Genomic DNA, 72089 nt, shown 5'->3' with positions numbered 1-72089 from the left:
GAACTTTACGAAAGATGTCGTATTTAGAGACCCTAACCGCAGATGATGATTGGTGCCGAGGTTCGTGCTCAGTTAGATGATCTCGAGGTCAATGCACAAGGAGATGGTTTTCTAGGATAGGGTGAGCAACATGCCTGGACTCAGAAGTCGTGCTTGTGGAACCTCCCTATTTTGATGATCTTCTTCTTCCACATAACATTGATGTAATGAACACTAAAAAGAATGTCGCCAAGGCAATCTTTGGTACAATCGTGGACATTCCTGATAAGACAAAGAATAATGTTAAGGCTAGAGTGGATCAAGCAAGGTTATGCAATAGACCAAAGCTAGACATGGCGCCTCCTAGAGGCGGCAAGTCATGGAGAAAGCCTATGGCCGATTTCGTCCTGACAAGGGCCCAAAGGAGGGAAGTACTAGAACGGTTCAAAATGTTAATGTTCTCCGATGGGTATGCAGCAAATCTAAAGAGAGGAGTGAACTTAGCTACTATGCAAATCAACGGGCTCAAGAGTCATGACTACCACATATGGCTTGAGCGGCTACTTCCGGTGATGGTTCAAGGCTATGTCCCTGAGCATGTCTGGCTAGTGTTGGTAGAGTTGAGCAATTTCTTCCGCCAGCTTTGTGCTAAGGAGTTATCTCGTACCGTGGTTGCAGACATAGAAAGAATGACGCTTATGTTGCTCTGTAAGTTGGAGAAGATCTTTCCACCCGGCTTCTTCAATCCGATGCAATATTTGATTTTGAACCTCCTGTATGAGGCATGAATGGGGGGGCCTGTGCAGGGCCATTGATGCTATTCAATTGAGAGATGTCAAAAGGTTCTTCGAACTAAATGTAAAAATAAATACAAAATTGAACCATCCATTGCAGAGGCATATATTCTAGAGGAGGTGTCAAACTTCACAACAAAAAACTATGCTGACAACCTTCCTAGCGTGCATAATCCACCCTCTCGTTACAATGCTGGCAAAGATGAATCGAACCTTAGCATTTTCCAAGGTGGAAGAAATATTGTAGGCCCATTGTAACATCATTCGTTGATTTTTACATACTTTTGTGTTGCATTGTAACATTAGGATGAAATATTGTAGACCCAGGTGGAAGGAGAAAGAAAGCAACAGGAGGAGATGGAGGCGAGGATGGAGGCAGATCGGCAGAGGGTGGCGGCAGCTGAACAGAGGGCGGAGCAGATGTTCCAGTATATGCAAGTTGTTTTTGAGAGGATGGGTCATCCTCCGCCACCGAACCTATTCCCTCCTCCTCCACCTCCACCTCCTACAGCTACTCCTATGAGTCACTTGACAACCTTATAATCACCGTTTCTAGTTTATGAAGAATCAATCTTACAAAGAAGCCCAAACACTAGAAACTAGAAACTAGAAACAAAGAATGGAAATATAATTAAACGGATTAATGCTATATGCTTGTTACCAACTAGTACTTAAGCAATCATACTAGAGCACAAATGCAATCGTACGTGTTGTTCAATCTATTCTCACACATGCAATCTCTTCTTCTCTGTGCAGAATCAATCGGTGGGATCGAATGAGCCTCACAACCTAGCGTGGTCGCGTGGAGCTCGTGGCCTCATGAACACTCGGCAATATTTTAGTTGTGTTGCATTTGTGAATTACTAAGGACTATTTGTGGTTGTGCTGCATTTGTGGATTACTTGTGACTATTTGTGGTTGTGAATGAACTGCATGTGATGTTTATTATGAAATATGTGTGATGTCTGTGATGTTTGTTTGAGGGGGGGGGTCCGTTATACGTGACCGAACCATAAAAATAGGAAAAGTTTGGGCACTTTGCCAAGTGTTACACTCGGCATAGAGTGACTTTGCCGCGTGCTAGGGTAAAAGCACTTGGCAAAGGTGCCACGTGGTAAAATTCTGTCCATTCTTGCTAGAACCTTTGCCGAGTGTCACTGGCCTCTTTGCCGAGTGCCCCAGTGATACTCGGCAAAAAGGCCAAATTCTGGCCCGGGACGCAAATGTTTGCCGAGTGTTTTTTCTATGACACTCGGTAAAGCTTTGAGCTTCGCCGAGTGTTTTTACAATGACACTCGGCAAAGCTACCGTCACCGTCTCCTCGCCATCCCCGTAACTTTTTTTTTTGCCAAGTCGATTTAGCACTTGGCAAAGACTTTGCTGAGTGCCCAACAAAAAACACTCAACAAAGAGCTCTTTGCTGATAAAATTAATGCCGTGTGATGTTACACTCGGCAAAGCCTTTGCCGAGTATTTTTGGGACTTGGGCACTCGGCAAAGCTACTGTATCTCGTAGTGTGTGGTGTGGTATGGACCTATGCTGTTAGCTACTTAGCTTTGAATTTCGTGGTGTCTCTAGCTGGTGATGTTGCAAGCTTGCTTGTTTGATCTTAACCCTTGTTATCTTGAATATTTTGTTGGCAGTATTTACTTGAGAAGTTCTTATATTTCCTCTGATGATGATGTTTTGGGGTGGAACATCGGTGATCCATGTCAGCCAAGGCTAACTGACGTCTCTTTTATTGAATGTTCTTGTTGAGATTTTGAATTTCCTGGAAGTGAACAAAGAAGATGATTAGTGTTGTAATCCACAGCTTCATGGGACATGAACTGATGAACATGAATTTGCTACCTGTGAGTTATATGTCTGTTGATTCCATGATGCATGTAATCATGCGCAGTGCGCCTGTACTCCTTTATTCTGTGTTCTCTGAATTTTTCATAGGCAACTATTTTTCGTTCTTTCGCCCCCCGTCTTCTCCTAGCTCTAAATTGCGGCATGTGACCGTTGGTTTGTTTCTGCAGGGTGCCAAAGAAGTATAAACCCACAGATCTGTTCCTATCTCTCTGAAACTGAAAGACGGCAACGTGAAATGCACACATTCAGATATGTGGCAATATCGGCCGTGGTTGTGGTTGAGCTGCTGGATAGCAGCCAGTTCACTGGCAGTTGGACATGTGCCTTGCTTTCTCTGCAGTTCATTTTGCACCATGACCGGAACAAGGAGAAGAGAAATGCATGCAGAGCAAAAGTCGGCCGGCATGCTGGCTTGACTTCTCCTGAGTTCACAAGAGTGCGAGCAGCAGTTGTTGAACCACCAAAGCATCAGGCTGCGCTCAGATCACTGACCAAATAGCATGGACGGAACATGGAAGAATCCCCATATATTCGTCGCCGGAACAGATGCCCAAAAACCCTAGAAATTTCATGGCCACGGGAGCAGGCATCCCCAGAGAACACTACCAAGTTTCAGACCCTATAGTACCATCTCTGGAGGGGGGAAATTGAAAAGACGAATTCAGGGCTGCTTGTTTCGTCTGTTTATTCGACCTCTCTACCTGTCCGAACCATGTCTAGTGATGGTGAAATTTCAGTAGAAACACTGCTTAGAAGTTCAAAGAAACATTGGAAATTCATGAATGGTATATGAGGTTATGATCCGAATCCAATCAAAATTTCAATTTCAAATCTGATTCCATCTACGAAGATCAAAAGATCACAAAATTCGTGTGCAATACCACTATAGCAAAAAAACAAATCCGCCTCACCTCCGCCCGAACAGCAGCAGCAAGAACACAAATCCGCCGCCGCGAATCGCCGATTTCAGGTAATCCGCCTCCATTCCTTGCCCTGCACTCGCCGCTCATCTTGCCCTCGCCGTGGGTCGCGCACGCAAGGTGTTCGACGCATTGCCTGTGCGTCCGCACGCACTCGCGCCGGCCATGTGCTCGCGTTTTTCCTCCGGTTTCTTGATGCACGGTGTTTCCTAGCTGATGCTTTCTTAGTTGCATTTGCAAGGTCGGCTCAATCAATGGCGAATACGAGGGGGCCCTCGTGGTCAGACATCCTTTCTCCAATGCCACGGTGCCACTTCCTGCTTTGTCCCGTGACCGAATCTGCTACGTGGGCGATGAGTCCATTAATGAGGCGAACCTAGCATGGCTGCGAAAGTCTCATCGGTTGATTTTGGAGGAGCCGAGGAGGTGGAAACTAATGTTTTGCTCACATCTGGTTACCACGGAGCCGAGCAGCATTAGTTTCGCTTAGGAAAACCAAACAGATCGCAACCAGGGACCAACTCCTGGTGGTCCGTAAGCGTGGAAAACAATTATCCATACTTTGTTGACATGGCATTCCATCAGGGCAAGCTCTATGCCCTTACTATCCTGGGTACACTATTTGCCATCGACATCAGTGTGGACAGCAGCACGGGCAACCCATGGGTTCTGAAATGCGAAAGATCATCGACGATCCGCCTTTCTCAATTCCACTGGTTACCACGGGCGGTGTGTTGCTGGTGGTGTTGCGAAAGTTGGCAGAAGGAGTGACAGGAGGAGCTCTCCCTGAAACCGCAGCATCTTAACAGAATGAGATTGAGGTGTTTGAAGCCAGTTTGAGGCAGTCACAGTGGACCAAGGTGACGACAGTAGGGGATGACCAGGTTTTTTTTTTTACGTCGAAGGTGCTGCAGATCTGTTTGTGTCTCTCATGAGGAGGTGCCGGGGGATTGCATCTTCTTCCTGGAGAATGACGATGAGGATCACACTTGGTCTAAGGCGACCTCAAGCTCTTGCAGTGTCTACAGCATGAGGGACGGCAAGGTCTCCACCCCTGTGCCGACGGTGTCATGGAAGCGTGGCAAGGTGTTTGCGACATGGCTCTTCCCGCAGAACTGAAGTGAAGCTCTTGCTGAGCTAGCTGCTAAATATGTGAGATCGACTTTATCTGACCTCAGTATAGTGGTCTCCAATATCACATAAGCTGCTAAGTGTATCAGTACTTGTTGGATCGTACTATGGTGGCCTACTGGCATCTGTAATGCTGACTTTGGGCTGATTGTGTGTTCTCAGTTTGTAAAACCATTGATGAACCTTGAGGTAGCAAGTAGCATGTACCATCTGTTATGGACTTATTCAGTTAGCTTGGAATCAATTGGGCGTGGTGTCTCTAGTTGGGGAGAGGTTAATTGCAAGCTTGCTTGTTTGATCTTAATCTTGCTATCTTGAATATCTTGAATATCTTGTTTGATCTTAATGATGCTATCTAGTTGGGGAGAGGTTCTTGTATTTCCTTTTTGTGATGTTGAGTTGAAATATCCGTGAGCCATGTGGAAGTAACTAGGCTAGCTGACATCTCTTGTAGTGATATATTTCTGTTGAGATTTCTAAATTTCTGGAAGTAAAATAAGATGGTAGTGTTGTTGTACACATTTCCACAAAACTTTCTATCTGTGAATTATATGTCTGTTGATTTTCATGTTGCATGTAATCATGTAAGGTCTGAATTTTCATTTGAGCAATTCAGCCCGCTATCCCTTTTTCCTGGGCCGAGCCTATCTACTCCGGTCCATGTCTCGGGCTGCCGCCGATCTTCTTTCCAGCCTCGTCCATGTCAGCTGGAGCCCAAGCCACGCCATTAAGTCAACACCACCACGTCACCTAGTTGACAAGTCAACAGCCACGTCCATCCATTCTTACACTTAAGCCCCCTGTTCTTTTGATTATTCCCTACAAACTGTTTCCTCGGGAGTAAGCAAGCACCGGGGTGAAGCTGTCATTATGATTTCAGTTAAATGCTTCGGTCCTTACATGCATGAGTCCCTAGTACAAGTGCTCTGTTAAATGCTTTGCTCCGTACTCTAGAGCTGATAGTTTCATCCTCAAATCGTTAGTTTGATCTGAACCGTTTTGATTTTAATTAGTTGGCTCTCTGTACTTCTTTTTATTTTGGGATGGAACTGGAATGATCCATGTGTATTTCGTATTCCCCATGGAACCATGAAGATGTGGTGTTGCCTCGCTTAACGGCGTCTGATCGTATTTATTTCGCAATTGGCATTGTAATATGTCTGTTGGGCAGATTTTTATGAAGGTTAAGAAAAAAAGAAGATGATTACATACATACATCTTTTTGTGTCATAATGCATCATGCATGGATCATATACTCTTCTCTTTCTTTGTTTCTTTTTCGCAAAGTACTCTTTTTGTGTGCCTATAATTGCCAGAAACATAAAAAGGTAAGGCGTGTACGTTTGTAACATTTCACTTCAGTCGATGAGGCTTTTAAAACATCGTACCAACGTAGATGCCCACACTCACGCAAGACACTTGCAAAGACGGGCTGGTGTTTTTCTAAAAAGAGAAAAAAATGAAAGGCTGGCGGATATCGCCCACGTCCTGGAACGACCCGAATTCCCATTAAATTCAAGCGTACGCGCCTCCGTGATAGTCTCAGGAAGGCTATCACATGCGAATACCTGTCTCAGATGGTACAAATCCATACTAACATAGAAATATAGAGTAGCAATAGAGTAATAATATCATAAATATCAAGTACATCACTTTGGCACATGCCAGTACAAGTCCATCAAGATTGAATCATGAAAGGTAAAGCATTTACGCAGCGGAAACATGAGCTATAGCGAATATCATCTCCAGAGGCGACTTGAGCAAGGGACTATCCCTAGTTTTCCCATCCGTTGTTATCGAAGTCGTAATCAGACTTTGATCCTGAAAAGCCACCATCTACCCGAGAAGCCGGTAGGCCATGTCAACTCTCAATAGTAGCAAGCCAAGGAAACGGGGGGAATAATACTATATGCATGGATAAACCTATATATGGCTGTAGTGATTTATGTAGCAACATCGATCAAGGATGCATCATAGCAATACCATCTCCGAGGTCAACACCTCACAACAAGGAAGTCGTCACAAACCACCAGACCCTTTACCCAAGAATCCAGCACCCATACACATTAGACGATGTGAGAGCTCTCTCCCCTCACATCTCAACGGCAAACGCCGGCCTATCTCAAAAAGGGAAGGTAGAAGTATAAATAAAGTCTAGTCAGAAGTAGCGGTAGTCAACAGCACTGTTTATAACCAGTGGACACAAACTATAGCTATAAGTTTACACACTCCGCAGAGGTTGTACAACTGTACCCACATGGATGGAGCCTAAACGGTAGTGATTCGTCCAAACCCCACCTAATGGTCGGAGCCCTAGTAAGTGGATAGTACTCTCCTGTTTTCTCGAGTCTGGAACCGCTATCAACTGCAGGGCATGCCGTTACCAGTTGAGAACCTCGAAGCTGTGAAACCTACCCATGCCAGGGTGCACTCTGGTCAGAGCAGGTCAACGCATCTGCATATTGGAGGGTAGATAGGCCATCATCAACTAAGTGAGGGATTAAGCTAGAGTACACGTTGTCTCCATTCCGTCCGTGTACTCTTGCTTGGCGGAGGCCGGACACGTCGACATCGTTGAGTCATGTCGGGTGTGGCGTGCAAGAGGCTTTGACCATTTTGACCTCAAAACCGGGTCCGAGTCACACCTGCGAGTGTGCAAGAGGATTTGACCAGTTTGAACTCAAAACCGGAGGATGAGGTCGGTGCGGCTGGACATCATCGAGTCAGAGGACGCGTGGCATCATCACGAAGCTTGCGTCGAGGCGAAGCTAAGTCGTGAAGGTGCCGGGTTCATCTGATGTACGAGGAAAAAGTTGAATGATTTTACCCCTGGAGGTATTTGAGTTGTGTGCTTCGTGTAAGGACATTCTGATCATTTTTTCGGATGTCTATATATGTGTGTGTTTGTGTGTGTGTGTGTGTGGAGGGCTGTTGGGCATCTCTTTGGTGATGAGCTTCTCATTTGATTGTAGAAGCCTTTGGGTGTGAGAGAGGGAGAGAGATGAGTGGATCTTTATGTTGATCTTTTTACCATCCTAATTTTGATTGTGCTTAGAAGTGACTTGTAACCAAACATGGTGGAATAATTCAAAGATCAATTTCGTGCCATCTTGTTCCATACTCTTTGAATCTGAAATTTATCTTTTTCGGATTTTTTTAGCATTTTTGTGGGAATTTTTGTTCTTCATGTTTGAATTCAAATCTCATAAGGTTTGTTGGGGGAATTTATTTCTAGGATCTTTATGAGCAACTTTGATATGACCTCCCTCAAATCACTCACGAATTTAGCTTGAATTTGAGTTTTTCCCAACCGTGTTCATCGTGGAGGGCATTCGGTTTTCTCCTAAATCGGCATTCGGTTTTCTCCTAAATCCGCCATGAATACTTGAGCTTTTCAAAATCTTTTTCATGGATCTATTAGCCCTTAAGGTTTTGCTTCTATGGATCAAGTTTCATTTGGATCCGTGGAGTTTCGAGAGAGGACTTTTGATTCAAATTTGAGCTTTGTTCGTCGTGTTCTTGCTCTGTTCGTCTCTGTTCTTCTATCGGGCAGAGGCACGCGTGTGGCACGCGCGCCAAGCGCGACGCTGCTGCGCTGGGCTCCACAGGCCGGCACTCACGGACCAGGCGAGGCAAGCTGCACGCCAGACCAGCCAGGCACGCCGGCCCAGAGCGGCTCAGGCAGGCCACGCTAGGCCCAGTTCGCGGTGCGGAGCAAGCCGGCCCGGTCGAGCAGATCAGCAGCAGCGACCAGCCCAGCCCTGACAGGAGAAGCAAGGTTTGGCCATTATTCAGAGATAGTTGTTTTGATTCAGGCGTGTCACTTCCAAGCTACAGGAACTAATCATTGCATGCATGCTTTTGACCGTGTGTGCCTGATCAGTTTAGTAGTTGATGAGTTAATCGATGAACTAATACATGTCTGAATGCATGAGCACTTGTTTAATCCTTGTCTATGCACGTCTGTCAGCAGTAGCAATGGTTCAGTACTTCTCTGTTTTGCTTAGCAGCTCGACTGCTCATTCAGTTCTGTAATGTGAGTGTTAGATCCGACGGGAACTCTAGGTGTTAGTCTAGCGGGTAAAAGACTTACTTGGTGCATGAACTCGTCAATACGGTGTTGGTGAAGAAGCTGTTGACGCAGGGGTGGCGGCGGCGGCGAAGTCTGATGCGGCGGTGCAGGTGATGGCGCTTCCCGTCGCTCACAGCGCCCCCTTCGATCGGTCTGGGGTTAGGAACTTCGGTGGGGCACTGGCGGCTCAGATCAACCTCATCTCTGGTGCCCCGGCCCCTACCTCCTATTTATTGCACTGTGCGACGGGAGGCCATCTGCCAGAAGAACCGGCTGAGCGCCTCCGATCAGGGCGCGGACCAATGGCCCAATTGGCCGTTGGGTCAACTGGTGGAGATCACACTAACATTCTCCCCCTTGATCTCACCTTATAACTTAAACTTAACTTACTTTATCTTGTTCCCATTCCATCACAGATCAGTGCATAGAGCGTGTATCATCGTCACGGTCAGTTGCCATTAGATTTAATAGCTACGATGCACCTCTTTGTTTTGAAACAGATACTCAACTAGGCCCTTAGTATCCAGAAATTATAGGCTTTCCCGCAAACTGTGTGTTCTCTAAACACACTGGGTGGTAAGCCTTTGGTAAGCGGATCCGCAAGTACTTGCTCGGTACTTATACGCTTAATGCTTTTAGGAATGGTTCTGTATTTTTCTCCTTTACAACATATAACTTAATGTCAATGTGTTTGGCAGCACACTTGATGTGTTGTCATAGGAGTGAATCACTTTAAATGGTTATTGCTGTTGACAACCATTGTTGATTCCGGGTACAAGTTTTTCTTAACCACTTTTGCCCGTCCCGTAAGCCTCATAACAAGCTATACTATAGGTATGCACCATTGATGATACCTCAACTGTTTCTTTGGAGCTTTTTCACAACAAAACTCCAACCGCGAGTGTTAGCAACTATTGTGGATTTTACTACACATCTCGCCGAAATTCAACATTTTGTACCCACAACTATTTGGGAGTACTTGTTCTCTCTTACTCATCATAAGGCTTATAATACTTTGCAAAATTGCAAAACATTCTTAACTCCATTCCAGTGATCTATATCTGGACTGGACTTCTGCCAAAACATCCCGGATTCGTGAGCTACGTCAGGGTAAGTTCTTACTTGTGCACTCATTAAGCTTCCAATATCTGAAGCATATGGAACCATGTACATTTGATCGATCTCATATTGGTTCATGGAACACTAAAAGTTCCCAAAACTATTACCCTTAACTATAGGAACAGGTGTAGGCTTACTCGCATGCATACTTTATTTCTTTAGAATCCTTTCCAAGTATACCTTTGCGATAGACCTAATACCCCTTTTCCTTCTATCTCGGTGAATTTCAATTACTAGAACGAATGACGCTTCACCGAGATCATTGATATTGTAACTTGAGGACAAGGACTTCTCCTTCTTCCATAGCAAATTAACATCACTACTAGTGAGTAGGATGCCATCTATACACAGGATGCGGAAAATGAATTTTCCATTCTTGAACTTTGCAAAAATGCAATTGTCCTCTACATTCTCTTTAAACCCAAACTTTCTTATTGCTTTATTAACTTTAATTGCTACAGCCCAGAGGCTTGCTTTAATCCATACATGGATTTCTTCGGGCGGCATCCCATACATTCTTTTTCTTTCACAACAAAACCTTCGGGTTGTGCCATGTTAACATTTTTCATACAAATTCCTGTTGGGAAATACCATCTTTACATCCATTTGTTGCAACTCTAAATCGTAATGTGCCACTAAAGCTATTATGATTCTAAAGGAATCCTTGCATGAGACTGGAGAAGAACTCTCATTGTAACTTATTCCTTCTCTTTGCGTAAAGTCTTTCACCACAAGTGGTGCCTTGTATCTTTCTCTATTCCCTTTGGAGTCACATCTTGTATTGTAGACCCATTTATAGCCTACTATTTTGACTCTATTAGGAATTTCTTTTAAGTCCCAAACATCATTGGTATTCATCGATTTCAACTCATCTTCTATAGCCTCTTGCCATTCAGATGAGTGAGTGCTTCTCATGACTTCTTCAAATGAGGTGGGATTACCCTCCATTTGAATTCTTCACTAACATAGACTTCATAGTCTGGGACCTCAGCTACTGGCACTTCTTTCATATGGGGCTATTGTTGCTCTTCATTGTCAAGAGACAATTAACTCTACAAGCTCCTGTATAGCAAGATCTTGTTTACATTATTTATCTTCCTTGAAGAGCTAACAACATGTGTTGTATAAGTCATACAACATCAACATGTATTGAGAAATTTGTTGCTCTTGAATCATTGATTCATTGGAGTGGGCACGCAATCCCATTTCTCTTCAAGTCTTAGGTCTCTTCATACCATGCTCCCCCAGATTATCCCATCTTCTATAAAGATGGTGTATATTCAAATTTCTTACTTGGGTTTAACCTGTTAAAAACTCATACGGCACTTTAAGTATCGCCTTAATGTCTTTGAAGCTCGTCCAATATGAATATTGGCTGACTACGCTATCTTTCAATCGAAACTGTGAAAAGTCCAGAAATTTAGCTGTTTCTTTGCTTAGGGGTATCATTATTATGACCGTTGTACTCTGCCGACGGTCACATTCATCTTTTATAGATCACTCTTGCTCTCAATGCATACTATGCATCGCATTATGGGGAGAGTATCTTTCTTAATTGATCTTACATTTCTCCCCCTTGAAATATGGCATGAACTTTTCTGCCATAATTTCAAAAACTATTTAGAACTCTTGTGTACTTCATTCACATGATAGTGCACTTTCCTCATTCTACTTCAAGAACTCAACAAAGTCCTTTATTAGTAGTACTTCTGCAAGTCACGATAAAATGATACTACAAGGAAGGATTTGAAAACTCGGTTGATAGATTCAATCTGTCAAGCCTTAAACTTTTCCCTTTCCTTTCGATCTACGTCTAATGACTCCATCTTAGTGGCCATATTATGCATTCAAAATGTGCATTCCACCATTACTATATTACTCCCCAGCGAGCTACTCAATTAGAGTGACCGCATACGATTTGTAGAGAGTCAGTTAACCGACTCTCCACCTTCTTTTAGCATTGGTGTGATTTTGGGATTGCACCCCTTATGGCACTCGACTGATTGAGTGTTTAATAACCATGACACAATATAAATGCACGACCAATTCTAGGATAGCATAAGATCTACCCTTAACTTCTCTCGCTGTGCGGGATACACTGAAACACATGAGTCATCACAAATTTCTCCCGCTATGCAGGATTTGAATAGCATAAGTACTATGCCAAAACTTCTCCCACCATGCGGGATAATTCCAAATAAGGGACATAAATACAAGAATTAGCTCTCAGGACATAAGAAGTGCTTGAACATCAAATTCAAATAAATAAATAAATAAATCCGAATACTCTGTAACACACATGTTTAATCCGACGTTGGTCAAATTAGACATGCATCTTACCTATCGCAGCTTTTATCTTAATGATGGAAAAAACTTATAGTAACGAAAACTTAGACATGACGACCAAAAATATTCACTTATACTTATACTTCATTTTCCGATTAAATCTTCCCGTTGGTTCCAATTTAATCAGAAAATTAATAAACTAATAATAACGGAAGCCTTTTCATTCACATAACCCAGCAGTGCAGCCGAGTAACCTCAAGCGTTGATTGGAATATGTCTTTTCCTCTTTGACAAATGCATTAATTTAACGTTGGTAAAAAATGAAACACACAAACATTCTTCCACATTAATTCTATATCACCGTTGGGCAGAAATAGAATTAATGCATAAAACTCGTTAATTCTTCTACATTGATTCTATATCACCGTTGGGCAGAAATAGAACTAATGCATAGAAAAACTCATAATTAAATTATTAATATTTCTATTATCAATCTTGGTCAAAAAAATTAGCAACATCATAAATACAGCATTCTTCTACATTAATTCTTCATCACTGTTGGGTAGAAAAAGAATTAATGCACGGAAAAACTTGTGAATAATCTTATGAATGAACAATACAATAATTTAACTTAAACAAATATGACTACTCCTCCAATTAAAATTTTCCAAATTTAATCAGAGGATAAACATAATATTTGCAGCGGAAACTTAAACATAATTCGTGAATTTTACCCACAGGAAAATTCTGTTTACTACTTTTATTTCAGCTATTAATCAATTGCCAGAATATGCAAAAAATTTCTGAAATAGAAAAGAAATTGGGATAAAAAACTCTCTGTTTCTTCGGCCTGCTCGTGAAAACGGCCTGCTGACGGCCTGCCAGCCACAGCACATGAGCCCGCGAGGCTATCCGCCAGGCCGCGGCCCAGCTTGCGACACGCGGGAGCCATTGCCGGCGCATATGCGGCCCATCTTTCAGCCCAGCCGACCAGCTCCTGTACGAGCCTTCTCTTCTCCTCTTTCAGCGCCGCCACACAGGCCAGAGCTGAGTGATGGCCGGGACGCCGTCGAGCTTACTCCGGCGAGTGAGCGCCGGCGAGCGCAGCGACGTGCGGGCCCCCCACGGCCGGCCCCTTGGCTCCCCCCAGCCCCTTTCGCCGGCGCGCGCGTTCACCCGATGGTGAGCGCGCCGCCGTCGAGCGGCGCTGCCGGTGAGCCGTGCGGCGAGCTGTGGTCCTTCCCGGAGATGTCCGGTGAGCGGACGGCGGCGAGGTAAGCGCGAGGTGAGTCGACGCCTCCCTGACCTTTGTTCTACCGGCGGACGTTGGATCTTGGCCGGCGGCCGCCGTCTCCCCTATGTCTACCGGGTATGCTCCTTCGCTCCCGGCGGCCGTCGATCCTTGTTCCGGCGGCCGTCGGCTCGGTCTTGCGGCGTGGCGCCGGCGGCGGTCGTCGGTGGTTCCGGCGGCCGCCGCTCCTTTCCTTTTTTTTTTGTTTCTAACTCATCTTCTAAATGCTTTCGGTTACTACTCTTCCCCGACTAGATCTACAACCTAGAACCGTTCTGACACCATTGTTAGATCCGACGGGAACTCTAGGTGCTAGTCTAGCGGGTAAAAGACTTGGCGCATGAACTCGCCTATACGGTGTTGGTGAAGAAGCTGTTGACGCAGGGGTGGCGGCGGCGGCGAAGTCCGATGCGGCGGTGCAGGCGATGGCGCTTCCCGTTGGCCATGAGACTGACAACGGGTGCAATGCAATAGTGCAGCTCAATTTAATCTTTGCTTAGTGGTACTGCAGGTTCTTTGCTTGGTCCTTGTTACTTGCTTATGGACAAAGCTCTAGCTGTCATTTACTGCCTGCTACAGTACAGCCAATGCTTTTGAAGTGTCTCTGTCTTGCAATAGTGAATCAATTTCCGGTTGCTCGAAGATAGTACTTGTTTATTCTAGCTGCTGTTGGTCAAGATTTCATACCGCGATTGTTCTGCACCAGTTGGCGCCAACAGCAGCCCCCCAGGGCGGAAAAAACACCTGTTTGACAAACAGCAAGTATTTCTCAAATTTTCGTTTACACACGAGCCATGTAGCAAATTAAGTTGACATCGATGCTCTTCTCACAGACCTTTTCGTGCATGTACACGAGACACAAAGCCTTATTGGTACATATAGACCAATATAAAATTTCAGTGGGTTCATTAGCATACAGTATTGTTTTCTGCTTCTTTATTATAATGATACACAGCTCTACTACGCTTTCGAGGTAAAAAACAGGTAATGGTTTCTACTAAGGACAGTAAGACAGTTAATTACACGACCCAGTTAAGAGACTTGGAGCTAATCCTTCTCGGCTGAGAATACTGGATTGGGCGACGGCTGGCAGTCAGCATCTCGAACTTCAGTAAATACCCGCCAGGCCATCAGGATAAAACATGGCTCCCTGCAGCTTCAAAACTGATTTCTTAGGATGATCAGCTAGCGTGTCGTCTTCCAAACCTGCAAGTTGGAGTGTCGGACTTCCCTGTGGTAAACCGGATGCTAGGGTTAGATAGAGTAATAGAAGAAAGGAAGTACGAATGGCAGGCATACAACAGAAACAATTGCCTACATACCTTAGTTCGACTCCTCGGACGACTCCTGGGACGAACGTGGCTCAACCTCCAGTTTCAGAGCAGGTCTCTTCAGATGCTGGGAAAGTTGCTGCCCCAATGCTTCCTTGAGTGCGTCGTCGATGGAATCCATAAGCCAGACTTGCTTGAGGGAAAACAGGTGCTCTAACCCAGAGAACTGCATCTCCGACCCCTGAAGGCAGTGAATCTTCAGCTGCTCAAGCTTTACCATTGCACCATAGTTAAACCATACACTTAACTTCGATTTACAGGCAATCTCGAGGACCTCGAGTTTGCTGAAAAGGCCACAGTGAAATTGGAGCTCGCCATCTTGATCTTTATTGACACGGAGGCGCAGAGTACGCAGACTTGGTAAGCTCCCGATGACCTCTATGTCACCTGTTGTGAACAGTGTAGTCTTCTCTAAAGTCAGCTTCAAGAGATTTTTATGACACCAGATATTTTCTGGGAACTGCTCTACATGGCCGTGCATCTTTAGGCTCCGTAGGCCTTCGGGAAAGCGGATGTAGTTCCAATGAACAAAATGATTGCTCTTCTCAAACTGCATAGACAATGATTCCAAATGCTGTGCCAGAAATAAATTCCCAAAAAACAATGCTCCGGTTTTGCGGTTGATCCCAGACACTTCGAGTTTCTTCAACTGGCGAAAGAGCCATCTTGCGTCTGCAACAGTGGCATCCCCTGCAGTATTTACATCAATAGCACCAAGCGTCCGCAAGGCTTTCAGTCTCTCGATCCCTCTTGGCACCTCAACACCATTCCTGCAAGAGCCATCAGGTCCACGTCTGCTGAATCTGGCAAGCAAGCGGGACCTCCTACTCAATGGAGTCGAATGCTCCCCCGCAGACAAGCTGTCATCTTGCGTGAACGCTATGGTGGTACCTGCACGAATGTACTGCAGCTTCTGTAGCCGGGTGATGCATGGTGGTAGCGCGACTATAGAGGTGTCTCTGATATCCAGTGTTTGCAGCTGCATCAGCTCACCCACGAAATCTGGCAGTCGCGAGACTCTCCTCTGTCCTCTTAGCGAGAGGAACTTCAGACGAGGCAGCAGCTTCCCTGTCGCCTCAAAATCAGAATTACATACACCCACTGCATTCTCTAGATCCAGCACCCGAAGCAACCTCATCCTGTCCGAGACGTACCATGGCAAAAACGTTCTAAACAATGTCAAAGACCGTAGCCGTGAGAAGTCCAAACCCTCGAACACAACCTGGTCATCCTCCAGGGATCTCCCAACAGCTAGGTGCTGTCCTATGCCTTCTGTGGTCAGCTGGCCATATGCATGCCCCTGCTCCAGTGCAGAGACTTCCACTGCAAAGCAAACTCTCTCTTCCACCGGCCGCGAGATGATATAATCGCGGAAGAAACCATTGACTCGGTACCCAATAACCTTACTTGCCTTCAATACTGGCTGCATGATGCTCAGTGCAGCAACCTCGTCAAAAAGCTTCTCCGCGTACTTCTCCATGCTAATGCTGTCGGTGCTCGTTGAGTAGCCCTCCGCGATCCACCGCCTCACCAAACGCCTCCTCCGGATGATTATGTCTTGAGGAAAGACCGATAGATAAAGCACGCATTTCTTGAGATGCCGAGGGCAATCATGCAAGTAAGAATGCATCAAGGCAAGTATGCCACGTAAGGAATCAAACTCTGGGTTGGTCTCTAGCTCGTGCATAAAGTTGTTACTCAGACGCCTCATCTCCTGCTTGAGTTTGCTTGGTCTGCTGGCCAAGTATCCTGCCAAAGTTACAATCACTTTTGGAAGCCCGCCACACTTGGACAAGATAAGATATGCTTCTTCTTTCATCTGCTCTTCCAGATAGCATCCTTTCTCCTCGAGAATCTATTGGTCAAACAAGTGTGAAATACAAACTTTAATATTTTCGTTTGAACATTTGAACTGAAAGATGATAGTAATATAAATTTGAAATAAAGGAAACAGGAATTGAGCACACATTCCCGTATGGAATGACTTGCTACAAACACTTTCTCTTTCACAACATTGGCCTTCCCTACCAAGGGTGGGCATTCGGTTTACCGAGACCGATCGTTTCGCTTCTTCGGATTTTGCTAAAATTTGGTTAACCAAAAATAAAGACTATTCAGTTACTAAAAATTATCGACACCAAGCCAATTCGGTCTCGAATACTTTGGTTCGGTCTCAGTCGTGACTCACGACCAAACCAACCAAATTACAAACTAAACATGGAGAAGGATGAGCACAAATAAGGACAAATCCAGAAGGATAAGGCACAAATCGAGACAAATCCATCCGTAGCACGTAGGCAAGATGAGGTGCCATCCTCGCCGCTCCCCAAGATGCATTTGCAGTGACATCCTCGACTCCTCGCTATCGTGGAGGAACGAATGGAGGGTAGTAGGCGCCACTGGCCACTGGTGCTAGGTCATCACCACAGTCTGCCATCGCTGTAGGGAGGAGCGCCGTAAGGCCTGCCTCCTCTATGGTTTGGTGGGGGCCTAGGGTTTGGAGTGGGGTAGGTGGTCGGGTTGGGTGCGGTTGGGAATGAAATGAGGGAGAGTGATTTTGGTTGGACATTATATAGTTACGGTTTGTAAATGAGCATCGCTAGAAGCAGTATTGTGCCTCTTGTGATTTTGATTCATTCAGTTTCTTGGTTAACCGATAGCAAATGCTGAATATGCCGACAGCACTCCACTCTAGAAAAAATAGCTCCACTTCACCAACTCCACAAAATTGCCTGCCAAACATGTCGAGCTCCACAAACTCCAGCTTCAAAAAAATGTGGAGCTAGGGGTCAGATCCAAGTTTTTTCTAGAGTACCTCAGGGGGTGCTCCAAAAACATCAGTTTCAGACTTCCTCGTTGAGTTGGGGGTTATTTACCCACCTTTGCCACTCGTTACACAAGTACCAGTTTGTTTCTAATTTTTCGAGGGGTCAGCGCGTGGCTCGCCGGAGTCAGGCAGGGGGCTGGCACGGGTGGGGCTCCGGCGGGCGACCGTGGCCTCGCTGGCGGGCGGGCAGCCAGCGGCGAACCACTGCCCGACGCTGCCCCCGCCCGGTCTTCCCCTGTCACGAGTTGTTCCCTTGTGTCGGCCGTCGTTCTATTTTTTCTTCTCTTTCTCCTATCGCGAGTCTTCTTCACCGCGACCGGCCACCGCATGCTCGCCCAATCTTCCCCGAGCACTGTGCGGCCCTCCCTTGGCTGAGGCCGCGCTCGCCCGCCAGAGCCCCGCTCACGCCAGCCCCCTGCCTGACCCCGGCGCGCCACACGCTGCCCCAGCCCCAGCCGCCCCAGCTGGTCGCGCCCCTCTCTAGCCCCGCCCCAGCTCGTCTGTCGATTTGGGTTCTGATTACTTTGAGCGCGAGCAGAGGAAGACAAGGGGAGGAAAGAGAAGAGACAGGTGAGTGGAGCTATGAAAGTGTGGAGCTGGTTTTTGTGAGGTGTAGTGCTGCCAAACACCCCCTTAGTGACTGAAAATCTTGATTTCGGTTTATTTCTGGTTAGGTCTCGGTCATTTTGGTTCACTCCTTTGGTTTTTGTTTTGCCTACCCTATTCACTATGGTTATATTTACTAATGAATAAGGTATCACGCAAAATTAAATGCTTTACATTTTAAGTTCATGTGAAGAGAAAAGAGATCCTCCTACTTTAAGTCATTCTTAATAGTGGCGAGTGCGGGTTATTTTTATACAAGTTTAGAGGGTCAAGTTATAATATTATTCATGATGGAATATGTAGGTAATTTATATGAAAGTTTTGGGAGTTACTTTATATTATTTTTCACAATGGAATAGGTCATTAATTTTTTGTGTTAACTTAGGGTACTATAGACTTTTTAGATGATTTTTTTATAATTGGCTAAGGCAAGTAATTTAGATATAGATTTGGGGTTACTTTAGACTATTTTTTTTATAATAGCACAGATTTTTTAAATTTATAAAAACATATTAGATCTATTGGTTGTTATTGTCCATGATGTTTAGAGTCTCCTGAATTGACGTTTAGATGTTTCCATTGTTAGAATTTTTAGGATTTATCTATTTTTCTATGGTGCCTATTGAGGTTTCATTATGGAGGCTCTAAAAAGAGTTTATAGTTAGTAATAGTATGATACAGTAAGGAATTATGCTAGTAGATATAAGTGGAAACTAAATGGAACAATGCTTGTGAGAAAACACACCTTTTTGAACAGTTCAAGGGCTGCATCAGCTTCAAGACCTTTGATATTGTGCACTACTGCATTGTTTGATGATACTGCTGCACAATGTTTGCCAACACTTTCTTCCGAAGTAATGGTGATGATACAGCTTCTTGAACCTCCGCTTCCTATCAAGTTATTTATCCAATCCCAGTCTTCCTCGAACTGCAAACCATCAATTACGAGTAGGCACACATGTTCATGTAGAAGATGTCGACATTCTTGGATGGGATTTGCCTGATAGGATTCCGGAAGTGAATTCCAAAGTTGAACTATGTTTCGGGAGAAGGCTATGGGATTGAATGGATGGGAAGCAAAGACCCAAGCGCGACGCTGCCATGTTTTAAGAGTCTGCGGTTTGTTGTAGATGTCCCAAACGAGACTTGATTTACCAACACCAGGCATTCCCCACAAAGAAATAATACGACTTTCCTGGATTTGCTCAAAAAGTGCATCCATTTCAGTGTCACGTCCAATAAGGCCATACTCGCACCATGAATGGTCGGGTTCTTCCCTTATAAAGAAAGGGACTCTATCACGCTGGAAACCCTGCAGATACAGAAATAGATGTACAAACAAGTTGAAAGAAGAATAGAGAGGGGGGATTACTTATTTTCAATTAAAAAATAAGCACCTATATGCCAATAAGTGCGAGAAAAAAAATAAGCACCGACCAAAAAAAAAGTGAAAATATGATTTCTCAACTAACATTTGGCCGCTTTGGGCTGTCAAATTAGATTGCCAACCTAAACTAGTAGCTAGGAAAATTGACATGTATGAAAAATTCCCTGATTCATGAAAAATTCCCTGATTCAGTGGAAAAGTTATATTCATTAATTATTGAACAATGTTTCTGGCAGATGGGCGCACAAAACTAAAGCAAACAATCACGCACTGTTTATATGTCTAGCACTGTTTTCGAACGATGCACACAATCACGCACAAAGAAAAGGAAGTTTAATTGGGGGACAATAGAAATCTGCACATAGGTTTCAATAATTCAGATCTTGAATTGGTATATGCTTTTTATATGTATTTGTTGGGTGCCACCAGGATTTGTACAACAAAGTCATGTAAAAATAAGAGCATGAACAATAGAGAAGAGAGAGTCCACTAGGAGGTTTGTGTAATCATGAAAATGTTAATTTGGTTACCTGCATTTTGCTTAGCCTGGTCTAAAAGATGAATACAGAAGTGCTTTGTTGCCTGCATGTTACTATGGTATGACAGCCTGGCTTTGTAGAAACATGAAATTTTTGCAGAGCTTGGCTTGCTTGATACAGTCAACAACTGCCTAGGTAATGATGCTATTACTGCATTGTTAGGGTATATCAAGTGATATTATTGTGCTTAAGGAATATTGATGCTTATAAAATAAATGCTCCACAAATATTTAAAAATGCACAAAATAAATATCATAATAACCCTTATTTGTCCACATTTATCTCATACAACTAATGTTTCGCAGGCAACTAAACAGCTTTCTCTTCTTCGCCAGGCTAAGGTGGGTTTATTTTGTATACCAGCCAGGCTAGAGCATGCGGGCAACCAAAACCTAGAGCTTAGAAAGTGGCTCATATTTCTGGGTTACATCTCTGCTGTTCATGTCATGTATTACAAACTCCCACTATATATGGTAAATAAAATATATAGAAAATCGAAAAAAGTGGTGCGCCAGCAACATGTATGAAATGTTTTTTAATTTCTGAAAGTACACTATTGATTTACCTCTTTGAAATAGACGCAGACAGAATGATCTAGTGAAAACTGGACAAGCTGATGAAAACCTCGACACAGCTCCCCCGCGCATATTCTTGCGATCACCGGCTGGTGGGTTAACACGACAATCCGGCTTCCTTTCTTCATGTCCGGCAGGTAGGATCTGATGGTATCCAACTGTGCCATGGTATATAGGTCTTCAAGGACGATGAGGTACCTATGTGTGTTGATTTTATGAGCAGACTCCTTTATGCTTCCTTCTTGTTCTTGGCTGCAGCAAGAGTGTGCGAAGAACTGAATCATCAAGGTCCGTATAAACTCATGAGCATTAAAAGGCTCCATAAGCTTCACCCAGGCGCGGCATTCAAATTCCTTGTAGATTCTTGAATCACCGTACAACTTCCTGATGATGGCTACTTTCCCAAGATCACCTTCTGGTCCGCAGACCGAGATCAATTGAAGGTCCTCGTCTTCCCTACTGATCAATCCGGGAAGATCCAAGAAGCCAGTCTTCTTAACAGCATTGAACTTGCTGTCAAATGAACTTGTGCTGGAGGCAGCAGCCATTTGATCAACCTGCTGATTGATGGGTCTGGAGGCAGAGTCTACAATAAGGTTGTAGCGTATGTTCCTCTGGCTCACGTCCACCACTCGAGCCCTCAGCAGTGTTGTCTCGGCGACGGCTTCGTCCACTGGCAGCGCTGCTTCCGTCTTGCCACAAGACGGCAACAGCCGGAGCCACCAGGACCTCTTATTTGTGTCCAGTTGGAGGACGAACTCAATGCATTCCTCCGCATCATAGGAGAGGTCGCGGACCTGCCTCACCCAGGTCCTCACAACATCGTTCCTGACGCGCTCCGGGTCGGCAACGTTGAGGAAGGACTGCATCATCTCGACCTCCCCCGTGATGAACACGAGATCACGCTGCACAATCTGCCACTGCTCTGCCTCCTCCTTGATGGCGGTCTTGACTTTGTCCCACAGCAACTGAACCGCCGTCCTGGAAATCCCGATTGCAAGGTCCGCCATTACTCTCAGGTGTGTATCCTATGGGTTTGCTTGTGTAGCAGAAGCTAGCAAGTGGTACTGCTAATGCTGAGCGTTGTGCGCCCCCATGAGTTTATGGAGATGGTATTATAAAGGGGACCGAGCTCCGGACCGGGGGTCCAAAGACAATCGGGAAAAAAAAATGTTGGACCTCTACTCGTGAGATTCTCCTGCTGGCCTAGCTGTATGCACGACGGCAACCAAACAAAAAGCTCGTGTACAAGCCAAGCTACGGTTATTTGCAATTCTGCTTCCTTATTGAAATTTCTTGCGCACCAGACAAGTTTCGAAGAAAGAGAGCCGAAGACCAAAACTTACTCTCACTATGCCAAAGTCCTGAAGAAAGCTAGTGCCCAGGCACGCGTGACCGTGTGGAAGGTCAGTGTGTGCAGCGAAAGTCCAAAAGTGCATGTGAATAAGTGATCAAGTTGCATGGCCACAAAGTTGACTCTTGACTGGCGGCCAACCAATGCAGCCACAAATTATTGTACCTTGACGCGGCGCATTGCTCGATGCTTCACTGACTTTGTTTCTCAACCAATACAGAAAATAAAGAAGTGATATATACTTGATCAACTCTAAGACCCACTCTGCAAAAAATCATCATGTTAGGTCCTGCCCGAGTGACGTACCCATCATCAATCAACGACGCAAGATTGCACTAGCAGAGAACAGTCCCCGTTAACATGGGACCCGCTTTTATTCCCGGGTCAAAAATGTTCCACCGAAAGCCACCACAGGAGGAGGGGGGGTTGGGGTCTTTAGTCCCAGTTGTAAAGATCAACCGGGACTAAAACCCCCTAGTCCCGATTGTAATGGCTATAAAAAATTCCACCGACACTCCCCCTTTTGTCCCGGTTGGAAATTCCAACCGGGACAAAAGACCCCTCATCCCGATTGGTAATTCCAACCATGACAAAAATCCCGGTTGGTAATTCAAATCGAGACAAAAGGGGATCTTTTGTCCCGGTTGGAATTTCCAACCGGGACAAAATTTCCTCCCCTACAAAATCAAAAACTCTTCTTCCTCCCCCAGCCAGAGCCACTCCACTTGACTGAGAGCTTCATCCTCCTCTCCATGGCGAGCAAGCAACCTTAGGGGAGGTGCTGCCCAAATTATTTTCCTCATTTCCGTGAGGATTTCACTCATCCAAAGTGTTGTGAAGGTTAGCTACTTCATTCTCCCTTCATTTATTGTTATTATGCTTTATTTTATGCTTTAGAGAGAGAGAGAAAAAAAATGAATTTTTTAGATGAGGGAGAATGGAGAGGATATACATATTTTTGAGCTAGAATTTGATGCATAGCTTGCTTGTTATATATGATTCGTATTAGTTAAAAGAACTTGATCAACATTAGGTACGGGGAAAATAGAGTAAATGTATTTTTAATATTTAGTCATTGCAACAAAATTAAGGTAAATAAATTGTAGGTGTAAGAAATAGAATTTGGTCATTGCTACAATTTTTAATGTCGCAGTAATTTAACAATAATTGTATTTTTTTGACAAATAATTTATTTATCTCATGTTTATTGCAAGAACTAAATATTATAAACATACTTACTCTATTTTTCCCCTACCTAATATTGATCAAGTTCTTAATGTAATATGAATCTCTATGTTCATTTTCCATGTAATACGATGCAGATGGACTGGCAATTATGTTCATTTTCCATGTAATACGATGCAGATGGACTGGCAATGGATGTACCACCTCCGTTCCTCCAGTCCCAGAGAACAGTGTCTGCACATGGTATAAATGTGCTTACACTATTCTCTACACATAACTCAATGTTCTACGAAGTCTATGGAGAGTCACCTCCGCTTCTCCAGTACTAGAAAATAATGGTAGAACAGAAGAGCTTAGAGTCCACAAACTCGGGCAGAATATCATAAAAGAATCTTGAAATAGTATTCCAAATACCTTTTGGAGCCTAATTTTCATAATAGAAGTATGCTGGCCCAATATCCTGTTCAGGCAAAGATCTGTTCCCTGACCTTGACCTAGCGGCTTTTGGTTGGTTTTGGCTTGCCACCATGGGTCATGCTCAGTGAACAGATCTCTTGCTTGGATGGGCTATTGTGTGTGTGCCACCATACTTATATTATGAGAATATGGCACTTGCTCCAAAAGACGTTTGGACAATTATTTCAAGATTCTTTTATGATATTCAGGTCAAGTATGTGGACTCGAAGATCTTCTGTTGTACCATTATGTTATGGTACTGTATATGTGAAGGTGACTCTCGATAGACTTCGTAGAAGATTGAGTTATGTGCAGAGATAGCTTGGAGGGCAAACATTTTGCTATGTTGTACCATTATTTTAGGATAATTGACTACGTGAACTCCACTATGGAGCGTCTGTAATCTTTAGTGGATATCTATCTTTATTGTCTTGTTATGAGTGTAATCTTTATATGTATCTTTAGTGAATGCTAAATGGTGTAATTTTCATGTGAATTATTTTTATCTTTATGAAGGTTGATTGGTGTAAATTATGAATATTGTCAAGTTCTTTATCTAATACAAATACCTATGTCTATTTCTCATGCAATAATTTATTTATCTAATATTTTTTGCAAGGACTAAATATTATAATCACATTAACTCTATTGCCCCCTACCTAATATTGATCAAGTTCTTTATCTAATACGAAGACTTATGTCCATTTCTCACGTAATACGATGCAGATGGACCGGCAATGGATGTATAACATGGACAGACGGACCAAGAAGTTTGTTGATGGCTTGCACTATTTTCTCGAAGTGGCCAAAGCTAATAAACCAGAGAACGGATTCATATGTTGTCCATGCTTCCAATAAAGTAACAATAAGGACTACTCTTCCTGGGGGACTATTCACAGCCACTTGTTTAGATATGGTTCCATGCCTAATTATTTGGTTTGGACCGAGCATGGTGAAAGAGGGCATGTAATGGAAGACGGCAAAGAAGAGGAGGATAATAATAACATTCCGGACTGGGCTGCAGGCCAAGCTCTTGTAGATACTACAATGGGTGAGACTGATGAAGATGAGTTTGCAGAAGACGGCCCTACTGATGATCTTGGTCTACGGAATGCACACAGAGATTGTGAGAACAGAAAAGGAATCAGAAAAGTTGCAGTGCATGATTAATGATCACAAAAATTGTTATACTCAAATTGCAAGCAGGAGCATAAAAAACCGGGTACCACACTAGAACTGTTGCAATGGACGGTAAAAAATAGTGTGTTCGATAAGGCATTTTAGGGGATTGAAAATTTTAAAGAACATTCTTGTCGAGAATAATGAATTGCTATCCACAATATATGAAGCAAAATAAATTGGTTGCCCTCTGGGATTGGAGGTTCAAAAGATACACGCATGTCATAATAACTGTATCATCTATCATGGTGATGAATACGAGAAATTGGACGCTTGTCCTGTGTGTGGAGCGCTGCGATATAAGATCAGGTGAGATGATCCTAGTGATGTTGAGGGGCAGCCTCCCAAGAAGAGAGTTTCCAAGAAGGTGATGTGGTATTTTCCTATAATACCATGTTTGAAGGGTTTTTTCAGAAACAAGGTGAATGATAAGTTGATGTGATGGCACAAAGAAGAACGTAAGCAAGATGAGATGCTGAGACACCCTGCGGATGGGGCCTAATGGAGATCAATTGATAGAGCATTTCCAAACTTTGAAAGTAATACAAGAAATATAAAGTTTGGTTTAAGTAGTGATGGATTCAATCCAATCGGTGAGTTGAGTAGTGGTCATAGTACTTGGCATGTGACCCTATGTATGTTCAACCTTCCTCCTTGGCTGTGCATGAAGAGGAAGTTCATTATGATGTCGGTGCTTATCCAAGGTCCAAAACAACTCGGCAACGACATTGACGTGTACCTATGACCGTTAGTTGATGAACTTTTGCTACTCTGGAAGGAAGAAGGTGTACGTGTGTGGGATAAGGATAAATAAGAGAGCTTTGAAACGAGCATTGTTGTTCATAGCCATTAATGATTAGCCTGCACCGAGTAACCTTTCAGGATAGACAAACAAGGGATATCAGGCCTGCAACCATTGTTTAGATGACACAGATAGTATGTATTTGAAACACTATAGGCAGGTCGTGTATATGGGCCATCGACGATTTCTTCCTGCTAACCACTCATTAAGAAAGAATGTGATGCATTTCAAATGGGCGCTAAACCATCGTAAAAAATCTACACATCATAATGGAAAGCGTGTATTTGAGATGATAAAGAATGTAAGGGTAATCTTTGGAAAGGGTCTTGGTAGCGAATGTATTCTGAACGACGATAACGGACGGGCACCCATGTAGAAGAAGAAGTCTATATTTTGGGACCTACCTTATTGGGAAATTCTAGAGGTCCGCAACGTAATAGACGTGATGCACCTGACGAAGAATCTTTGCATGAACATGCTAGGCTTCATAGGTTGTTATGGGAACTCAAAAGATACATTGAAAACATGACAGAACCTAAAACGTATGAAGCAACGAGATGACTTACATCCGGAAAAGATAGATAATGGATAACACTACTTACGTCCTACCAGTTACACTCTCAGCAAGGAAGAGAAGGATAGCATGTTTGAATACATGAACAAGGAAGAGAAGGATAGCATGTTTGAATGCATGAATAGTATCAAGGTTTGTATGGGTACTCCTCGAATATAAAAGGAATAATAAATATGAAAGAAAAAAATTCACAAATCTCAAGGCACATGACTTCCATATGTTGATGACCCAGTTGCTTCCGATTGTGCTGAGGGGTATTCTACTAGAGAATGAATGATTGGCACTCATAAAGCTATGCGCGTTTCTCAATGCGATTTCACAAAAGACAATCAATCCAACCAAGCTAGTAAAGCTACAGAACAATATGGTACAATGTCTTGTCAGCTTTGAGCTGGTATTTCCACCATCCTTCTTCAATATTATGATGCAATTCCTGGTTCACCTAGTCAAAGAGATTACTATTCTCAGTCCTGTATTCCTGCACAATATGTGGCCTTTCGAGAGGTTCATGTCAGTTCTAAAAAACTATGTTCTTAATCATGCATGTGCAGAAGGAAGCATCGCCAAGGGATATGGAACAGAGGAGTTCCTTAAGTTTTATGTTGATTTTATTGACTCAATTAATTTGATTGGGGTTCCAACATCACGCCACAACGGGAGGCTGCGGGGAACGGTCACCCTTGGAAGGAAATTAAGTTTGAGCAATGATATTGATTTTTTTCATAAAGCGCACTTCACTGTTCTGCAACAATCATCCTTTGTGGCTTCGTATATCGAGGAACACCAGCAGATTCTATTTGCCTAATACTTGATGAAATTTGATGCCTTGATTATACGTCATCACATGGATACTTTTCTCTCTTGGTTGTGTCAACATATTATTGGTAACTTCGTGATTCACGAACAACTTGCTTGGTTAGCCAGGGGACCTTCATGAAATTCCAAGGTTACAAGATAAATGGTTAAACATTTTACACGAGAGCCCAAGACTAGAAAAGCACCGACCAGAATAGTGGTGTCTGCATAAATGCCATAGACAACAACAGGTGCAAGGACTCGTATTATGGTTTCATAGAGGAGATCTAGGAAACTTAAACATGGACCGATGAACATCCCTCTATTTCATTGCGAGGGTGAAGCTAACTGGAGGTGACGTAATGAAAGATAAGTATGGAATGATAATAGTGGATCTGACCAAGACTGGATACAATAATGAATCATTCGTCCTTACCAATGATGTGCACTAGGTTTTCTATGTGAAGAACATGTCTAGCAGACCCAAGAAAAATTCAGAAGATAAAGAAAAATAATGGCAGCCAAAGCACCATATAGTTCTTTCAGGTTAAAGAAAAATCGTGGGTGTCGACGACAAAACAGATCAATCAGATGATTATGATTAGTTTCATGGCATGCCTTCATTCGCTGTCGAAGTTGACCCAAGCATCATGCTAGCCAGAAAAGAGACTCCGTACTTACGCCGCGATCATGACCAAGGAACTTTTAGCCAAGAAGAAGTTTTTTAATGTTACATTATAATGCACTAAATATGGTTTACCTTAATATAATGCTTTATGGCCATCAGAACCTTTGAATTATATTGTAATGCTCCATGGTGGATTTATTCGATCAATATAAACAATGTTAACTTAACCACATACATCAGTTGTATTTTTTGCACGTTGAAATTATTTACTTGAATAGTTTGTTGATGATAGTGATGCATTAAAATAATTATTTTAGAAACTTAAACAACTAATATAGAATTAATGACTGATTCAAACTTATTTTAAATATACTTACTAATTTAATATATTTTTGGTTTAAAATATGTAAAATTTTTCTTTTTCTTTAACAAAGTTGGAAAACATATATAAATTGTAATTGCAAAGTAGGTGGGACATAAAAACCTCACTTAAAAAACCTTTAGTCCCGGTTGAATAGTTCCACGCGTGAGAGGCAGACGCTCGAAACAATCCGAGCTGAGACTGTGCATTATTGGGGAAAATCCCGCTGGTGCGACCCCAAAGTTCGATCAACCTTGGCGGGCAGCCTCGCCACCGCGAGTGCTACCAGTGAGCCAGAGGCTCGTTCGCAATGCGCGGGTTAATTTCGCGCCAGAATTGGTGGGCGCATGCGAGGAAGCTGCAGGCCAAGGAGAGAAGGAGAGAGCGTTATGTTGATCAACGTACGCGCATCGACGGCACTACAACTCCTGGACGTTATCAAGCAGGAAATCCAACTCTGGATTCAGGCTGGAGCTGTAAAACTAGCTAGGTTGCTTGAGTATAGTCTAGGCTAGGAAGAGAATTCCCCTTAGGCTGTGAGCAGCCTCGGCAGCATGATTGGTCATCGATTTTGCTGTTTAGATACCAGGGGCTAAACTTTAACTCTATCACATCGGCTGTTCGGATGCTAATTGGAAGAACTAAACATGAGCTAATTATAAAACTAATTGCAGAACTCCTAGGCTAATTCGCGAGACGAATCTATTAAGCCTAATTAATCCATCATTAGCAAATGGTTACTGTAGCACCACATTGTCTAATCATTGACTAATTAAGCTTAATAGATTCATCTCACTGTGTAATTAATTTTATAATTAGACTATGTTTAATACTCCTAATTAGTATCTAAACATCCGACGTGACAGGAGCTAAAGTTTAGCCCCGTGAGCTCCACGTTGTGGCAGCGTAAACAAGGTGATGCATGTAAAGCCTACCCAACATGGAGCCCAATGCAATTCTCTGGAATAAATTAATAATGGCAACTGAGCATTATACATTGGATGATGTGAGTCGGCATAGACTTGCATACAAATTAAAATGGTTTCCGAAATTTTACTTCATCTGCCATGATAGCATTGTTTATTTCTTCTACTGTAAATATAAATACTTACCCAGCTTATGAAACGTCATTGGCCTCATCATCAAAAAATAAACCAGATAAAGGAAGCACAGCTGGCTAGCACGATTATCATCCTTATTTCTAGTATATACTAGTTCGGATTGTGAGTCAAATATTTCAGTTAGATGGCATAATCATTATCCTTATTTAAAGTTTAATTAAGCTTGGTCGTACTGCCTCAGCTCTTTCACAATTGTTATCATGATTTCTAGTATAATATCTTGGATTGTTAGTTAGCTGGCACAATTATTGTCCTGATTTCAACCCACCGTTTTCATGGATGATGTCTATGCTGCCGTATAAGCTAGGCACTCAATTTACAAACCAACATCACCCAACCCATGGCTTCTATAAGCCCTGTCTAAAATATTTTATGAACATGTACTCAGTTTTCTCTCCCGTCGTTTCCTCTTTCCAACCCAACCCGCACGGTGACGGCGGGGCCGCAGGCCCGCAGCGACGAGCCGGGAGTGCTGGCCGTGGACGGCGAGCTGGTAGGCCGGGGCTATGCGCAGGCGTCAACGGCGAAGCGGGCTTCGGTTTTCGTGCAGGCGAGCAAGACGAACGGCATTAATTAACGCTTGGACGACTGCTTCGGGCCTAGCGCGGCGAGCGGTGGTGTCCATGGCAGCAGGTGGTGGTGCGCGCGCAACGCAAGGACGTGGCTAGGGACGGTGGATGGCATATGCGCGGGCGGCGAGCAGCGCTGCGTCGGCGGCCGCGACGGGTATGGCCATTGGTAAGAAAGGAATCCGGTAGCAGCAACCCCGATTCAGGTGGCCACGAGCTCAATAATCCTGCGGTGATTGGCTAATTAGAGCAGGGGATTCAATCGAACAAGCAACAATGCATGCTCGTATCGGTAATTGAGTTTGGATTTGCTACTCTCGTATAGTTTTTTCCTATGCATCTTGAAAATACAAAACGACCTATAATTTAAAACAAAGTTTAAAACAAAGGGAGTATGTCAACCAACCTAGTGCTTAATGCCTGGCTGGATGGATACAAACAACCGTGAGCACTGACTTGCATTAAGTGGATGGACGTGCCAACTTAACGATTAATGCATGGTTGCCGAGATTCCACTCGTCCATCAGGTAATTATTCGTTGACGACCTCTGGGCGCTCAAAGAGCAGTCAAATTAACAATGCCTCTAGCATGCTTTGGAGCCTGAGTCCGATCCGGGCATCTCGCTACTAAAAAACGTGTTATTTTAAATGTAAACTGAGCGACACTACATGTTGGGGCTGACACAGCTAATTCTTCTATTTGGTGGCAGCTGTCACAGCTAATTAGATTTCGGGCATGCATAACTATAGAAGTAACCTTATCATCATGCAAGCTACTATATTATTATATGATATATGATGACCATTCTGTCATTGAAGTCTCGTGCAAAAAAAAAAAACAAAGAAAGAAGAAGAAGACTCCTCTCTCATGGAATGAAGTCGCGATCACTTGTAATAACGCGTCTGATCAGGGAATCTCGCTGCAGCTACTAGTAGTATGTAGTATATAGTAGTCCTATATACTCTATGATTGTTTCTCTGTCATGGGTTATAAGAAATAGCAAGATCAAGGTGAGACCGCGGGAAGTCACCGAGCCTCATGCATGAGCATGAGGCACGGTGGTGACTGGCGAGAAAGGATGCATGGAGAATGTTAAGGTGTAAGGAACATGGTCTCATTAGGCTATTGTTTGTGATTTTGGTGATTAAGTGATAGCATAGTCATTGGAACTAACTAGTCCATCAACCCGTGCTCCTGCACAGGCTAATGTTTTTATAAGTTATTGGATTTGAAAATTATTTAGAAATTAAACTCTTAGCTAATAATCAAAATTGTTTACCTACTACTATTATTTTTCCAATACTTCAACATAATACTTATATAGATATGTATCTATTTTGTCCAGTTGTGATTGATTTTTAATTAATAATTATTCTATGCACTTTTTCATTCATATTCATACTTTTTCCATTTTGTATCGCACCTCCAATCCTTTGTACATTATGTTTAGCATACAAATCAATATTTTTCATCGATTCCGCACATAAATGTATACATGGTCTAATGGTGGCACTCATCATGTGTATATACTTTAATGTAGTATTTTTATATTAACAATGACATAAATAGGTAATTTAGAATCATATATTAGTTTACTTTTTGACATTTCTATATGATGCACATGAAGATAATTAGATTAAGATTTAAGTATTTACTTTAGGTTACTTTTAATAACGAACATAGATAAAATTTTAGAATGACATTTTAAGTTATGCTTTATAATGATGTGCATTAGTAAATTGGATGAAGATTACGGGGTTACTTTAGATTATGTTTTATAATGGCTGAGCTCGGTAATTTAGATATAGGTTTAGAGCTCATTTTTGAATATTTCCATAATGACAGTGGTGGATAACTTTTTAGAAAATATAATAAATCAATGGCTATGATTATTAGAGTTTACAGGATTGGTGTTTGATGTTTTTAATTTTTATGAGAATCTCTTTTTTTTTGCTTGTCTCATGGGAACTAATGCGGAGTCTTCAATGAAAAAAAATGAGATTACATTGCTACAAAACTATTACCATAAGCTACCTCTCGTTTGTTAAATATTCAAACACAATACTTATGTAGATATTATACTTAATATCTTCATCCAATTGTGATAGATTTCAGTTAGTAATTACTCTATAATATTTTCATCCACATTTATAATCTTTAACTTTCCACTTTGGACCGCATGTATGGGCTTGAATTTGTTTAATGAACCCTAAGTTTGAGTGCTCATAAATTTAATAGAACTATCCATAATGCTAAATATAATTTTAGCATACAAATGTATATTCCCATAATTTTATATCCTTATAAATGGTGACACACATCACACATCATGCGTATAGACCTTAATTATTATATCGTATATCAATAGTGTAACATATAGACGATTTAGAATCATATATTGTTGTATATTTTTAATTAAGGTTATTTGATTCAAACGTAGGGTTACCTCATGTTATTTTTAATAATAGCATGTGTGGGTAATATAGATGGAAATTTAAGAGGTTACTTTAAGTTTTTTAAAGTAATAGTGGTAGGCAATTCAGTTGCAAATTAGAGAGTTATTTTAAATATTGTTTATAATGACATAAGTGGGTAATTTTGATGAAGATTAGGGGGTTACTTTAGTTTATTTTATATAATGGCAGAGGTGGGTAATTTATATATAGATTTAGGGGGTTACTTTAGGCTATTTTCATAATGGTATAGGTGGGTAATTTTTTAGAAAACATAATAGATCCAATGGTTATGATGATTTGAATCTGTCGATTGATGGTCGGATGTTTTGCTTTTTTGTGAGAATTTCTAGGATTTCTCTCTTTTTCTAGAGTGTCCACCTAGGAATCCTAGGTGGCTTTATCTGGAGGCTTCAAAAGGAGCCTCCAATTAGTAATAGTAAGATAGGTTATCAAGCATGTGCCTTGTAGGTTTTCTAGATCCCAAGAATGCAAACCAAATCATGACAAGGTACAAATCATGGTAATCAAATCATCCAAATAATGGTATTTTCTAAATCCAAATGGTGGTATCCAAGTGACCAAGCCATGATATTTAGAATTATTCTATGATATTCAAGCATCCAAATGATAGAGAAAATCCAAGTGATGATATCTTTGGTGCTCAAATGGCGGTATTCAACTCAGAAAAATTAGTAGCACCGGATGTTCCGATGGTCCACCAGAGCAACCATCGGACTAACCACCGGAGCAATTGGTACAACAGGAAAACGGGGAAAAACTTCAAGTGCACCAGATGATCCGACGACTTGTATTTTACATGCGTCGGAGTAATTCACAGAGAAGACGAAGACAACCCTAGGGCACCGGATGGTCCGACAATCAGGAGTTGGAGGCTTCGGACAAAGCATATTTACTTTGGAATCGTCCAGAGAGTTTTCGAGCAAAACTCCTTCAACTATCTACAATTTAAAACAAAGGCGAGTATGAAATTAATTAGACGCAACCACCAACCTAGGGCTTAACAGCTTATGCCTGGCTGGATGGACACAAACAAGTGTGAGGCAGGCACTGACTTGCATTGGATGGACGTGACGATTAATGGTTGCCGAGATTCCACTCGTCCATCAGGTACTTATTCGTTGACGACCTCTGGGCACTCCAAGAGCAGTCAAATTAACAATGCCTCTAGCATGTGCTGGAGCCTGAGTCCGATCCGGGCATCTCGCTACTAAAAAACGTGTTATTTTAAGGTCTCGTTCGTTTCACAAGTGTGAGGCAGGCACTGACTTGCATTGGATGGACGTGACGATTAATGGTTGCCGAGATTCCACTCATCCATCAGGTACTTATTCGTTGACGACCTCTGGGCGTTCCAAGAGCAGTCAAATTAACAATGCCTCTAGCATGTGCTGGAGCCTGAGTCCGATCCGGGCATCTCGCTACTTAAAAAACGTGTTATTTTAAGGTCTGGTTCGTTTTCTTTGGATTGGTTCCGGTCCAGGAACCGTTCCTAGCTAGGATCAAGTGGATCCCCTTCCTTCACTCGATCCTGACCTATTTCAAATCCTGCCCAGGAACCATTCCAGACCATAAAAAATTGTGTTCGGCTAGATAGGAACCATTCCAATTACATATTCGATATTTAAACAGTACCCTGATTACGGTACTCAAAAGTTTCAGTTCAATACTCAACCTAATCATAGATTCACCAATGCAATGATTTCAGTTCAAAAATTTAAATAAATATTGAACATGAGCAATGATCAAGGATCATCAGATAGTATGTTGAAAAGGAAAGAGAGAAAATTTCCCATACTACTGCAGACTATAATTGCTACTAAAGAACTCATGCTACAGAGTACAGAGCACTCCAGCTGAAGCCAGATTTCAGAGATTCCATTTGATCACCGAGAGCTTCTGAATTCAGATTATTCCCTGCCCTGTCTGAGCTTCTGTACCCATGCACTCGAGCTCACCAAACATGAGACATTTCCTTTCTGCAACACTTTCCATCCTTGCAAATACCAGTAATAGCTGGTTAGAGAGAACAAACTAGCTTGATTATTGAAGGTCAACATAACAACCACTGTGAACTTGTTCATCCAGATACAGCAGAATATGAAAATGTTTCCTAATAGCATATGCTTGTGCAAAAGAAAAAAAGGAACAATGATTTGACTCATATCACAAACCATGTAGGCACACCAAAAACATGTCGCTGTTGTGTCTCATGAAACATAGTAGATTACCAGTTACACATGAGTTCCAAACTTTAAAGGTGCAAAGTGCGACACATACAATAGTGACTGGTACTGATATTTCTGGATACAGATATAGATGGTTACCATTATCTAGAAAAGAAAGAATTCTTCCATCAATAAGAGCGCCATGCTCATGAAAGATCCTGCCAATATAAAGTGATAATTGAACCTGTTTCAGTTGATCTAAATGGCATCTAGCTTTTCATTATTTAGATTCCCCTTCATACATAGGCATATAGCTTTTCAGTATGCCAATATTTAATTAAGACGCAAGTAAACTAAACCAGGTTCACAGAACCTCCTGATCAAATATATATCACTTATTTCATGATGTCTTCCCAAACTCTCCTGAATAAACTGAGAATCTACACAGCAATCGACCGCAATATGGAAAAACAGGAAAAAGCAAAAGAAAGAAGAAGATGATCGCAGATGAAGCAATCTCTCCTCTCCTCCCTGTATACCATATTTTCATGATGTCTTCCCAAACTCATTTCATTTGGCTGGCACATTAGCGAATGTACATTTGAGAACTGGCCATGGATGCCAAATGGAGCAGACCATAGTACCATACTCTGTTTGCTTACAAATTACAAACATATGCTAAAATCACGTACTGTGGGAGAAGATGAGTGCTTGTAATCAATCAACACAATCCTGGTTCAAATGCTATGCTCTCTGCTACTCTGCTACAAGGAAGAAAGCGCATTCTTCTTCTAAACTGAAAACTGAAATTGAAATTGGTCTGCGAATTCTCTGCGCTTCCTTGTATTATCATGCTAGTAATAATACAGTAATATGTCTCGGATTACTCCATCTAGTATGTTGTATATGACGTTCTTGGGTCAGCAGCATAGATAAAAAATAAGGAACTGACACACACTGGTGTGCTGGACACTAATTCTTTCACCACGAAATGGTAGGTGGTAGCAAGGAGATAGCTAGCGGGGGCCGCGGGAGGCTGTGCCGCGCAGCGCGCGAAGTCGCATGGCAGTCTTGTCCGTCCGACCAGCCAACTATACCATGGAACACTCACGAACCATGGAACCAGGAATGGGCTGCTTTGGAACCCTATCGCTTTCCCCTCACCACAAACCAAGAAAACTAATCGCGAGCATATCCAGCAAACCAAATCGCTAGCAGATCCAGCACATTACCGCAGTCCCCTACCTAGATCAAGTGCCAGATCGAGCGGAGGACACAGGAAGCAAGAAACCTAGGGCGAGAAGGAGAGTGGAGGAAAAGGCGGCGGCTTACCAGCGAGAAGGCGGCGGACGCCGTCGCGGTGGTGGCCGTCGAAGATGTGCCATGCCGCCACACCGTCACCTCACGCCGCCACGCCGCCACCTCGTCGCCTCGCGCCCCGCCAGCGGAGCATCCATCTCCTCGCGTCGCGTGTGGCCAAAAACCGATCCAGGAGGGATGAGGTGCGGATTGATTCCGGACCAAGGAAGGAAGGATTGAAATCGTTCCGGCCCAGGTTCCGACATAGTAATTGTCGAAGTAGAGTAGTGGTGACTACTCGGACTTTTGAAATCGCCACACATATTGGTGATATTTAGAAGATGCAACCACTTTCTCGTGATGACTATGAAATATTACTATATTCTAGAATAACCTGTGGTGAAGACAGATTTCTAGACAGTCTTTCAACTGAGGCATGTGATAAAATTTTGAAGAAATGTGATGGTGTGCCATTAGCTATCATTACAATAGCTATCTTATTGGCAAGTAAATCAGGGGAGGACTGGGTTAAGGTGTACAATTCTATTGGTTTTGGTGACGGAGGCAATGACATTGTGGAGAATACTAGAAGAATATTGTCATTTAGCTACTATGACCTCCCTTTGTTAAAAGACATGATTGTAATCTGGTTCGGACTCAATAGAGTCCTACTACACTGTGCGGTTGTGATCTAAGCCGGTTTGGATAAGTTTGCTTCGACATAGGTTGTGTCCTGTTGTAATTCAAATATATGAAGCAAACTAGTCCTAGACGGTCACAACCATATCGATGTAAATCTCTTGGTGAATTCACCCTTTATAAATGTGTAATCGTGGCGAGCTAAGATAGACAACCACATTTTCTCCTTTTCTTACATGGTACTCAGAGCATCCTCTTCCTAATCATCCACAAAATCCTTGCCAAAAAAAAAATTCTTGCACCAGGAAAATGGATGTCCGGTGCCAGAATCTCCTGCGCCAGCTCCTGATTCCTGCGCCAGCATCTGATTTCTGCGCCAGTGCCTGCGTCAATCTCCTGCGCTAGCACCTGCTCCAATCTCCTGCGCCAGTACCTGCTTCCTGCGCCAGAATTTTTTTCTGTATCAGCAACCTGCGCTAGAAGCATCTCAACAGCATCCCATGACATCGACGTCAACAGCTATGCCGGCGTTAGGAGTTGTCTTGGAGAAAGTGACTCATACTTTCTATGGAAGGTCCAGTTTCTTCCTACTATACGAGGAGCTCAACTCATAGGGATCCTAGATGGATCAACCCCTGCGCCGCTCAAGACTCTGGAGGTGGTCACGGCGGATGGCAAGAAGGAGATCGTCCACAACGCTGAGTACGACTCCTGGATCGCGAAAGATCAGCAAGTACTAAGCTACCTGCTGAATTCCCTCACCAAGGATGCATTAGCACCGGTGGTGACGTTAACTACAACTGCAGAAGCATGGGACGTGCTTGAGAGGATGTTCTCGGCGCACTCCAAAGTGCAGATTGCAAATTTGCGCGTTCTACTTTCCACGACCAAGAAGGGTAACATGTCCTCCTCCGCTTACTTCACCAAGGTTGGGCATGAAGCAAATCGCTGCTGGTGTAGATATGATGAAGATGACAGTCAACCAAGTCAGAAAACAGCAGGGGCAGCCATGGCCGGCTATGGGTATGATTCAAATTGGTATGTTGATAGTGGTGCTTCAGATCATGTCACAAGTGAACTTGAGAAGATGATAATTCATGACAAGTACAATGGACGTGATCAAGTGCATGCGGCTAATGGTACAAGTATGAAAATTAGTAACATGGTCATACAACTTTACATACCCCTAGCAAAAATATTATCTTAAAAAATATACTTCATGTTCCTAGTGCTAGCAAGAATCTAGTTTCAGTTCATAAATTAGCTCGAGACAATGATACCTTCATAGAATTTCATCCAAATTTCTTCTGTATAAAGGATCAGGAAACGAAAAAAGTCATCCATCAAGGTAGATCCCGCAATGGTCTCTATCCTCTAGGGTCGCATCTATCCCAAGAAGTGTCCAGAAAATAAGCTTTTGCAGTCAATAAACGTTCTATCACTCGATGGCATAGTAGACTTGGTCATCCAGCTTTTCCTATAGTAGAGAGAATCCTTAGCTCAAATAAGCTTCCTTGTGTTAGTGACAATAATTCAGAGTCTATTTGTAATTCATGTCAGATGGTCAGGAGCCATCAGCTCCCGTATCATATATCAAATAGTGCATCTAAAGCTCCTCTTGATCTTGTTTTTCCGGATGTGTGGGGCCAGCACCTCCTTCCATTGGGCGCCATAGATACTATGTTAGCTTTATTGATGATTTTAGCAAGTGCACTTGGATCTACTTGCTTAAGAAAAAATCTGATGTTTTTCAAGTCTTTCAAAATTTTCAGCAGCTTGTAGAAAGAAATTTTGGCTACAAAATTAAATCTATACAATTAGATTGGGAAGGAGAATATGAGAAATTAAACTCCTTTCAAGAGTAGGGATTACCCACCGAGTTTCTTGCACCCATGCACATCAACAAAATGATGTAGTCAAAAGGAAGCATCACCATATAGTTGAGGAGGTCTCGCTCTCCTCGCTAATGCATCCATGCCACTGAAAGATTGGAATCATGCCTTTCTTACAGCCACCTATCTCATTAATCTTCTTCCTAGTAAGGTCATTGATTATGATGTTCTAGTTATGCGCTTGTTGCAAGAAACTCCAGATTATTCATCTCTTCGAGTCTTTGGTTGTGCTTGTTGGCCAAATTTGTGACCATATAATTCTCGCAAGCTTGCTTCTCGATCTATTCGTTGCGCCTTCTTGGTTATAGTGCCATGCATAAAGGCTTCAAATGTCTTGATATTCCCACCGGTCGCATCTATATTTCTCGAGATGTCGTCGTTGATGAAGAAGTTTTTCCCTTTGCTCATCTCCACCCCAATGCCAGCGCCCAAATTCACCAAGAAATAAATCTCCTTCCTCCGCATTTGTTTCGCTATGGGGATGTAAGTTGTGCACCTAATGTTAGGTGCACAACATGCTCCTGGTGAGGGTGCTGACATTTTGCAGGAACCAGACAGGCAGAATTTTGCCGCAAGCACCGAGCAACATCCTGCATCTAAACCTATTTCTGCTAGAGTTTTGGCCACAGAAGACCCTGGCAGCGTCTCCCAAACAAATCCGGCAGCCACAGGCGTATCTGTGTCGCAGCTGGTTCCGCCCGCACTCGGCGCGTCCTAGGATTCCGTCTCGCACGCTCCGGCTTTGATGCGTTGGGGGGCAGGACATGCACCTCCGGATTCTGACCATGCGCCGCAGGAATCCGCCACAGACTCTGCCCCTGGCGCACCCGCGGCAGGTGGTGGCTTGCGCGGCTCGTTCACACCCGCGACAGTGCCTAGTGCACCCGCGGCAGGTGGCGGCAACTCGTCTTCACCCGCAACAGCGCCTGGCGCACCCGTGGCAGCTGTGCCTATTTTTGGATCTATTGCACCAGGTTCTGGATCAGCTATGCCGGCATATCAAGCTCCATCACCAAGCTCCATCACCGGTTCAACGACGTACGTGTCTTCAGTATGGCATTGTCAAACCTAAGAGGTTCACAGATGGGACTATCAGATATGGGAATTTTTTGCTCCTAGTGAACCAAAAAAATTGCAAAAAGCCCTTGGTAATTCTCGATGGAAGGAAGCCATGCAAGAGGAGTATTCAGCACTGCTTAGAAACAACACGTGGCATAGTTGAACCTAAAGATGGCTGCAATTTAATTGATTGCAAATGGCTCTTTAAAGTCAAAAAGAAAGTTGATGGGACAATTGATCGATGCAAGGCACGATTGGTAGCTAAAGGATTTCGACAGAGATATGGAATTGATTATGAGGACACATTCAGTCCAATGGTCAAGATTGCTACTGTGAGGCTTGTTTTGTCTTTGGCGGTCTCTAGAGGCTGGTACTTACGACAGCTGGATGTTCAAAACGTGTTCCTACATGGTGTTTTAGAAGAGGAGGTTTATACGAAACAGCCTCCAGGATTTGAGAAAGATGGTGCCCCACATCTAGTGTGCAAGCTTGATAAAGCGATTTATGGTCTTAACCAAGCTCCATGTACCTGGTATGCAAGATTGAGCACTAAGTTAATTGTGCTTGGTTTTGTTGCTTCAAAATCAGATACGTTGTTGTTCATTTATCAAAAATCAGGAGTAACTATTTACATGCTCATATATGTTGATGATATTATTGTTACTAGCTCTTCTAGTGAAGCAATTTCAACTTTATTATTGGATCTACGCAAGGACCTTGTTCTAAAAGATCTTGGTGACTTGCATTATTTTTTGGGTATTAAAGTTCAAAGAAGTAATGATGGTTTGTTATTCTCTCAAGAAAATTATGCGCAAGAAATTTTAATGCATGTTGGCATGAATAATTGCAAGGGTTCTACAACTCCATTGTCTAGTTCGGAAAAACTTTCAAGTTTTGAGGGTGATCCGCTTGGTCCAGAAGATAGCACTCATTATAGAAGCAATGTTGGAGCCTTGCAATATTTGACTCTCACTCGACCAAATCTCGCCTTTTCTGCTAACAAAGTATGTCAGTTTTTGCATGCACCAACTTCAGTTCATTGGACTGTTGTTAAAAGAATTCTTCATTGTGTGCAATTTACATTGAATATTGGGTTACACATTAAGAAATCAAGTTCTATGGTTTTGAGTGCTTTCTCTGATGCTGATTGAGCTGGAAGTGTTGATGATAGAAAGTCTACTGGAGGATTTGCAATCTTTCTTGGTCCTAAAATTTGTTTCTTGGAGTGCTAGAAAGCAGGCTACTGTACCTAGATCTAGTACAGAAGCACAGTATAAATCTATGGCTAATGCTACAGCTGAGTTGATTTGGTCAGAATCATTGCTTTTGGAGCTTGGTGTTCGGCTGGTGCAACCTCCAATTTTGTGGTTTGACAATTTAGGCGCTACTTATTTTTTAGCTAATCCAGTCTTTCATGCATGGGCTAAGCATATTGAGATTGATTTACATTTTATTCGAGAGAGGGTAACTAAGAAGCAATTGCAAGTATGGTTTGTGTCTACTCATGATCAAGTTGTAGATGGATTCACTAAAGCACTATCGGCTGGTAAGCTAGAAGAATTCAAGAGCAATGTAAATCTCAAGAGGAAGAGAAGTTTAGATTGAGGGAGGATGTTAAAAGACATGATTGTAATCTGGTTTGGACTCAATAGAGTCCTATTGTGTGGTTGTGATCTAGGCCGGTTTGCATAATTAAGTTTGCTTAGAGATAGGTTGTGTCCTGTTGTAATTCAAATATATGAAGCAAACTAGTTCTAGACGGTCACAACCGTATCGATGTAAATCTCTTGGTGAATTCACCCTTTATAAACGCGTAACCGTGGCAAGCTAAGATAGGCAACCATGTTTCCTCCTTTTCTTACACCCTTCACATCTAAAGGCTTGCTAGCTGCATGTAAGTTTATTTCAGGAAGAATATGGGATCAAGTAAAATCTTTTGATATGGAAGTGGATAGCTAAAGGGTTTATTCAGAATGAACAAGCAACAACAGAGATAGAACTATTTGAGCTCGGGGAAGGGTACTTCAACGAGCTAATAAATAGAAGCATGATCCAACCGATGGAGTTAGAGGATAACGGGTATGTATATGTTTGTGGTGTTCATGATATGGTGCTTGATCTGGTTCGTTCACTATCGAGTGAAGAAAATTTGGCCACTATATTGGACAGCAATGACCAACAAAAACTCATAGGCGGTAGCAATACTCGCAGATTTGCCGTGCACGGTAGGAGTGTTGAAGAGCACAACCGCACTCAGCTGGTTAACATGGGTTTGGCGATATTAATGTGGTAGCATCATGTTTTCAAGTTCTATGTGTTTTAACTATAGAAGATTACGGCATTTAGGGAGTTTATGCCACCTGATCGAGGTATCTTGGAATTTTGAATACACAAATTGATGAGCTCCCCAAGGAAGCTGGAGATCTCAAGTTTCTACAGACACTGAATGCAACAGCTGCCGGAGGGTGTGCGCCTGTTGAAACAACTGTTGTGCCTACATGTCAATGACAGTATAATAGTGTCATCTTGTTTGATCAGGAACCTTACTTCGTTGCAAGAGCTCAAGGTAATGGCCAGCTGATGATGCGTCAACAAGGCAGCTCGTCAAGGACCTGACCATTCATGTAAACGATGAGAGCATGGAGAGAGATTTGCTGGAATCGCTTGCAAATCTCCACAAGATCCACACCTTATGTGTTTTTGGCTCAGCATTGGCGAGAGGCATCACAGGTGAAGAAGCATGTTTTGAGGCTCTTCCTCTTCGCCTTGGACAGATGTGTTTGGAATGCTTCAAGTTCTCTGGACTACCGGTATGGATGGACTCGACACTTCTTTTGAACCTCACCCATCTGGATGTGACAGTGAATTTGGTGCAAGAACAGGACATGGAAACCCTTGGGAGGCTACCAGAGCTCTGTTATCTCAAACTGAGTTCAGATCACACCAGACTATTAAGCATAAGGAAGACCACTAGTGATCATCTGCACCACTACTTCTGGAAGTTGAGATTCTTTCACACTCCCTTTTCGTTTGTCCAGTTTGATTCGCACAGCTGCGAAAGAGACAACGATGCAACCACAGCACCTTCCATCATGATGCCAAGCCTTGAATCCCTTGTGTTTTCTGTTTATGTGCGGTTCATAAAAGATATGGACATTATTCAGCCTGGCTTTGAAAATGTTGCTGGTACTTCGCTCCAGAGGGTTACTGCTACGATCCAGCAGTGTGAGGACGCTCCTGCTGCGGAGGTGGAGGAAGGGAAGGCAGCATTGGCACACGCAGCTGACCTCCATCCCAACTGTCCCACCCTTAGAATTGAGATGGAGAATAAGCATAAGATGCTCTCAACTGATCGAGAGGTACTTACCCATTGTGATGATAACCCATCAGAGTATCCATTGTTGTGCTTACATTTTTCTTTTTGTTCCGCAGGTTTATGGAAAAATCCAGAATGGTGCCCATCAGCACCAGAGGAAACCAGACTGAATTTAGTTGATTTATTGTGCACTTTTCTTCTCACCAATCTCTGTTGCATCCTTGTATATGTGCGCTTGTTTTTAACTCTCTTCTTTGGACTGAAATACTGAATAGAGGAGGTGACAACATATTCATTAAGGCCAATGATTTTTCAATATACTCCATCCGTTCATAAATTGTTTTAGTTTTGTCTTAAGCTAAACTTTTGTAACATTAACCGAGTACGTAAAAAAAAAGAATATTAACATGTACTATATCAATCTACAACATCAAATAAATACGCTACGAAAATATATTTCATGACTTATCTAGGGAAATTAGTTGATGCCGTAAATATTTATGTATTTTTCTACAAATTTAGTCATAGACAAAGAAGTTTGTCTAGTACAAATCTTAGATGTCGTATGCTTTGTGACTGAGGAACTACTGACCCCAAACCAAACACTGGCTTTGCTCGTGTTTTGAAGTGCAGAGAAACATCGGGAATTCACGAAGAGGTGATGTTCTAAATACATTCAAAATTTTATTTCAAGTTTTAATTACATTTATAAAATTATAAAAAACATAGAAAATCATGTGCCACTAACCACTATAGCATAAAAATCACATTTAATTAGTCTTTCCAAAATATTTGTACTTAGATCTGAGCAAAATAGGCTCGAATCGAGCGTGGCGCTGATTTTCGCGGCAAAAAAAGGTGGGCTTGACCCAACCTAAATAATAAAATAAATTAAATTTACACTAGAAAATGATGGGCGGCTCGGCCCGAGCTTGGCCCAAATTAGGCCCGATAGAGTTAATGGCCAAGCTTGGGTGGAGATTTTGGATCGAAAGAAATCGGGTTTTTTGACGGCCCGCTCGAGATTTGCACAGATCTATTTGTCCTAAAATTTTTGTAACATCTCCACCAACACATAATTTTTGTTTTAAAAATTAGAACATCTATGTAGGGTTACTTTTGGATTTACTTAGTTTACAGATTTTTTTATTAGCTCACTCGCCACGTGGCGAGGTCAACTACGTCAGCCGTTCAAACCGTTCACACTACTGACTACTCCACCCCCGCTCAGCTCTCTCCATCCCAGCTCTGCCGGCGGCCGCCCCCACCCCCGCCTCCGCCCGAACAGCAGCAGCGGGAGCGCGATTCCTCCGCCGCGGGCCGTCAATTTCCGGTAACCCACCTCCATTCCTCCTTCCCTGGACTCACCGGCCCCACTCTCCTTCGTTTCCTCCTGCCCTCGCCGCGGGTCGCGCACGCAAGGTGCTCGACGCATTGCCGGTGTGTCCGCCCCCGCGCGCGCGGGCCGCGTGCTGGCGTTTTTCCTCCGGCTTGCGATTTCTTCTCTGACGGCGTGCTGTGTTCTCGATTGTATTGCAAGGTTGGCTGCACCCATGGAGGAGGCGCCGGCGTCGTGGTCGGACATCCCGGTGAAGCTCTCCGGCCTCGTCGTCGGCCGCCTGCCTGTGCACGTCGACCGCGTCCGGTTCGCCGCCGTCTGCCCCCCAGTGGCGCGCGGCCGCGCAGCAGGAGGGCGTGCCCCCGCCGATGCCGATGCTCCTGCTCCCAGGTGCCACCGTGTGCAGCCTCCCAGGAAGCGCCGTTCCACTTCCCTGGCTGCACGGGGTACACTAACGCCTGTGGCACTGGCAACTGGTTGGTGTTCTCGGGCGAGGACGACTGCTTCCTGAGGGATCCTTTCTCCAACGAGACTGTGACACTTCCAGCTCTGACCCGCGCTCGAATGTGGGATGTGGGTGATCAGTCCGTTGACGAGGCAGGCCATGCATGGATGGAAATGGACGAAGAAGAGGAGCGGAATGCGTCCAAAATTATATTTTGTTCGCCTCACCTCATCGCAGCGATATTCAGGTTCACGAGTGACAGAGAGCGCTCGGATTGCAGTTTGCCAGCCAGGGGGCACCTCCTGGTGGTCCGTACATATGGATCAACGAGCTGCTCCTCTCTCCCTCTGCGCCTCTTGCCCTCGCCGCGGCTCGCGCACGCAAGGTGTTCGACGCATTGCCTGTGCGTCTCGGCGCCGGCCACGCGTTAGCGTTTCTGCTTCGGATTTCTTGGCGCGTCGTGTTTCTTCGCTGACACGTGCTGTTTTTTCTTGGCCATATCTGTTTGTGTCTCTCATGACGAGGTGCCAGGGGATTCCATCTTCTTCGTGGAGAATGAGGATGAGGATCACCTTCGGTCTAATGTGGCCTCCTGCAGTGTCTACAGCATGAAGGACGGCAAGGTCTCCACCCCTCTGCCAGCAGTGTCATGGAAGCGTGCGACATGGCTCTTCCCGCAGAACTGAAGTGAAGCTGTTGCTGATCTAGCTAATACGTTGATCGAACTTATCTTACCCTAATATAGTGGTCTTCAATATAACAGAAGCTGCAAAGTGTACAGGTACTTGTCGGATTGTACTATGGTGGCTTACTAGTGTCTATAATGCTGACTATGGTTTGACTGCCTGGTGCTCAGTTTGTAAAACGCTGATGAACCTCAAGATACCATGTATCACTACCGGAAACAGTAGTTTTGCCAAGTACCTGGTTGTTTGCCGAGTGCATTCTATCTGGCACTCAGCAAACACCCTCTTTGCCGCGTGCAGAGAAACACTCGGCAAAATAATTGCACTTGGCAAAAAACTTGTTTGCCAAGTGCAGGAAAGAAAACACTCGGCAAACAACACACTCGGCAAACAATAAACACTCGGCAAAAGACTGCCATGTGACCGCCACGTGCGACGGCCGTCAACCACAGCGCTGGCCGTTAGAAGTTTACCGAGTGTCCGTTAGTGACACTCGGTAAAGACAAGGTTTGCCGAGTGTCTGTTTAGTGACACTCGGCAAAGACAAGGTTTGCCGAGTTTGCCGAGTGTTTTTTATTTGCACTCAGCAAAGACTTTAGTTTGCCGAGTGTTTATTATTAGCACTCAGCAAAACAATAAGTTTTTTTCCTCTCCTGCCCTCCAAACTTTTTTTACTCTCCACACACACTTCATGTTAAAATAAGGTATATTTCTCTACTGTTTGCTATATTTAATTAATTTATTGCATTTAGAGGAATTTTTTGGTATAAGTCAAATTTGAACTCCAAGTGATTCAAATAATAGAATAAAATGAGTAGAAAAATGATTTTCATGTTATTGAGTCCAGTGTGAGGTCTTACCCGAGAAATGAAAGGAAATTTTGAACATCTTGTTCACGAAACACGACCACGAACGTGTGGCTGAATGGTTTTTAAATTCTAAAAAAAGCAAATGAAGTCTGAAAATCATGAGAGATTTGTCAAGATCTCATGATATTGTACGTGGAGGCTATGGTAAAAAATTAAGAAGGTTTCGCACAATTTTTCACGTACGATGCTTACAAACCGAAGCATCTCCGAAGAAGAATCGTAGTGTTGAGAAGGATCCATTTGATAATTTTAATTTATTAACTGCAATTATAGAATTTTAATTGATATAAATTGAATTTGAGCTATAACTGCATGAAATAGTGGAATAATATTAGTAGAAAAATCAAATATGCATTATTGAGTGAATTTTACAAGGTATTTTCAAAAACAAATTTAGTAAAACACGTTATGAAAAAGAAGGAAAGGGAGGAAAATTGGAAAAAAAAATTATTTGCCGAGTGTCCCGGATCGGACACTCCGCAAAATTGGCTTTGCCGAGTGCTAGATCTCGGGCATTCGACAAATCGGCCTAATATCCACCGGCCCCCACCCTCCCTCACCCACACACACCCACACATACGCACACCACAACACAGCAGAGAGAAGCTTAGAGATGAATTTCACACCGTCCATAACATGTCCATAACAGCAACGAGAAGCTTAGAGATGAATTTCCTTTGGCATTGTTATTGTGTACCACTACACTAGGTGAGACCCCATGTACTATTTTGTAGTGTCTTTCAATCCTAGCTATGAAGTTTGGCATTACCCATTTTCTATTTTATTTATAGCCTAGTGGTAGAGCAAGAGATATAGCATGAGTTGTTAAATATATGCAACTTCATACCAGATGTTCATCAATGGTTGTTGGATATCGTGCCGTTGGTTTGGTGTGTATGTGGTTGTCGGCCATTGTGCCGTTTTATTTGTTGCAGGTTTTGGAAACCTCACCGTGCAGGGAGGTGCTACCGAAATTTACGATTGACACTATTATGTTCCTTTTTTTTAGGAGAGGCTATTGCACCATCCTCGACTCGTCACTTTGCAGGACAGCAAGGTGAGGTATAAAAGACCCCTCTTTCCATATCATGTTTGTATATCACGTAACCTAGATAGGCGTCTTCCTTTCAAAAGAAATACGGTTAGAAATATGCAGATCTTTACATATCTATAATCATATATGTTTCGAATTGTCCACATTTTTTGGATAGCCCGAGGATGTGTAGATGGGGTTAGTTTCCATGGTTTACTCCGATCGGAGACAGAGTTTCGACATCATCTCCATGTTGTTCTCTGGATATACAATCTCCCTGCCAGGACCTGTATTTGGAGAATAGTGGGAAGGTGCTACCGAAATTCTATCTTGGATAGGAGTAGAGCATGGAAACTAACCCTATCTACACATTCTCGGGTGGGATTAGGACCTATCTTCACCTATTATACATTATAGGAATGTGTAGATGCAATTGATTTTTATATTACTTGTTGATATGTTAGAGGATGGATGACCATGAGTGGATGTACACGGCCCGAGCTAGTCAGGATTCGTTGACCAATGAATGGATTGAGAAGACTAATGCTTTCTTGGAACTAGCATTTGCAAGGGCTTAAGGAGCGCGTGCGACTTGGTGTCCTTGTAGTAAATGTGCAAACACGCGTCGACAAACAAAGGTGGTCATAGGTAAACATCTTTGCAAGAATGGATTTACGATAGACTATACCCGGTGGATCTACCATGGTGAAGCCGATCGTGGGAGAGACGAGGTCGTGAGACAACACATCAAGGATTATGATGCTGATGCCGAGGTAGGAGACATGTTAAATGACTATCATGAAGCACACTTCGATGAAGGACATAGGAAGGAGGAGCCAGAGGCTACCGCAAAGGCGTATTACGAAATGTTGTCTGCGGCACAGCAACCCCTTCACGGGCATACCAAGCTTTCTCAACTGGATGCCATTGCACGCCTAATGGCTGTGAAGTCCCAATTTAGCTTGAGTCGAGATGCCTTCGATGTTATGTTGATAGTTTTTGGTAGCATGCTCCCGGATGGTCACATTCTGCCAAAGAGCATGTATGAGGCACAAAAACTCCTTCGTGCACTTAAGATGCCATATGAGCAGATACATGCTTGTCCGAAGGGATGCATCTTATTTAGGAAAGAACACGCGGAAGCAAAGTACTATGTGAAGTGTAAATCCTCTAGGTTCCTAGAGGTAGACTCTGGTGATGGTCAGAAGAGGCAGCTCGCAATCCCCGTGAAGATCCTACGGTACCTTCCATTCATACTGAGGATCCAACGACTTTATATGACTGAGGAATCCGCGAAACAGATGATATGGCACAAATACGGGCGTCGATACAATCCTTAGAAGCTGGTACATCCATCCGATGGTGAAGCATGGACAAGGTTTGATGTGATTCATCATGAGAAAGCTCTAGAGGCTCGTAATGTACGTGTTGCGCTGGCAACAGATGGGTTCAATCCTTAGGTAATGGTGGCTGCCCCATACATTTGTTGGCCCATGTTCGTTATCCCCCTCAACCTCCCCCCCCTGGCGTCCTCTTTCAACGACAGAACATATTCTTATCGTTGATAATTCCTGAACACCCGGGCAATAATATGAGTGTGTACATGGAGCCTCTGATTGATGATTTGGTCCGTGCTTGGGAGGAAGGGGTATGGACATACGACTGAACTACAAAGACAAACTTCAAAATGCATGTTTGGTACCAGTACTCCCTCTATGACTTGCCGACGTATGGGATATTTTGCGGCTGGTGTGTTCACGGGAAGTTCCCATACCCAGTATGCAAGGTATCTCTGAAGTTCATATGGTTGACGAAGGGTGGCAAGTTTTCTTCATTCGACAAACATCGACAATTCCTCCCTCTTGACCATCCATTCAGACGAGACATCAAGAACTTTACAAAAGATGTCATTGTTAGAGACCCTAACCACAAATGATGATTGGTGCCGAGGTTCGTGCTCAGTTAGATGATCCCGAGGTCAATGCACAAGGAGATGGTTTTCTGGGATAGGGTGAGCAACATGCCTAGACTCAGAAGTCGTGCTTGTGGAACCTCCCTATTTTGATGATCTTCTTCTTCCACATAACATTGATGTAATGAACACTAAAAAGAATGTCGCCGAGGCAATCTTTGGTACAATCGTGGACATTCGTGATAAGACAAAGAATAATGTTAAGGCTAGAGTGGATCAAGCAAGGTTATGCAATAGACCAAAGCTAGACATGGCACCTCCTAGAGGCGGCAAGTCATGGAGAAAGCCTAAGGCCGATTTCGTCCTGACAAGGGCCCAAAGGAGGGAAGTACTAGAACGGTTCAAAATGTTAATGTTCCCCGATGGGTATGCAGCAAATCTAAAGAGAGGAGTGAACTTAGCTACTATGCAAATCAACGGGCTCAAGAGTCATGACTACCATATATGGCTTGAGTGGCTACTTCCGGTGATGGTTCTGTTGGAGGTATGCCCTAGAGGCAATCATAGAGATGATGATATTCCATTTGTCCATGATTTGTATGTTGTGTTCATTGAATATCCATTGAAGGCTACTTGAATTGATTTGCAATTATGTGAATTGTATGTGAAACTCTTTACTTGTATGGTTATTCTAAAGTTGTCCCTAGTCGGAGTTCATGTGAGGACACACATGAATATTAGACTAGCACATGTATTAGTTGATGACTATGTTTCACAAGTCATGGACATGGAGATGTTGAACTAACAATGTGGACACATGTGGAGACATGTGCTAGGACTGACCCAACACGAGAAGTAGTTCTCTCTTTAAACAACATATACGCTTTGTCCTTAGACCTGAGATTGTCGCATGTGTTCTAGATGTGGATCGACCTACTTAGGGGCTATCAAATGCTACGCCGTAACAGGGTAGTTATAAAGGTAGCTTTCGGGTTTGTCAAGAAGCATGCTATGAGACATGGTCAGTCAAGATGTGATTTGCCCCTCTCTGATTGAGAGGGATATCTCTAGGCCCCTCGAGTGATCAGATCCAAAATGCATGGCCATGCTACGTACGGTTAAGAGTTAACCTACAAAGGGATTCCGAATCACAGGATCGAGAAAGAGAGGTCGGCTTGAAGCTAGACCAAATATCGTGAGGCAAAGGGAATAGCATGTATATTATGTTGTGATGGTTCGTCTGATATGATCTTCGTGTGCGTATAGGAGTTGGCACGTCTTGCTAGAGGCCGCTACCGACTATTGGGCCGAGCAGGAGTACTCGGGCCATGTCTATACGTATTCGAACCCATAGGGTCACACACTTAAGGGGCTGGAAGCCCAATTCGGATCTGATCCGAGTTGGATTAGGTTTAGAAGTACTAATGGGCCTCGGATCCAGAGGCTCATCAGGAACCTCTATAATTAGAGGGGTGGGGGCGCCCTAGGGTTTACACTTTTTGGCGAAACACACCTGTCGCGCCTCCCACGCCCTCGCCTGTTGCAACTCGCGGATCTAGCAGTCCGGCTTGCAACGCTTCCTTTCTGCACGTGTGGATACCTTGGAGGTGTTGCGCCTGCAGCACTTGGACGAGCCGCCGACGAGCCACGACGAGCCGACGACGAGCCGCGGTACCGGAGACGATCTTGCTGCACGTGGACGAGCTGCTGAGGAGCTGCTGGACGTGATCGACTACGTACGACTACGTTGATCGACTATGTGATCGTCTTCACTGCATCGACGCATATCTACATCTTCCGCACCAGTAGTGCGTCGAGTGGTAATCCCGTGATCCTTATATGGCAGTTCTTCCTAGTTATACGCGGTAGAATTTTTGAATTGCGCTAGTGTAGCCTACCTCGTATCCCAACAGGTTCAAGGCTATGTCCATGAGCATGTCTGGCTAGTGTTGCTGGAGTTGAGCAATTTCTTCCGCCAGCTTTGTGCTAAGGAGTTATCTCGTACCGTGGTTGCAGACATAGAAAGAATGGCGCTTATGTTGCTCTGTAAGTTGGATAAGATCTTTCCACCCGGCTTCTTCAATCCGATGCAATATTTGATTTTGAACCTCCTGTATGAGGCATGAATGGGGGTGCCTGTGCAGGGCCATTTATGCTATTCAATTGAGAGATATCAAAAGGTTCTTCGAACTAAATGTAAAAATAAATACAAAATTGAACCATCCATTGCAGTGGCATATATTCTAGAGGAGGTGTCAAACTTCACAACAAAAAACTATGCTGACAACCTTCCTAGCGTGCATAATCCACCCCCTCGTTACAATGCTGGCAAAGATGAATCGAACCTTAGCATTTTCCGAGGTGGAAGAAATATTGTAGGCCCATTGTAACATCATTCGTTGATTTTTACATACTTTTGCTTTGCATTGTAACATTAGGATGAAATATTGTAGACCCAGGTGGAAGGAGAAAGAAAGCAACGGGAGGAGATAGAGGTGAGGATGGAGGCAGATCGGCAGGAGATGGAGGCGAGGATGGAGGCAGATCGGCAGAGGGTGGCGGCAGCTGAACAGAGGGCAGAGCAGATGTTCCAGTATATGCAGGGTGTATTTGAGAGGATGGGTCATCCTCCGCCACCGAACCTATTCCCTCCTCCTCCACCTCCACCTCCTACAGCTACTCCTATGAGTCACTTGACAACCTTATAATCACCGTTTCTAGTTTATACAGAATCAATCTTACAAAGAAGCCCAAACACTAGAAACTGGAAACAAAGAATGGAAATATGTGAATTAAACAGATTAATGCTATATGCTTGTTACCAACTAGTACTTAAGCAATCATACTAGAGCACAAATGCAATCGTACGTGTTGTTCAATCTATTCTCACACATGCAATCTCTTCTCCTTTGTGCAGAATCAATCGGTGGGATCGAATGAGCCTCACAACCTAGCGTGGTCGCGTGGAGCTCGTGGCCTCATGAACACTCGGCAAGATTTTAGTTGTCTTGCATTTGTGAATTACTAAGGACTATTTGTGGTTGTGTTGCATTTGTGGATTACTTGTGACTATTTGTGGTTGTGAATGAACTGCCTGTGATGTTTATTATGAAATATGTGTGATGTCTTTGATGTTTGTTTGAGGGGGGTTCGTTATACGTGACCGAACCATAAAAATAGGAAAAGTTTGGGCACTTTGCCGAGTGTTACACTCGGCATAGAGTGACTTTGCCGAGTGCTAGGGTAAAAGCACTTGGCAAAGGTGCCACGTGGCAAAATTCTGTCCATTCTTGCCAGAATTTGGTCCCTTTGCCGAGTGCCCCAGTGATACTCGGCAGAAAGGCCAAATTCTGGCCTGGGACGCAAATGTTTGCCGAGTGTTTTTTCTATGACACTCGGCAAAGCTTTGAACTTCGCCGAGTGTTTTTACAATGACACTCGGCAAAGCTACCGTCACCGTCTCCTCGCCATCCCTGTAACTTTTTTTTGCCAAGTCGATTTAGCACTCGGCAAAAACTTTGCCGAGTGCCCAACAAAAAACACTCGACAAAGAGCTCTTTGCTGATAAAATTAATACCGTGTGATGTTTGCCGAGTGTTACACTCGGCAAAGCCTTTGCCGAGTATTTTTGGGACTTGGGCACTCGGCAAAGCTACTGTATCTCGTAGTGTGTGGTGTGGTATGGACCTATGCTGTTAGCTACTTAGCTTTGAATTTCGTGGTGTCTCTAGCTGGTGATGTTGCAAGCTTGCTTGTTTGATCTTAACCCTTGTTATCTTGAATATTTTGTTGGCAGTATTTACTTGAGAAGTTCTTATATTTCCTCTGATGATGATGTTTTGGGGTGGAACATCGGTGATCCATGTCAGCCAAGGCTAACTGACATCTCTTGTATTGAATGTTCTTGTTGAGATTTTCAATTTTCTGGAAGTGAACAAAGAAGATGATTAGTGTTGTAATCCACAGCTTCATGGGACATGAACTGATGAACATGAATTTGCTACCTGTGAGTTATATGTCTGTTGATTCCATGATGCATGTAATCATGCGCAGTGCGCCTGTACTCCTTTATTCTGTGTTCTCTGAATTTTTCATAGGCAACTATTTTTCGTTCTTTCGCCCCCCGTCTTCTCCTAGCTCTAAATTGCGGCATGTGACCGTTGGTTTGTTTCTGCAGGGTGCCAAAGAAGTATAAACCCACAGATCTGTTCCTATCTCTCTGAAACTGAAAGACGGCAACGTGAAATGCACACATTCAGATATGTGGCAATATCGGCCGTGGTTGTGGTTGAGCTGCTGGATAGCAGCCAGTTCACTGGCAGTTGGACATGTGCCTTGCTTTCTCTGCAGTTCATTTTGCACCATGACCGGAACAAGGAGAAGAGAAATGCATGCAGAGCAAAAGTCGGCCGGCATGCTGGCTTGACTTCTCCTGAGTTCACAAGAGTGCGAGCAGCAGTTGTTGAACCACCAAAGCATCAGGCTGCGCTCAGATCACTGACCAAACAGCATGGACGGAACATGGAAGAATCCCCATTCGTCGCCGGAACAGATGCCCAAAAAACCTAGAAATTTCATGGCCACGGGAGCAGGCATCCCCAGAGAACACTACCAAGTTTCAGACCCTATAGTACCATCTCTGGAGGGGGGAAATTGAAAAGACGAATTCAAGGCTGCTTGTTTCGTCTGTTTATTCGACCTCTCTACCTGTCCGAACCATGTCTAGTGATGGTGAAATTTCAGTAGAAACACTGCTTAGAAGTTCAAAGAAACATTGGAAATTCATGAATGGTATATGAGGTTATGATCCGAATCCAATCAAAATTTCAATTTCAAATCTGATTCCATCTACGAAGATCAAAAGATCACAAAATTCGTGTGCAATACCACTATAGCAAAAAAAATCACATTTAATTTGTTTTTTAAAGAATTATTCGCACTTGAAATTTTGTATGGCGGTACAATGTAACACTCCATACACTCCATACAACTCCACCTAAAAGAAATACAACTCGAAAGCACTCCACTCTCCAATCTCTTCCTAAAACTGCCTACCCCAGCTCGGCCGGCGGCCGCCCGCCGCCCCCACCCCCGCCTCACCTCCGCCCGAACAGCAGCAGCAAGAACACGAATCCGCCGCCGCGAATCGCCGATTTCAGGTAATCCGCCTCCATTCCTTGCCCTGCACTCGCCGCTCCTGCCCCCCTTTGTTCATCTTGACCTCGCCGTGGGTCGCGCACGCAAGGTGTTCGACGCATTGCCTGTGCGTCCGCACGCACTCGCGCCGGCCATGTGCTCGCGTTTTTCCTCCGGTTTCTTGATGCACGGTGTTTCCTAGCTGATGCTTTCTTAGTTGCATTTGCAAGATCGGCTCAATCAATGGCGAAGACGAGGGGGCCCTCGTGGTCGGACATCCCGCTGGATCTCGCCGGCCGGATCCTCCGCCGGCTGCCTGCTCACGTCGACCGCCTCCGGTTCGCCGCCGTGTGCCCCGAGTGGCAACACGGACGCTTGTGGCAACTGGTTAGTGTTCTCAGGCGAGGATGGCTGCTTCCTGCGGGATCCTTTCTCCAATGCCACGGTGCCACTTCCTGCTTTGTCCCGTGACCGAATCTGCTACGTGGGCGATGAGTCCATTGATGAGGCGAACCTAGCATGGCTGCGAAAGTCTCATCGGTTGATTTTGGAGGAGCCGAGGAGGTGGAAACTAATGTTTTGCTCACCCCACCTAATTGCAGCATTAGTTTCGCTTAGGAAAACCAAACGGATCGCAGTGTGCCAACCAGGGACCAACTCCTGGTGGTCCGTAAGCGTGGAAAACAATTATCCATACTTTGTTGACATGGCATTCCATCAGGGCAAGCTCTATGCCCTTACTATCCTGGGTATACTATGTGCCATCGACATTAGTGTGGACAGCAGCACGGCCAACCCATGGGTTTCTGAAATGCGAAAGATCATCGACGATCCGCCTTTCTCAATTCCACTGGTTACGAAGATGACCTATCTAGTTGAATCGCGTGGTGTGTTGCTGGTGGTGTTGCGAAAGTTGGCAGAAGGAGTGACAGGAGGAGCTCTCCCTGAAACTGCTGCATGTGAACAGAATGAGATTGAGGTGTTTGAAGCCAGTTTGAGGCAGTCTGAAACCATTGATGAACCTTGAGGTAGCAAGTAGCATGTACCGTCTGTTATGGACTTATTCAGTTAGCTTGGAATCAATTGGGCGTGGTGTCTCTAGTTGGGGAGAGGTTAATTGCAAGCTTGCTTGTTTGATCTTAATCTTGCTATCTTGAATATCTTGTTTGATCTTAATGATGCTATCTTGAATACTTTGTTGGCAGTATTGACTTGGCAGGTTCTTGTATTTCCTTTTTGTGATGTTTTGAGTTGAAATATTCGTGAGCCATGTGGAAGTAACTAGGCTAGCTGACGTCTCTTGTAGTGAGATATTTCCGATGAGATTTCTAAATTTCTGGAAGTAAAATAAGATGGTAGTGTTGATTTAATTATTTGGATCATTTAACTGTAAGTTTGCTAAGTGACCATAACAGTTAATTATTGGGATCATTTAACTGTTATGCACTTTATAGTCATACTCCCTCCATCCCAAATTATATGTCGTTTTGGCTTTTGTAGATGCATAGATATTATTATGCAATCTAAGTGCATAACAAGATCTATGAATCTAATAAATCAAACGACCTATTATTTGGGACAGAAGAAGTAGTACTTTTAAAGTGGGAGGTGGGGCCAGAGTGTTGTCCTAGTGCTACAATCACAATGCTGAACCTTTTTCTCAACCCATATTTCCTGACCCATGGCATTTGGATTGGCAAAAGCGAAAAAAAACATACTGACAAAATGCACACCTAGATTTGTTTGTCTGTGCAGAATTCATCAACCAGGGTCAGTTTTGCTTGAACTGTCTATCGGCGAGCATCATAATTCTTGCAATGTTGGCGATTGGCGATAACGAAAAATATTTTCTCATATCCATTATCAATCTGAATCTGAGACAGAAACAAAGAATTTCAGGGAAACATGGGAAAGGGGGAAACAAGAAGGATGATAAAACAACTGAAGCCACAGCAGCCTCACCTTTTAGTGTCAAGGTTCACCAAGATGTAGTTCAGCTGCATGTGGCAATTGAGCACTGGATGTACTCTGCATCTTCACCTGCTTATCGACTTCATCAGAGTATAGTAAGGCTGGGATGATTGGGATGAAATTCAGCTGCACACGCCTCAGTGTAGCCTTTACTTGTTCCACCTCCTCAGTGCTGGCCACTTCAGATCGCAACTCGATGAACACATCCTGCAGCAATGGTAGGTTCCTTATGTCCACATCGAGACCGCCATCGCTGCTGGTGGTTTCTTTTGCTTCCCACATAAAGAACAGCTCGAGATAAAGCTCTCTGAGCCTCGGCATAGCTCCTTGCCGAAATACGACAGGCTATACAAATCCCCAAAACTTGCAGTGTACAAGGCACGGGAACAAGCCAGCACCAACATCGAATCTCCCATTGCATGTATTCCAAGGTTCACATGGTCCACATCCAGTTCTAGAGAGCGAAGAGCTGGCAACCTCCCGAGGATCTCGAGATCCTTTAGCTGCAGCTCCCTCACGTACGGCGATCCATAGAAAGGAGAGGTTCGGAAGGACTGATCTATTCATCCAAGCTGGAAGTGCTGAGAACCAGCAGCTCCGTACTGTACTCAGTCTACAAAGATGTTGTGGGGCAACCCAGGCATCCAATCCACCAATGCTGCGTCGACCATCGATGACCTCAATGTATAGATTCCTAATCTTTTGCAGCTTGCTTAGGTACTCCAGTAGCTGGCCCATCTCTTCTATGGAATCCATGGTGGAGTCATCAATGCGTAATAGCAGATATTCAAGGCATGCCATGTTTCCAATCCTGCTTGGCAGTCTTGTAGACCAGTCGGTGTATAGGAACATCAAGTTTCTTAGCTGAACAACAGTCGGTGGCAAGCTAGAAATTTGGTTACGCTTTACGTCCAAAGTTTGTAGAAATGAGAGGTTTCCTATTTTCTCGGGGAGTTGAGCAATACTTGTGCCACGTAGTCCCAGGTACCTCAAGTGAAATAAATTCCCAAGATGCTTAAGGCTGTAACTTTGTGAAAGATTACAACCATGTAGATCCAACGTGTAACTCGGAAACTCTCAAGGGCCGGCATTAAATCAAGAGCAGATGGAAATACAAAAACTGACCTCGCTTGTAGTCCAAGTCACAGAATGATCTGTGTTCTCTAAATTTTGTCATAGCCAACTATTTTTCGTCCCCCCCCCCCCCCCCCCGCCCATCTAAAATGCGGACATGTGATGGTTGGTTTGTTTCTGCAGGGTGCCAAAGAAGTATAAACCCACAGATCTGTTCCTAGCTCTCTGAAACTGAAAGACGGCAATGTGAAATGTACACATTCAGATATGTGGCAATATCGGCCGTGGTCGTGGTTGTGGTTGTGGTTGAGCTGCAGGATAGCAGCCAGTTCACTGGCAGTTGGACATGTGCCTTGCCTTCTCTGCAGTTCATTTTGCACCATGACCGGAACAAGGAGAACAGAAATGCATGCAGAGCAAAAGTCGGCCGGCATGCTGGCTTTGACTTCTCCTGAGTTCACAAGAGTGCGAGCAGCAGTTGTTGAACCACCAAAGCATCAGGCTGCGCTCAGATCACTGACCAAACAGCATGGACGGAACATGGAAGAATCCCCATTCGTCGCCGGAACAGATGCCCAAAAAACCTAGAAATTTCATGGCCACGGGAGCAGGCATCCCCAGAGAACACTACCAAGTTTCAGACCCTATAGTACCATCTCTGGAGGGGGGAAATTGAAAAGACGAATTCAAGGCTGCTTGTTTCGTCTGTTTATTCGACCTCTCTACCTGTCCGAACCATGTCTAGTGATGGTGAAATTTCAGTAGAAACACTGCTTAGAAGTTCAAAGAAACATTGGAAATTCATGAATGGTATATGAGGTTATGATCCGAATCCAATCAAAATTTCAATTTCAAATCTGATTCCATCTACGAAGATCAAAAGATCACAAAATTCGTGTGCAATACCACTATAGCAAAAAAAATCACATTTAATTTGTTTTTTAAAGAATTATTCGCACTTGAAATTTTGTATGGCGGTACAATGTAACACTCCATACACTCCATACAACTCCACCTAAAAGAAATACAACTCGAAAGCACTCCACTCTCCAATCTCTTCCTAAAACTGCCTACCCCAGCTCGGCCGGCGGCCGCCCGCCGCCCCCACCCCCGCCTCACCTCCGCCCGAACAGCAGCAGCAAGAACACGAATCCGCCGCCGCGAATCGCCGATTTCAGGTAATCCGCCTCCATTCCTTGCCCTGCACTCGCCGCTCCTGCCCCCCTTTGTTCATCTTGACCTCGCCGTGGGTCGCGCACGCAAGGTGTTCGACGCATTGCCTGTGCGTCCGCACGCACTCGCGCCGGCCATGTGCTCGCGTTTTTCCTCCGGTTTCTTGATGCACGGTGTTTCCTAGCTGATGCTTTCTTAGTTGCATTTGCAAGATCGGCTCAATCAATGGCGAAGACGAGGGGGCCCTCGTGGTCGGACATCCCGCTGGATCTCGCCGGCCGGATCCTCCGCCGGCTGCCTGCTCACGTCGACCGCCTCCGGTTCGCCGCCGTGTGCCCCGAGTGGCAACACGGACGCTTGTGGCAACTGGTTAGTGTTCTCAGGCGAGGATGGCTGCTTCCTGCGGGATCCTTTCTCCAATGCCACGGTGCCACTTCCTGCTTTGTCCCGTGACCGAATCTGCTACGTGGGCGATGAGTCCATTGATGAGGCGAACCTAGCATGGCTGCGAAAGTCTCATCGGTTGATTTTGGAGGAGCCGAGGAGGTGGAAACTAATGTTTTGCTCACCCCACCTAATTGCAGCATTAGTTTCGCTTAGGAAAACCAAACGGATCGCAGTGTGCCAACCAGGGACCAACTCCTGGTGGTCCGTAAGCGTGGAAAACAATTATCCATACTTTGTTGACATGGCATTCCATCAGGGCAAGCTCTATGCCCTTACTATCCTGGGTATACTATGTGCCATCGACATTAGTGTGGACAGCAGCACGGCCAACCCATGGGTTTCTGAAATGCGAAAGATCATCGACGATCCGCCTTTCTCAATTCCACTGGTTACGAAGATGACCTATCTAGTTGAATCGCGTGGTGTGTTGCTGGTGGTGTTGCGAAAGTTGGCAGAAGGAGTGACAGGAGGAGCTCTCCCTGAAACTGCTGCATGTGAACAGAATGAGATTGAGGTGTTTGAAGCCAGTTTGAGGCAGTCTGAAACCATTGATGAACCTTGAGGTAGCAAGTAGCATGTACCGTCTGTTATGGACTTATTCAGTTAGCTTGGAATCAATTGGGCGTGGTGTCTCTAGTTGGGGAGAGGTTAATTGCAAGCTTGCTTGTTTGATCTTAATCTTGCTATCTTGAATATCTTGTTTGATCTTAATGATGCTATCTTGAATACTTTGTTGGCAGTATTGACTTGGCAGGTTCTTGTATTTCCTTTTTGTGATGTTTTGAGTTGAAATATTCGTGAGCCATGTGGAAGTAACTAGGCTAGCTGACGTCTCTTGTAGTGAGATATTTCCGATGAGATTTCTAAATTTCTGGAAGTAAAATAAGATGGTAGTGTTGATTTAATTATTTGGATCATTTAACTGTAAGTTTGCTAAGTGACCATAACAGTTAATTATTGGGATCATTTAACTGTTATGCACTTTATAGTCATACTCCCTCCATCCCAAATTATATGTCGTTTTGGCTTTTGTAGATGCATAGATATTATTATGCAATCTAAGTGCATAACAAGATCTATGAATCTAATAAATCAAACGACCTATTATTTGGGACAGAAGAAGTAGTACTTTTAAAGTGGGAGGTGGGGCCAGAGTGTTGTCCTAGTGCTACAATCACAATGCTGAACCTTTTTCTCAACCCATATTTCCTGACCCATGGCATTTGGATTGGCAAAAGCGAAAAAAAACATACTGACAAAATGCACACCTAGATTTGTTTGTCTGTGCAGAATTCATCAACCAGGGTCAGTTTTGCTTGAACTGTCTATCGGCGAGCATCATAATTCTTGCAATGTTGGCGATTGGCGATAACGAAAAATATTTTCTCATATCCATTATCAATCTGAATCTGAGACAGAAACAAAGAATTTCAGGGAAACATGGGAAAGGGGGAAACAAGAAGGATGATAAAACAACTGAAGCCACAGCAGCCTCACCTTTTAGTGTCAAGGTTCACCAAGATGTAGTTCAGCTGCATGTGGCAATTGAGCACTGGATGTACTCTGCATCTTCACCTGCTTATCGACTTCATCAGAGTATAGTAAGGCTGGGATGATTGGGATGAAATTCAGCTGCACACGCCTCAGTGTAGCCTTTACTTGTTCCACCTCCTCAGTGCTGGCCACTTCAGATCGCAACTCGATGAACACATCCTGCAGCAATGGTAGGTTCCTTATGTCCACATCGAGACCGCCATCGCTGCTGGTGGTTTCTTTTGCTTCCCACATAAAGAACAGCTCGAGATAAAGCTCTCTGAGCCTCGGCATAGCTCCTTGCCGAAATACGACAGGCTATACAAATCCCCAAAACTTGCAGTGTACAAGGCACGGGAACAAGCCAGCACCAACATCGAATCTCCCATTGCATGTATTCCAAGGTTCACATGGTCCACATCCAGTTCTAGAGAGCGAAGAGCTGGCAACCTCCCGAGGATCTCGAGATCCTTTAGCTGCAGCTCCCTCACGTACGGCGATCCATAGAAAGGAGAGGTTCGGAAGGACTGATCTATTCATCCAAGCTGGAAGTGCTGAGAACCAGCAGCTCCGTACTGTACTCAGTCTACAAAGATGTTGTGGGGCAACCCAGGCATCCAATCCACCAATGCTGCGTCGACCATCGATGACCTCAATGTATAGATTCCTAATCTTTTGCAGCTTGCTTAGGTACTCCAGTAGCTGGCCCATCTCTTCTATGGAATCCATGGTGGAGTCATCAATGCGTAATAGCAGATATTCAAGGCATGCCATGTTTCCAATCCTGCTTGGCAGTCTTGTAGACCAGTCGGTGTATAGGAACATCAAGTTTCTTAGCTGAACAACAGTCGGTGGCAAGCTAGAAATTTGGTTACGCTTTACGTCCAAAGTTTGTAGAAATGAGAGGTTTCCTATTTTCTCGGGGAGTTGAGCAATACTTGTGCCACGTAGTCCCAGGTACCTCAAGTGAAATAAATTCCCAAGATGCTTAAGGCTGTAACTTTGTGAAAGATTACAACCATGTAGATCCAACGTGTAACTCGGAAACTCTCAAGGGCCGGCATTAAATCAAGAGCAGATGGAAATACAAAAACTGACCTCGCTTGTAGTCCAAGTCACAGAATGATCTGTGTTCTCTAAATTTTGTCATAGCCAACTATTTTTCGTCCCCCCCCCCCCCCCCCCCCGCCCATCTAAAATGCGGACATGTGATGGTTGGTTTGTTTCTGCAGGGTGCCAAAGAAGTATAAACCCACAGATCTGTTCCTAGCTCTCTGAAACTGAAAGACGGCAATGTGAAATGTACACATTCAGATATGTGGCAATATCGGCCGTGGTCGTGGTTGTGGTTGTGGTTGAGCTGCAGGATAGCAGCCAGTTCACTGGCAGTTGGACATGTGCCTTGCCTTCTCTGCAGTTCATTTTGCACCATGACCGGAACAAGGAGAACAGAAATGCATGCAGAGCAAAAGTCGGCCGGCATGCTGGCTTTGACTTCTCCTGAGTTCACAAGAGTGCGAGCAGCAGTTGTTGAACCACCAAAGCATCAGGCTGCGCTCAGATCACTGACCAAACAGCATGGACGGAACATGGAAGAATCCCCATTCGTCGCCGGAACAGATGCCCAAAAAACCTAGAAATTTCATGGCCACGGGAGCAGGCATCCCCAGAGAACACTACCAAGTTTCAGACCCTATAGTACCATCTCTGGAGGGGGGAAATTGAAAAGACGAATTCAAGGCTGCTTGTTTCGTCTGTTTATTCGACCTCTCTACCTGTCCGAACCATGTCTAGTGATGGTGAAATTTCAGTAGAAACACTGCTTAGAAGTTCAAAGAAACATTGGAAATTCATGAATGGTATATGAGGTTATGATCCGAATCCAATCAAAATTTCAATTTCAAATCTGATTCCATCTACGAAGATCAAAAGATCACAAAATTCGTGTGCAATACCACTATAGCAAAAAAAATCACATTTAATTTGTTTTTTAAAGAATTATTCGCACTTGAAATTTTGTATGGCGGTACAATGTAACACTCCATACACTCCATACAACTCCACCTAAAAGAAATACAACTCGAAAGCACTCCACTCTCCAATCTCTTCCTAAAACTGCCTACCCCAGCTCGGCCGGCGGCCGCCCGCCGCCCCCACCCCCGCCTCACCTCCGCCCGAACAGCAGCAGCAAGAACACGAATCCGCCGCCGCGAATCGCCGATTTCAGGTAATCCGCCTCCATTCCTTGCCCTGCACTCGCCGCTCCTGCCCCCCTTTGTTCATCTTGACCTCGCCGTGGGTCGCGCACGCAAGGTGTTCGACGCATTGCCTGTGCGTCCGCACGCACTCGCGCCGGCCATGTGCTCGCGTTTTTCCTCCGGTTTCTTGATGCACGGTGTTTCCTAGCTGATGCTTTCTTAGTTGCATTTGCAAGATCGGCTCAATCAATGGCGAAGACGAGGGGGCCCTCGTGGTCGGACATCCCGCTGGATCTCGCCGGCCGGATCCTCCGCCGGCTGCCTGCTCACGTCGACCGCCTCCGGTTCGCCGCCGTGTGCCCCGAGTGGCAACACGGACGCTTGTGGCAACTGGTTAGTGTTCTCAGGCGAGGATGGCTGCTTCCTGCGGGATCCTTTCTCCAATGCCACGGTGCCACTTCCTGCTTTGTCCCGTGACCGAATCTGCTACGTGGGCGATGAGTCCATTGATGAGGCGAACCTAGCATGGCTGCGAAAGTCTCATCGGTTGATTTTGGAGGAGCCGAGGAGGTGGAAACTAATGTTTTGCTCACCCCACCTAATTGCAGCATTAGTTTCGCTTAGGAAAACCAAACGGATCGCAGTGTGCCAACCAGGGACCAACTCCTGGTGGTCCGTAAGCGTGGAAAACAATTATCCATACTTTGTTGACATGGCATTCCATCAGGGCAAGCTCTATGCCCTTACTATCCTGGGTATACTATGTGCCATCGACATTAGTGTGGACAGCAGCACGGCCAACCCATGGGTTTCTGAAATGCGAAAGATCATCGACGATCCGCCTTTCTCAATTCCACTGGTTACGAAGATGACCTATCTAGTTGAATCGCGTGGTGTGTTGCTGGTGGTGTTGCGAAAGTTGGCAGAAGGAGTGACAGGAGGAGCTCTCCCTGAAACTGCTGCATGTGAACAGAATGAGATTGAGGTGTTTGAAGCCAGTTTGAGGCAGTCTGAAACCATTGATGAACCTTGAGGTAGCAAGTAGCATGTACCGTCTGTTATGGACTTATTCAGTTAGCTTGGAATCAATTGGGCGTGGTGTCTCTAGTTGGGGAGAGGTTAATTGCAAGCTTGCTTGTTTGATCTTAATCTTGCTATCTTGAATATCTTGTTTGATCTTAATGATGCTATCTTGAATACTTTGTTGGCAGTATTGACTTGGCAGGTTCTTGTATTTCCTTTTTGTGATGTTTTGAGTTGAAATATTCGTGAGCCATGTGGAAGTAACTAGGCTAGCTGACGTCTCTTGTAGTGAGATATTTCCGATGAGATTTCTAAATTTCTGGAAGTAAAATAAGATGGTAGTGTTGATTTAATTATTTGGATCATTTAACTGTAAGTTTGCTAAGTGACCATAACAGTTAATTATTGGGATCATTTAACTGTTATGCACTTTATAGTCATACTCCCTCCATCCCAAATTATATGTCGTTTTGGCTTTTGTAGATGCATAGATATTATTATGCAATCTAAGTGCATAACAAGATCTATGAATCTAATAAATCAAACGACCTATTATTTGGGACAGAAGAAGTAGTACTTTTAAAGTGGGAGGTGGGGCCAGAGTGTTGTCCTAGTGCTACAATCACAATGCTGAACCTTTTTCTCAACCCATATTTCCTGACCCATGGCATTTGGATTGGCAAAAGCGAAAAAAAACATACTGACAAAATGCACACCTAGATTTGTTTGTCTGTGCAGAATTCATCAACCAGGGTCAGTTTTGCTTGAACTGTCTATCGGCGAGCATCATAATTCTTGCAATGTTGGCGATTGGCGATAACGAAAAATATTTTCTCATATCCATTATCAATCTGAATCTGAGACAGAAACAAAGAATTTCAGGGAAACATGGGAAAGGGGGAAACAAGAAGGATGATAAAACAACTGAAGCCACAGCAGCCTCACCTTTTAGTGTCAAGGTTCACCAAGATGTAGTTCAGCTGCATGTGGCAATTGAGCACTGGATGTACTCTGCATCTTCACCTGCTTATCGACTTCATCAGAGTATAGTAAGGCTGGGATGATTGGGATGAAATTCAGCTGCACACGCCTCAGTGTAGCCTTTACTTGTTCCACCTCCTCAGTGCTGGCCACTTCAGATCGCAACTCGATGAACACATCCTGCAGCAATGGTAGGTTCCTTATGTCCACATCGAGACCGCCATCGCTGCTGGTGGTTTCTTTTGCTTCCCACATAAAGAACAGCTCGAGATAAAGCTCTCTGAGCCTCGGCATAGCTCCTTGCCGAAATACGACAGGCTATACAAATCCCCAAAACTTGCAGTGTACAAGGCACGGGAACAAGCCAGCACCAACATCGAATCTCCCATTGCATGTATTCCAAGGTTCACATGGTCCACATCCAGTTCTAGAGAGCGAAGAGCTGGCAACCTCCCGAGGATCTCGAGATCCTTTAGCTGCAGCTCCCTCACGTACGGCGATCCATAGAAAGGAGAGGTTCGGAAGGACTGATCTATTCATCCAAGCTGGAAGTGCTGAGAACCAGCAGCTCCGTACTGTACTCAGTCTACAAAGATGTTGTGGGGCAACCCAGGCATCCAATCCACCAATGCTGCGTCGACCATCGATGACCTCAATGTATAGATTCCTAATCTTTTGCAGCTTGCTTAGGTACTCCAGTAGCTGGCCCATCTCTTCTATGGAATCCATGGTGGAGTCATCAATGCGTAATAGCAGATATTCAAGGCATGCCATGTTTCCAATCCTGCTTGGCAGTCTTGTAGACCAGTCGGTGTATAGGAACATCAAGTTTCTTAGCTGAACAACAGTCGGTGGCAAGCTAGAAATTTGGTTACGCTTTACGTCCAAAGTTTGTAGAAATGAGAGGTTTCCTATTTTCTCGGGGAGTTGAGCAATACTTGTGCCACGTAGTCCCAGGTACCTCAAGTGAAATAAATTCCCAAGATGCTTAAGGCTGTAACTTTGTGAAAGATTACAACCATGTAGATCCAACGTGTAACTCGGAAACTCTCAAGGGCCGGCATTAAATCAAGAGCAGATGGAAATACAAAAACTGACCTCGCTTGTAGTCCAAGTCACAGAATGATCTGTGTTCTCTAAATTTTGTCATAGCCAACTATTTTTCGTCCCCCCCCCCCCCCCCCGCCCATCTAAAATGCGGACATGTGATGGTTGGTTTGTTTCTGCAGGGTGCCAAAGAAGTATAAACCCACAGATCTGTTCCTAGCTCTCTGAAACTGAAAGACGGCAATGTGAAATGTACACATTCAGATATGTGGCAATATCGGCCGTGGTCGTGGTTGTGGTTGTGGTTGAGCTGCAGGATAGCAGCCAGTTCACTGGCAGTTGGACATGTGCCTTGCCTTCTCTGCAGTTCATTTTGCACCATGACCGGAACAAGGAGAACAGAAATGCATGCAGAGCAAAAGTCGGCCGGCATGCTGGCTTTGACTTCTCCTGAGTTCACAAGAGTGCGAGCAGCAGTTGTTGAACCACCAAAGCATCAGGCTGCGATCAGATCACTGACCAAACAGCATGGACGGAACATGGAAGAATCCCCATTCGTCGCCGGAACAGATGCCCAAAAAACCTGGAAATTTCATGGCCACGAGAGCAAACTTCCCCAGAGAACACTACCAAGTTTCAGACCCTATAGTACCATCTCTGGAGGGGGGAAATTGGAAAGACGAATTCAAGGTTGCTTGTTTCGTCTGTTTATTCGACCTCTCTACCTGTCCGAACCATGTCTAGACACTTGACAATCCTCTTTCCAAGTCAATCATTCAGTTGAGTTCGGGATTCTTGCAACTGAGAATAAAAGGCTATTAATTGGTATTGAAAACCTTTTGTTTCAGATCATGGACTTGAAACTGTATACTTGAAAATCCACCAAAGTGGAATTTGGAGGTCAACTTCTTTTCAATTTTAAATTTCAAGTATGTGAATACACCTTCGACTCCAAGTTGTATGAAAATGGCTTTCCAAATAAAAACATGGTATTGCAATTTAAATATTTATTACGGTTTCTTCTTTGAAGATGAGGTTGACATATAGAATTGACATATAGAAGTTACAAAGTTAACTAAAAATCCAATCAAGTGCAACCAAGGTGAAAATGGGCTACTCCTACGTTTCTAGTGATGGTAAAATTTCAGTAGAAACACTGCTTAGAAGTTCAAAGAAACATTGGAAATTCATGAATGGTATATGAGGTTATGATCCGAATCCAATCACAATTTCAATTTCAAATCTTATTCCATCTACGAAGATCAAAAGTTCACAAAATTCGTGTGCCATACCACTATAGCAAAAAAAATCACATTTAATTTGTTTTTCTAAAAGAATTATTTGCACTTGAAATTTTGTATGGCTGTACAATACAACGGTGTGTGAGGGTCTGGGGGTCTGGAGCGGTGTGTGAGGGTCTGGGGGTGACGGATGGATAAGCTGAGGGGCGGGCCGGGGGGATGTTTGGCCCATTTCGGGGAAGGAAGTTGGGCTGGATGATGGAATACCCTATTTTTGTCATATGTGTTGATACAGATACATTGTATATACTACATATGCATAATTTTTGACAAAAATAATGGGTATTCAACTGAATACCTTTGAATTTAATGAGGCCCGCCCCTGCCACTTCCTGCTTTGTCTCGTGACCGAATCTGCTACGTGGGCAATGAGTCCATTGATGAGACGAACCTAGCATGGCTGCGAAAGTCTCATCGGTTGATTTTGGAGGAGCCGAGGGGGTGGAAACTAATGTTTTGCTCACCCCACCTCATTGCAGCATTAGTTTCGCTTAGGAAAGCCAAACGGATCGCAGTGTGCCAACCAGGGACCAACTCCTGGTGGTCCGTAAGCGTGGAAAACAATTATCCATACTTTGTTGACATGGCATTCCATCAGGGCAAGCTCTACGCCCTTACTATCCGGGGTATACTATTTGCCATCGACATCAGTGTGGACAGCAGCACGGGCAACCCATGGGTTTCTGAAATGCGAAAGATCATCGACGATCCGCCCCATGAGGGACGGCAAGGTCTCCACCCCTCTGCCGACGGTGTCATGGAAGCGTGGCTTGGTGTTTGCGACATGGCTCTTCCCGCAGAACTGAAGTGAAGCTCTTGCTGAGCTAGCTGCTAAATATGTGAGATCGACCTTATCTGACCTCAGTATAGTGGTCTCCAATATCACATAAGCTGCTAAGTGTATCAGTAGTACTTGTTGGATCGTACTATGGTGGCCTACTGGCATCTGTAATGCTGACTTTGGGCTGATTGTGTGTGCTCAGTTTGTAAAACCATTGATGAACCTTGAGGTAGCAAGTAGCATGTACCATCTGTTATGGACTTATTCAGTTAGCTTGGAATCAATTGGGCGTGGTGTCTCTAGTTGGGGAGAGGTTAATTGCAAGCTTGCTTGCTTGATCTTAATCTTTCTACCTTGAATATCCTGTTTGATCTTAATGATGCTATCTTGAATACTTTGTTGGCAGTATTGACTTGGCAGGTTCTTGTATTTCCTTTTTGTGATATTTTGAGTTGAAATATCCGTGAGCCATGTGGAAGTAACTAGGCTAGCTGACGCCTCTTGTAGTGATATATTTCTGTTGAGATTTTTAAATTTCTGGAAGTAAAATAAGATGGTAGTGTTGTAATATATCCACATTTCCACAGAACTTTCTATCTGTGAATTATATGTCTGTTGATTTTCATGTTGCATGTAATCATGTAAGCTCTGAATTTTCATTTGAGCAATTCAGCCCGCTATCCCTTTTTTCCTGGGCCGAGCCTATCTACTCCGCTCCATGTCTCGGGCTGCCGCCGATCTTCTTTCCAGCCTCGTCCATGTCAGCTGGAGCCTAAGCCACGCCAGTAAGTCAACGGGTCAACACCACCACGTCACCTAGTTGACAAGTCAACAACCACGTCCATCCATTCTTACACTTAAGCCCCCCGTTCTTTTGATTATTCCCCACAAACTGTTTCCTCAGGAGTAAGCAAGCACCGGGGTGAAGCTGTCATTATGATTTCAGTTAAATGCTTCGGTCCTTACATGCATGAGTCCCTAGTATAAGTGCTCTGTTAAATGCTTTGCTCCGTACTCTAGAGCTGATAGTTTCATCCTTAAATCGTTAGTTTGATCTGAACCGTTTTGATTTTAATTAGTCGGGTCTCTGTACTTCTTTTTATTTTGGGATGGAACTGGAATGATCCACGTGTATTTCGTATTCCCATGGAACCATGAAGATGCACTGATACAACTTTTTTTGTGGCCCTGAATTCCTTCTGGAAGTGCACTGACTTATACATCATCTGAAATCGTCTGCAGTTGGAACTGAACTCGGACCGTATGCAATGGACGGATGGAATCAGTGGCACAGATGTGAGAATGGGATTCTACGAAAAGTCCGAGCTTCTGCTAAAATGATTTTGCACCTTCAAACTAGTACTACTTTGCATCAATTTTACACAAAAGCAAATACATACTACTTTGCTTGTGGGGACTAAGCTAAGGTTAACGTTTGGGTAAACGATCATTGCCATGTGGTGTTGCCTCGCTTAACGCCGTCTGATCGTATTTGTTTCGCAATTGGCATTGTAATATGTCTGTTGGGCAGATTTTTATGAAGGTTAAGAAAAAAAGAAGATGATTACATACATACATCTTTTTGTTTCATAATGCATCATGCATGGATCATATACTCTTCTCTTTCTTTCTTTCTTTTTTGTAAAGTACTCTTTTTGTGTGCCTATAATTGCCAGAAACATAAAAAGATAAGGTGTGTACGTTTGTAACATTTCACTTGAGTCGATGAGGCTTTTAAAACACCGTACCAGCGTAGATGCCCACACTCACGCAAGACACTTGCAAAGACGGGCTGGTGTTTTTCTAAAAATAAAAAAAAGGAAAGGCTGGTGGATATCACCCCCCGTCCTGAAACGACCCGAATTCCCATTAAATTCAAGCTTACGTGCCTCCGTGATAGTCTCAAGAAGGCTATCACGTGCGAATACCTGTCTCAGATGGTGCAAATCCATACCAACATAGAAATATAGAGTAGCAATAGAGTAATAATATCACAAAAATCAAGTACATCACTTTGGCACATGCCAGTACAAGTCCATCAAGACTGAATCATGAAAGGTAAAACATCTACGCAGCGGAAACATGAGTATGGCGAACATCATCTCCAGAGGCGACTTGAGCAAGGGACTATCCCTAGTTTTTCCATCCGTCGTTATCGAAGTCGTAATCGAGCTTCGATCCTGAAAAGCCACCATCCACCCGAGAAGCCGGTAGGCCATGCAAGCCAAGGAAACGGAGGGAATAATACTATATGCATGGATAAACCTATATATGGCTGTAGAGATTTATGTAGCAACATCGATCAAGGATGCATCATAGCAATACCATCTCCGAGGTCAACACCTCACAACAAGGAAGTCGTCACAAACCACCAGATCCTTTACCCAAGAATCCAGCAACCATACACATTAGGCGATGTGAAAGCTCTCTTCCCTCAAATCTCAACAGCAAACGCCAGCCTATCTCAAAAAGGGAAGGTAGAAGTATAAACAAAGTCTAGTCAGAAGTAGCGGTAGTCAACAGCACTGTTCATAACCAGCGGACACAAACTTGTCGTTGTCAAGATTAGCGGGTCAAGACTACGGCTAGTAAATTTCTTTTATGCATGTAAGGCTTCAGATGGTGGCATGAGAAGACACGGGGTTAGACTAGTTCGGGCAAGGAAAGCCCTACGTCCAGTATGAGGAGCTGCTCATGTTACTTACGCAAGGTCTGTAGTAGGGGTTACAAACAGGCGAGAGAGGGAGCCGGTCCTAAGTCTCTTGGGTGTGCACCGATGCTCGTGAGGTGAGTGTGTGGGTTCTGTTGGCCTGAGAGCCCCCAGTATCGGGGCCCCTGGTTCTCCTTTTATAGCGCAAGGAGGGCTCAGGGTTACAGGTGAACCGGGGTCTGGAGAAGTGAAAGAGATAAGCTGAGTAAAGTAAAGTACAAGGAGAAGGACCAAGTCCTTGGGCCGCCGCCTCCTGCTTCGGCCTTCGGCTCCTGTCAGCGCATCCACCGGAGGAGGGCGGCTGTCTTCGGATCCTGTCGACGATCTTCCTGGCGACCGCTGCCGCCAAGCATGATGATGGTGTTTGGTCGTGGCAACTGTGCACGTTGGGGGAGACGGCTGACCCCTGTTGTCCTGCTTACGGTCCGTGGGACATGGACCTGTCGCCGAATACGCGGGGCGCGAGAACGGGTGGAGCTCCCTCCTGTGCCGGATGGCGCATGCCATGAGTGCCTTATGGCGAAACGGGGGGAGCCACGACGACTGTAGCATGTGCGGTCGTGGCTACAATGTTCTGCCCGGGTACTTGTGGTGGTCACATCGAAGGGCGCAGGCGCCTTTCTGCACGCCAGAGCCGTGGCATATTTATGGCAAGATCAGTGAGGGGCCCACGAGATCCGCACCCTTGTTTGCCGGTCTACGCTCAAGGCGCACCCTTGTCTTGTGGGCCCGGATGAGTCTGACCCCTTACGCCTGGGGTCGGGCGATGCGGAACCTTGCGGCGAGGGGTTGGGCGCATCCAACCCTGGGACCGTGGGTCAGGCGAGGCGGAGTTTTGCCATCGACGGATTGGGAGTGTCCGACCCCAGGGCCCTAGGTTGGGTGAGACGAAGCGGGATGTTCCCTGCCCATGCTGGGCCGGCGGCAATCGTCATTACCGCAGGTGGGCCTAGGCCTTCATGATTGTTGTTTTAAGGGGCATTTGGAGGTTGTTAATATTTTCCCCCCAACAGTAGCCCCCGAGCCTGTGGTGGAGCGAGAACGCTCCTCCAGAGGCTGCTCTCATCGTTCGTCGGGGATTTCTGTTCACCCTGCAAGCTACATTTGATCAGGGATAGGGAGTGTTGTCTGTTAAGCTTGGCCGAAGAGTTTGATCAGGCGGGGTGTCGACGCGGGAGGATTCCTTATCATTTCGTAGGGCACCCCCACCTCGAGACCTCAAATCATGACCACACGCGTGGTCATTGGTTGCGATGCTTGCCCCCGAGCCCCCGCGCGTGGCAGGAGACTGGTCGGGAGGCTAGATCGACTTTTGATCGCTACCCCTCAAGCGTCCATTCGCTGAGACGGAGGGGGTGAGCCGTGCCACGCTATCCTCGCCGGATGAACCGTGGTGCTCGTTGAGCTGCAAACGGGTCGATTCGAGTGGGGTCCCGATCCCCGTTCGGAGGGGGTCCGGCTCGGGCCAAGCTGGTGGCGTACCCCAGATTTTGGCCGGCCAGTTGATATAGTTCCCGAGTCCGTTCGATCGGATCCGGGGGCTCATTGCCTTTCTTCGGGGAAAACCATGAACTTTGATGCCAGTCCGGACTCGAACGTGAGGTCGGGACGCCCTAGGCGGTCGTGCGCCCGGGTGATGGCCGCTAGCGGACTCGTCCCCTCTCACCCCTCGCTCGGGGTTATCCTGGGGCGGCTGTTGAACCTGTAGTGGGCCAGCCTTCGAACCCCTGGACCGTAATGGGACGTAGGGGTGTTTTCAGCCCCGTATCCCTTTTTTACCTATTGGTGGGCCTTGGGCCGGTCGTGGAGGAGGTTGTGCGCGCGCGTTCTCCGGGAGGCGAAG

General features: G+C 44.4%; 1 protein-coding gene, 3 long non-coding RNA genes and 3 pseudogenes across 4 annotated transcripts; 6 read left to right on the top strand and 1 right to left on the bottom strand.

Annotated features, from left to right (window-relative positions):
* Positions 1–4670, top strand: part of LOC140220291 (uncharacterized) — a 6092-nt pseudogene extending 1422 nt beyond the window's left edge.
* Positions 4671–14329: 9659 nt separating this feature from the next.
* LOC117866349 (disease resistance protein Pik-2) lies at positions 14330–21860 on the bottom strand. Its single transcript, XM_034750548.2, has 4 exons — positions 20706–21860; positions 18960–19526; positions 14773–16636; positions 14330–14681 (listed from the first exon to the last, which is right to left on the bottom strand). The coding sequence occupies exons 1-3, from the start codon at positions 21723–21725 to the stop codon at positions 14774–14776; spliced, it is 3450 nt and encodes a 1149-aa protein (XP_034606439.1). The 5' UTR covers positions 21726–21860; the 3' UTR covers positions 14330–14681; position 14773.
* A 13884-nt stretch (positions 21861–35744) lies between these two features.
* On the top strand, positions 35745–42757 carry LOC140220290 (disease resistance protein RGA5-like; annotated as a pseudogene).
* Positions 42758–47426: 4669 nt separating this feature from the next.
* Positions 47427–51579, top strand: LOC140220289 (uncharacterized; annotated as a pseudogene).
* A 2309-nt stretch (positions 51580–53888) lies between these two features.
* On the top strand, positions 53889–55377 carry LOC117834541 (uncharacterized). Its single transcript, XR_011896286.1, has 2 exons — positions 53889–54030; positions 54225–55377. It is a non-coding gene; the product is annotated as an uncharacterized lncRNA (long non-coding RNA).
* A 2711-nt stretch (positions 55378–58088) lies between these two features.
* On the top strand, positions 58089–59577 carry LOC117834539 (uncharacterized). Its single transcript, XR_011896284.1, has 2 exons — positions 58089–58230; positions 58425–59577. It is a non-coding gene; the product is annotated as an uncharacterized lncRNA (long non-coding RNA).
* A 2713-nt stretch (positions 59578–62290) lies between these two features.
* Positions 62291–63779, top strand: LOC117834538 (uncharacterized). The gene is made up of 2 exons (XR_011896283.1): positions 62291–62432; positions 62627–63779. It is a non-coding gene; the product is annotated as an uncharacterized lncRNA (long non-coding RNA).
* Positions 63780–72089: the final 8310 nt, after the last annotated feature.

Source organism: Setaria viridis, chromosome 8 (assembly GCF_005286985.2).
Source record: "Setaria viridis chromosome 8, Setaria_viridis_v4.0, whole genome shotgun sequence".
NCBI classification, from domain to species: domain Eukaryota; kingdom Viridiplantae; phylum Streptophyta; class Magnoliopsida; order Poales; family Poaceae; genus Setaria; species Setaria viridis.
This window is presented reverse-complemented; position numbering and strand designations above follow the sequence as displayed.

Coding starts and splice junctions, on each gene's coding strand:
- LOC117866349 (XM_034750548.2), bottom strand. CDS start 21,725: ATGGCGGACCTTGCAATCGGGATTTCCAGGACGGCGGTTCAGTTGCTG. Junction 19,527..20,705: donor TCTGCGTCTATTTCAAAGAG/GTAAATCAATAG, acceptor CTGTATCTGCAG/GGTTTCCAGCGTGATAGAGT. Junction 16,637..18,959: donor CCCTTGAACTGTTCAAAAAG/GTGTGTTTTCTC, acceptor TTTGACCAATAG/ATTCTCGAGGAGAAAGGATG.